Source organism: Ictalurus furcatus, chromosome 10 (genome assembly GCF_023375685.1).
Source record: "Ictalurus furcatus strain D&B chromosome 10, Billie_1.0, whole genome shotgun sequence".
Lineage (NCBI taxonomy): Eukaryota > Metazoa > Chordata > Actinopteri > Siluriformes > Ictaluridae > Ictalurus > Ictalurus furcatus.
Genome location: NC_071264.1, coordinates 5621837 through 5682784, shown reverse-complemented (window position 1 = coordinate 5682784; position 60948 = coordinate 5621837). Strand labels below are relative to the sequence as shown.

General features: G+C 40.4%; 4 protein-coding genes across 6 annotated transcripts; all 4 read left to right on the top strand.

Annotated features, from left to right (window-relative positions):
• Positions 1-2427: 2427 nt before the first annotated feature.
• On the top strand, positions 2428-10705 carry misp (mitotic spindle positioning). Of its 3 annotated transcripts, none has more exons than XM_053635268.1 (5): positions 2428-2851; positions 4992-7230; positions 8562-8755; positions 9021-9059; positions 9142-10705. In XM_053635268.1, exons 2-5 carry the CDS (start codon positions 5118-5120, stop codon positions 9229-9231), a joined length of 2436 nt encoding a protein of 811 aa, XP_053491243.1. In that variant the 5' UTR covers positions 2428-2851; positions 4992-5117; the 3' UTR covers positions 9232-10705. The 3 variants fall into 3 exon arrangements, with proteins under 3 accessions (XP_053491243.1, XP_053491244.1, XP_053491245.1); XM_053635269.1 differs by lacking the exon at positions 2428-2851 and adding an exon at positions 2860-3915; XM_053635270.1 differs by lacking the exon at positions 2428-2851 and having other exon boundaries at positions 4566-7230.
• A 1375-nt stretch (positions 10706-12080) lies between these two features.
• Positions 12081-14238, top strand: si:ch211-262i1.4 (thymic stromal cotransporter homolog). Its single transcript, XM_053635065.1, has 3 exons — positions 12081-12990; positions 13220-13303; positions 14078-14238. Exons 1-3 carry the CDS (start codon positions 12081-12083, stop codon positions 14236-14238), a joined length of 1155 nt encoding a protein of 384 aa, XP_053491040.1.
• Positions 14239-23045: 8807 nt separating this feature from the next.
• Positions 23046-35340, top strand: ptbp1b (polypyrimidine tract binding protein 1b). The gene is made up of 16 exons (XM_053634259.1): positions 23046-23133; positions 23698-23748; positions 24820-24850; positions 27566-27626; positions 27705-27877; positions 28221-28367; positions 29246-29401; positions 29564-29674; positions 29940-30114; positions 30239-30319; positions 30432-30574; positions 31738-31771; positions 32578-32670; positions 32847-33063; positions 33146-33223; positions 33348-35340. Exons 1-16 carry the CDS (start codon positions 23126-23128, stop codon positions 33478-33480), a joined length of 1692 nt encoding a protein of 563 aa, XP_053490234.1. The 5' UTR covers positions 23046-23125; the 3' UTR covers positions 33481-35340.
• Positions 35341-39731: 4391 nt separating this feature from the next.
• On the top strand, positions 39732-47909 carry fam174c (family with sequence similarity 174 member C). The gene is made up of 4 exons (XM_053634260.1): positions 39732-40148; positions 40678-40806; positions 41137-41167; positions 43798-47909. Exons 1-3 carry the CDS (start codon positions 39892-39894, stop codon positions 41138-41140), a joined length of 390 nt encoding a protein of 129 aa, XP_053490235.1. The 5' UTR covers positions 39732-39891; the 3' UTR covers positions 41141-41167; positions 43798-47909.
• Positions 47910-60948: the final 13039 nt, after the last annotated feature.

Below are 60948 nucleotides of genomic sequence, written 5' to 3'. Positions count from 1 at the left end.
AGCCCGTACTCCCATGAACTACTGTGTCGGTATGGACTCCCATGAACTAATGTGGTGAGTATATTTATTATATTATCAGTGCTATATGTGTGTGTGTGTGTGTGTGTGTGTGTGTGTATATACACACACACACACACACACACACACACATATACATACATATATATATATATGTGTGTGTGTGTGTGTGTGTGTGTGTGTGTATGTATGTATTGCTATACACACACACACACACACACACACACACACACACACACACACACACACAAATTATGTATGCTTGCTTTAATACTGCCAGTTGCTCAAATATTAAATCTTTACATGTCTTAACTGTCACAAAAGATGACAACAAGCACACACACACACACACACACACACACACACACACACACAATTCTTTCTTCCAATGTGACTGCAGCACAGTAGAGTTGAGCTTGATTGCCCAGCGCTGTTCTACCTTGGAGAGTGTTTCAAACAAACACAGAAGGGTGCTGCATACCTCCGCACGCACTCTCTGAAGAATAACACAGCGCAGGCAGAGCAGAGACATGTTTAAGTACACACCTCCATGGCAAGTGCTCTGCCACACTTTGGAGCATAACAGTAAGGTAAGAGAGTGTGTTCCACACACACACACACACATGTATACACACAACATGCAATAAGATCCGTTCCAGGGATCAGAATATACGAGCATGTACAGGATTATCTTGTGTAAATGATTTCAACATGGCCGACTCCCGAACTAAAGTGAACAGAATTCGGATTTTTGGCGCTTTCTCATTCGCGTGAAAGCAAAAGAGAAATTCGGTTTCACAAGCGATGCTGGTATTGTTACACTATTATTAAAGAAAATCGCATTTACATGGCAAAACCTGTCATTTTTGTGTAGCAGTTGCTTACACACCAGACTGTGACATCATATTCTCATCATATTTGATATATCACACTGACAAATGATTTAATATTACAAATGAATTTTTTTTTTTTTTTAGAAAATCCTATTTTACATTACAATGATCTTCCACCAGATGTCAGAGTTCGCGGCATTTGCAGGAATTTGTTATCACCTGTACTCATCCACTTTGTAGTGTTTATTTCATTATATCCGCTCTCGTTTAGTCTCATTCCAGTACAATTCAAATGCACAGCTATAGGGACATAAACCGCATACTTCCCTCAAATTCTTTTGAATACGGAACAAAAATCGGAAAATTTGCGTAACAGCAACAACCACCGCCACCTCCACCACAACAACAACAACAACAACAACCATCAACTTCAGACGATCCTCTGATTTACCGCAGTAGTGCTTCGGATTTATTTATTTATTTTTTTTTACCATTACGTCACATGGTACGTCACACGTTACATAATCATAATCAACAATCGACATCATAATTGCTTCTATATAATATCATCCTCTTCATACTTTACTTTCCTACCTAACAAAAGTTGATCTTATCTTTACTTCAACTACATGCGGAAAAAACCTCACCAAGAATAAGCACACACCCAATCCCATTTCTACAACCGTACTAGACATACCGTCCTTTTCTCCGGATTGCATATATTTTATTTATAACCTACTCTAAAACATCTAGAAGTTTCCTGAAGAAGCCAGTCTTAACAACAGTGGTCCTCAGAAGCCTTGTTACTGTTTGAGGCAAGCTTTTAAACATTCACTAAATAGAACCATGAGTAAGGAATATACCGTGGTGTCTGTAAATCATTGGGCAGAGACGAAATTTATATATAGCTCTGGGATTCAAAACTGCTTGCCTATGGATTTACAAGAGCTTAAAAAAAAAATCACATTTCAGTAAAATGTTGTTGTTGTTGTTGTTGTCGCGTGTGTGTGTACATTCTTTATTAGGCCGTAGCTATGATCTTATCATTATTTACACAAACAGTGTCAATCCTCGAGTCATCATACTCCCTTACTGTATTTATCAAGTGTTATTATGGAGTAATTGAAAACTCTTACCTCGTTACGATCTGCCAACTCCTTACGAATTTCCAAGACAGGAAAGCGGAAAAAATGTACCCCATCAAAGAACTCATGACAAATTTCAGAGGTCTCTTCTTCTCTGATTCAGCCAAGGACTGTAGGATGTACACCAATAGAATGGGCCCTCGTGCATTTTACTCTTCATCGTCTTCACACGTCAGTTTAAAGCACGCAGTCCGAGTCATCGGTGTCGTGAGAAACTACTACGAATTGTGCCGGTTTGTCATTCACGGTGGCATCAGGCATCGGTTAGTATTTGCAATTTGATTTGTGTAGCGCTTTGAACAACGGACATTATCTCAAAGCAGCTTTACGGAAATATATAAACACAGGGTCGAGATCGTGTATGAATTTAAGTGTGAGAAAGTGGCGACGTTTTGAATTTTTGGACTTTTTTTGGCTGGGCATTTCCAGTTTTAACTGAATAAGTATGATTTATCGGTACTTTTTCCTCCTTGGAGAGCAAAATATCTCTATTGTTCTAAAGTTGTGGCTGGTAATACAAATTCTTTCCCACTGCATAGTGTTTACATAATGTTTAGTTTGTTCTACAGTCTGTGGTGTCTTTTTTTATTCATTTTTTACATGTAGTGTGTGTGTGTGTGTGTGTGTGTGTGTGTGTGTGTATCTAGATGTACAAGTTTTCTCTTCTGTGGTCGAAACAGCTTCCCTTAATCTTAATCTTAACCCCTTAATCTATTAGTCTCATACACATACTGTAAGTCTGAGTGGTGGGTGTGGCCGTTTATACTGGTTGAACTTTGTCAGTAAAGTTGGTACAATAAAGCCCGGAGGCAGCTTGAACGTGTGTGAGTGCAACGCGTGAGTGACTGACCGAAGGTGAGTTTCGTGAGCTTTTTTACCTTTCAGAATCGCTTGAGAACGTTGTTTTATGATCTGCGTTGGAAATATTTTGAAAGTACAATATTCTGAAACACAGAGAGGTAATCATAGCTTGATGAGGTGTAAAAATAAATAAATAAAAAAAATAATTAAAAAAAAAAAAGCGTAATCCATAGGACTAATTAAAGCAATAATGGTGATAGGGTGAGGTTTTGAATTTTTTTTCCTCACAGATATTTGTCAGTGGTGGTCATATGTTTCTGCTTAAAAGGTCATAATGTGAAGAAATCTTCATTGACATTCAGGGAACATTCGACAAAATGTGTGTTCAGAAAGTTCGGAACGTTTAAGGGAGGAATGCTGAAGGATAGTGGGAATACATCTAGCAATTTAACAATAACTTTCATCTTAATCACTGACGGAGTGTTAACATTTAACTTGAAGTATTTATCACTGGCAATAACACTGAGCTGGCTTAGCTAAGTCTCTATTTTCAAATGAATAAGCCATACAATGTGTGAGTGTTCATCAATGGGATGAGAGTTTCTGATCATTTAATGACATCAAGAAGATCCAATAGTTTGGTAAAGTTAATGCAAGCCAGTCTTTAACCACGACACACACCGAGGCAAAATAACTTCAATATATCGAAAGTAATTTAACGCCTATGTGATATTTCCTCTATATGGTGCATCACTGCTTTAGAGCTCTGCAGTAAAGTTTGGAAAAAAATTACAAAAAAAAAACCTTAGGACAACCCTTTTAAATGGTCTCGTCCAATCAGCTGCATGTAGATGGAAAGTTCCAAGAAGTGGCAGTGCAGAAGGTTTATCAGGGCCGTACAGTCCACTGTGTCACGCTCGGCCACCCTCTGACAGTCAGCCAAACCCCTGAAAACCCACGTAATTCAGCTCACATGAGCAGCCTGTGTTATCTAAAGAGTTTTGCTACGTGCAGCTGGATGAAGTGTCTCGTCTTTATCACTGGAAATATTTCGAGCGTAAAAACAAGTCTTCATTGCCTTCACCTCGGCGTGGCCGTAATCCCTTCGTAGTTATAAGGTAGGTAAGAGACGTGTAAAACTCTGCATCGCTCAATCTGTCTTTATTATTTACTCAAATAGTGCAACTCAATTCGATTTGATTTATCTGAGAAACTTGATGTCTTCGCATGAATGTCTGACCAAAAATTGTATATAGGCTTACAATTCCACATACAGTGGAATGCCAAAGTCTGGAAGACCGGTAATGTGAAACTGTCATCGTAATGCAACAATGTTTATTACAAATGATATTATGGGCTTGATAGATTACTTTCCGACTTGAGTGAAAAGTAGAATCTTTGAAATATTTACGTGAATTTCAGAGGTTAGTATTTGGTAGCGCTGTCAGAGTGTCACCTGAACACATCGCTTCAATAGAGGAGATAAGGAATGAGGAAAACCTGACCTTTAGTACAAGGCAATTAACATGGATTATAGCACAAATTTGCTTACATCTGAACAAGATATTGAACATTTACTTTCTGTGTTTTAAATATTTTTGAAATTCCACAAACTGTTCATTTCCAATTGTAAAGAAAAAAAATTATAAATAAATCCCATATATATATATATATATATATATATATATATATATATATATATATCACACACCCTGGATGACTTGATCATTCAGGCGTCCAGCATTATGTTCTGATTTCAATGCAAACCCCTTTGTGTGAAAAAATGTTTTGTTTGAAAACTAAAGCTTACATTCTTTAAAGATAAAGAAGCTTAAATTGTAAATGATTAAGTGAGGGAGTGCCGATCCTCCTGCATTTCTCACGCCACCTTTATCTGGCATCATGTGCTTCGTCATTAAAACTGGTCTACCTGTTATAATAAAGTAGACGTATTTCAAGACATGACTTTCATATTTTTTTTTCAAAAATGTTTTTGTTTTTTTGTTTTTTTTGTTAGCAATGCATAGTCAAGCGTACTAACTATTTCCATCACTTTCCAAGGAAATAATAAAATAAATCAAGTTAGTGGTCAGTATTGGAATTTTTTTGTTGTTGTTGAAAAATTGTAACTTGATGCAGCGCTGAGTCAGCGAATGAATGCGGTTAAAATTAAAACGGTGTCTTGATTTTACAGAGACAGTCAAAGAGTTCTCAAGATGTACAAAGCCGAGGGAAAGGGAGGACTCTGAGCCACTCGTATCAAACTTCTGAATTACAAGACCCTGTTCCTGCTGAGGACCACCGATTATCCAGAATCACCATGGATAGCATTCCTAAACGGTGGGTGATGAAACCTTTGACACCTAAATTAGAGAGGTCTGACTTCCGGAGCTTGTTGAGCCCTGGCAGTGAGCCATATTCCTTAGAGAAGAGCTGGAGTCTCAGCCAGAATGGTGATTCCCATCGATCCAGCTTTGATAACATCTCAGTGACCCAGTCCTCTGTGAGAGTCTCGAATGGAGAGGGTTTTGAGGATGTTGTCCATGCCAAGCAAGTGGCTGTGTTTGAAGACAGCAGTACCAGTGACTGGCACCCTAGTACACCTAACAGCCCAGGTTCTGCAAGCAGTGTAGACTCCCACATGGGTTTCTACTCCTTTGTGGATGACCCAACAAGTCCAGAAGCTGAGAAGAATGAGGTTTACATGGTCTCACCTCAGAGACAGGCCAAACTATCAACTCTAAAAGAGAAGAGTATATTTAAGCTGCAGACTTACACAGAAGAGAGACGACCTGAGAAACTGTTCCAAGAGACTAATGGTGATTACCGGTACCATGTCGGTGACTCACCAGGAGATGACAACGATGAAGAGAAGCCAGATCGAATGGAGATCATCCGGAGTCAGGCACCTAAAAAGAACACTGTCTTCAAAGAGCAACGGAGTGCCCTGGAGAACCCGGATCTTACTCACTCCCCCCAGCGTCTGGTTGAGGGATTTAGTCTGTGCTATAGCCCTGTGAGCACTAAACCTCTGCAGTCTGAAGCAGAGCCTGGCACCATTGACAACCAGCAGATTGACTTCAATGCAGCACGGAAACAGTTCCAAATGATGGAGCGCACAAAGCAAAACCCCTTAAGGAGTTCTCAGCCACCGGCACTTTCTCCAAAACTACGGGAAAGATCGTTATCCGCAGGAGCTCGACTTTTAACAAAGGAGACCCTAAAGGACTCTTGGAAGAGACAAGAAGACGAGGCAATCCCCGTCAAAGAGGATCTAGAAGATAGGATTCAGACTAGCTCGATGGACAATCTAGACTTGGGACTTGACAACCAAGGTGTGGCCTCCACAAGTGTTGGAAGTTTATTCACTGAGCCTTCCATATTAGAGAGCACATTTGTGGATAGCATGAGCGAAACACCCATTGAGCGAGAGATCCGAATAGCTCAGGAACGAGAGCAAGACCTCAGGCGTTCACGAGGTATATTTCGCTCAGACACATCAGAAATGGTTGAGATCAAGACCAAGCCTATTCTGTCCCTACCAACACCACAAATAAAGCCTATCAAAGCCAAAGAGCCCAATAGAATGAGTTTATTCTTTCAACGTGAGATGGAAAGGGTTAATCAGAGCCCAGGCCTTTATGACAGAGGAAGTCTACATCATCAGCGTGAGAGGAAGAATACTTTTGGGTCTCTATCGGACCAGCTGGATATTGTTTCTTCAAGCACCAGCCCAGGCATAACTCCCACTGGTAGATCTATTATTACAGAGGACACATCAATTACAGAGAACCCTGTGCATGTAGAACAAAGGGATGTATTTGACTCTGCGGAGCCTCTCTCGCCCTGCTGCCCTCATCGACACCCAGATGAGACGATGATTTGGAGGGAAAGTACTGCAAATATTCCAGACAAAACATTTGGAAGGAGTCCATACAGCAAGGAGTGGGCTGAAAAAGAAAACGATAAAGTCAAAACTACAAACCAACCATTTTGGATGGGAGATTATAAGCCAAAAGTGTTACGGAGAACCTTTACTCCGCCGAATCCTCTTTCCTTTCCACCCGAACCTCTAAAAAGCAGCAGATCTACAGGAGCTTGGAGAACTCTTTCTGAGAGCTCAAGTGAGTGGCCCCGCATGTCAAACGCCCCAGATATAATCCGCAGAGAGATTGAAGAGAACCTCAAACGAGAACAGGAGCTTCAAGAACTACGAGAAACCAGCAATCCCTCGGGTTCCTCAGAACCCATATTCACCTCAGATGAGGTGTCTGAGCAAAGGCATAATGAGCAAACGCTAATTAGCAGTTCTGATGACAATTTAGTGGAGGTAGACGCTGCCCTACCACAAAAATCTACACAAAGGACCAGTTACAGTTCCTCCTATTCCTGGAATGCGGATCCCACCCCTGTGACCTGTACATCAGTGCCAGGTATAACAATCGATTGTTCAACTTCAGCATGGGTGATTATTTTTGAGTCAGGCCAACTTTTTTTTGTTTTTACAGTAGGATTACCTGTGCAGGAAGCAGGAAGTTCATATCTTATTATATTGCAAAAGGTCCTTAGTGGTTCAAATAACAAGAATCCTGATATGACCCGGTGATAAACTGAAAAACCTCGATCATGGCACCTTTAGTTTGAACCCACCCATTTTTCAACTGAACAAAAATATTGGAACATGTGACTGACGGGTGTTTCTTGTTACCCAGGTGTGCCCTGTTAGATTGATTGTTTAAACAGTTAATAGCTCTGAATGTAGCTCTAATCTTGTTTTGAGCGCTGGGTTTCACCTCGTTGTTAAAAAGAATAAACCAACATGAAGACCAGAGAGCTGTCTATGGGAGAAAAGCAAGCCATTTTGAGGCTGAGAAAAGAGAGAAAATCAAACAAAGCCATTGCACAAGCACTGGGCATAGCCAATACAACAATTTCACATGTCCTGAAAAAGAATGAAACCACTGGTATACTAATAACCAAACATTGAATAATTTGGCCAAGGAAAACAACAGCAGTTGATGACAGAATCATTGTGAGAGCTGTAAAAAAAACAAACAAACAAAACCCCAACAACACACAAAACAAACAAAAAAACAACAGTCAGTGACATCAACAGGAACTTCCACAGAGCAGGCGTGAAGGTATAATGCGTGATTACAGTCTATATGTTCCAATACTTTTACTCAGCTACAAATCGGGTGGTCTGCCACCAAAGGTGTCATGTTCTAAGTTGTTTAACGCATCTAGATGTAAATATCAGGACGTGAAAGCTGAAATTCTGATCTATCGTCTCTTATCCATCTTTTGATCTCAAACCCAATAGTCTGGCCTTGCTTTTCCGGTACTTTCCGAAGGGATGTGAATAAGCTTTCTGTTTTGCACAGATTTACTGCAGGTAACTGATTAACTTTTGGGCTACTTGTTTATGGGCATCATCATTGTAGGATGAGACAAAATAGCTTACCTAATTAGCGTCTGAACTTTGATCACATGCAAGGTGTACGAGGAACAGTGCAGCATCAAAAGGTTAATTATTGATCTCATGGACAAGAACTTATCAATGGTTCTATATTTTAAAACATTTACAGGCTGGTCCATTTTTATATCTGATTCATTTGATATTAAATCTGACAGATTATTATTTAAAAAATGTTGTATTTGTTTGTTATATACACCTATATATATATATATATATATATATATATATATATATATATATATATATATATATATATATACGAAAGGCCCCATTTCTCTTCCTCAGGCCCCCGTTCAAGACTTTCCTCCATCATGACAGCCCAACCTTGGAGTGGTCCCAAGCCCACAAGTCCTGCAGTCCATAAGGCAGTTCCTACCCTTCCTTCTAGTCCATTAACCTCCTCCCACAAGGGTCTGACAAAGACACTGCTGGATGACTTTGAGGAAAGACGAGTCAGACTGAAGCTTGACGAGAGCTCTGTAAGTGAGCAAGCTACATTTTCCCGAGTATTCCCTGCTCTTGAACTTTCACAGAGAGTTAATAGCTAGAAATCTCTTGCACTCTGAATTGCCCTTAACTGCATACGCAACACCTAGAACTTGATCAGACTCCCCTATATTCAGCTAAAAGCACAATCAAATCAATCATTATCATTATATAATCGAATCTAAAAAAAAATAAAAAATCATCACAGTATATTCTCCATCCTAACTGTGATCGGCTCTGTTCTGTCTTCCTTTCCAGTATGCTGGGATTCAGCCTGTTGATGACATTAACAATGAGGTAACAGATCTGGTCCGTATCTAACTCATAGCGTAACTCTAGACCTGCACGTCCTCACTGGCGATTGTTTCTTTCCCTGCAGGTTGTAGAAGTGACTCGAGTAACACGGCACAAAAACACAAGGGCTCTGCGCTGGGAAGCTGGTGTGTATGCCAACGAAGAGAACAACTGAGTCTGGACTTGCTGTGCGAGTGGAACGTAATCATCTTAATACTAATGCTAGTAGCAACCAACTCCAGACTTGATTATCTGGACAGGCTGGATTTAACTGACACCTTGTACTGTACTTACTGAGGCACCACCCTTTGGTGGCTTTTAATTATAGAGGTAACATGAATTCTGAAGGCCATCAGGAGATACAGAAAACTGCGTCATGGTATGGATCATGACTAAAGGCCAATGGACATTATGTCATGATTTGAGTGTTCTTGGGTGGAAACATGGTTTCTATCTCAACGACAGAAATGAATATCTCACAATCAGTGCCTGATCACTGCCTGATGTTGGGCAGAATGGTATAAAATACCCCAGTTTGAAGAAACTTGCCAATAAATGTCAACTAATTCTACAGTATTACCAGCAAATATATATATATATATATATATATAAATGGAGGTTTACACCCTGTAACAAATCAAACAAACAAACAAACAAACTAAAAACTTGTAATCATAAATAAAAACATCAAAATCTCTAACAGTTGTCTGTATCTTAACACAGTCCTGCTATATATTTTTCATTGTAAGGACATTGCACTGATTTTATTTGTAAGTTTTAGTGAAAATCATGCTTCTTTTTTGTAAGTTTACTTTGTGATCTGAAATATCTGTTTCTTAGTTTGTTGTTGTTGTTGTTGTTTGTGTACAGTACCACGTAGGACTGATTAACGCGATATTAATTATATCAATCCCCAAAAGGAATAAAATAGGAAGCGCAGAAAGTTTAAAACTGACTCTTCACAGAACGGCTTCTCCCCGAGGACATGGGTGGAATCGTTTACCATCCGGCAGCTCCTGAGTGTCTAATGAGTGACCTCGGATTGTGTTTTGCAAGGCCGGAACAAGCGCTTTCAGCTCTTTATCCTGCTTTCAGTGCCATTAGATTAATTTATAACCTCCAACAAAGGACATAAAGGACGCACGCACGTGCATAACTGAACAGTAGAGGGAGCAGGAGTATTGAATTCAGTAGGGTTCAAATATTTTAGTGTTTTCACCCGTTCAGTGACCTCCATTTAGGATAATAATGTGGAATAACGTGGAACAGTGTAAGCAACAATTGGAGAAAGAATTTGCTAGAGGATTGATTTGAATTCTAAATCATAACCGATGTGTCTTTCTAACCAGGAAAAAACCAGAATGAACCAATACTTACGTCAAACATGAATATGCTAATTTGTATGCTAATGTGATATTTGTATGCGATGAATGAAGATTTGATGAGTTGGAATAAAACTGAATGAAATTGCGAACCTAAAATCTTTGGCCTTATTGCACTTTAGATGAAGTAGGCATCATAAACGATCATCATAAGGCAAGATACTACAAGTAGAAACAACAGTTTTAGCCTTTTTTCTTTTGAGATTTTTGGATAAATTGTATTTATCATGTCTGTTTTAAAACTGTAATAAAAATATCAAAAACTCAGCAGAAGCATGTTTATTTCACTGTTTTGTATTTTTTTTTTATATATATGTTATATATCTCTGAAAAGGATATATATATATATATATATATATATATATATATATATATATATATAATTTTTTTCCTGGTATGTCTATGCTTATGTCATTGTGATATACAGGTCCATTTCCTTTATAAACCTTATAACCCGTTCGAGTGGAAAAATATGAAGTCACATACATTGTACTGTATTTTTAATACCACTTCTCTCAAAATCTCAAAAAAAAAAAAAAGTTTTTTTTTCTAGATTCAGATCCAAATTCATTCAATTTCATTCAGTAAAAATATTCATTCTAATTCTTATTTAAAATGCCAGACAATACATAGGAATTTCCCAGAATGCTTATAACTCTTGGATTTATACTAGATATACTGAAAAAAAAAAAAAAATGCTTCTAAGGAAAAGTGGTGTTTTCTCGTTTAGACAATAAATAATGCTTAAAACTGTTTTCCGACTTTCTTTGGAGCGCATCTTAAAAGTGAAATAAAACGATGAGATGAGATTTTTGTGACGTTTTACCATGTACGCCTGGCATTTATGCATATTTAATTAGACGAGACCTCACTGACACTACTACATGTAATTTAAAAAAAATAAAATAAATGTTTCAATACAAAAAAGAACGCAATTAATCAACGGGCAAAGATTGATTATGAAATCTATTGTTTAGAAATATCTACTCTATTCACTATTTAATGATGATCTCTGTGCTGTGGTGCTTCTGGGAAACTCGACTTTATTCAGTTCTGGGTGTTTGTATAGTGAATAGTGTATGTACGATGTTTGGGATAAGATTTCTAAGCAATAACGAGTCCTAACGCTGGCAGCTCCCCAATACAGCTCAGATTTAGCAAGTTCTGCAGATAGAGAGGGCATTCCTTATTTTTCCCCCTCTTACAGTTTCACTTCACTAACACGACTTCCTTCTTATCTGCTGGTATTTGTAAAAGCATCATCAGTCTTTCTTATTATAGCTGGGGGCACGCAGCCTGTGAACTGGTTTCTTTACTTGTATCATTCTAGTCCATTTAAAAAAGGAGATAAAAAAAAGAGTGTGCTTCAGGTATGTACTGTTTTCTCAAATGAATATTTATTTATTTATTTATTTATTAATATAAATAGAGAAAATAAAACTGTTGTTGTTTACAAGGTGAATCAAAAGCCTAGTAAATTGGTCATATTTTGGGAGCGTACATGCATTAGGCAGGCTGGCCAGTATGTTGGATTTAACCACACGTCTTTGTAAATGATCTTAAAGGCGAATCCTCCGTAAGACACCAGAAGATCTGCCAGATAATGGTGAGTTTTTTTACTTTAGTGGAGCCAGTGGTGGTTATGCACAAACTGGGCAGCTCCTTTTTTGAGATGGCTCTCACCCTGACAGTGTACAACCACTCACTGGAAATGGCAGGTGGACATCCTGACCAAGCTCAAGCAGCGTCGTCAAGCTTCTTCCTCATCCACTCCATCATCTCGGCAGTAGCGTCCATGATTTCCAGCTTCCCACTAGGCCGCATCGCAGACCGACAGGGACCTAAAGTGTTTTTGGTCGTTCCTCAGATGGGATCTCTCATAGGAATGTGCTTCCTGGTTGTCTTCCTGTTCCACAATCTACCCGTGGAGTTCCTCTTCCTCGGATCCATGGTGTACGGCCTCAGCGGAGGTCCTCCTGCTTACTGGGCTGGTGTGGTGGCTTTGGCGTCACTCAGCTCTAAGCAGAAGCACCGCACGTTAAAACTCAACGTTGTGGATCTCTGTGTTGGCATTGCAGGGGTGCTGGGTGGTCTACTATCTGGGTATGTGTACCAGATAGGACATCAAGGATTGGTCCTGCTAATGACCGCCATGCTCTTCACTGCGGCGGCGCTTTTTCATGCCGTGTTTCTGCTCTCCAGTTCAAGACAAAAGAGTGATGAGAAGGAGCGTCTACTGTCAAGCGGTGAAAGGATGGACAAAGTCGCAGTAGGGCTGTTGATGTCAGCCATTGTGCTGTTTGATCTGGGTATGATTGGAGCAGAGAACGTTCTCACGCTCTACGTGCTTAAGCCTCCACTGAGCTGGGATTCAGTGTGGGCTGGTTATGGCAACGCAGCCACCAACGCCATGTATCTGAGCAGCTTCCTCGGGGTGCTAGCGCTATCCGGTGTGCTAGGAGATGTTGCCCTGTCTCTGCTCGGCATCGTGTCCAACTGTACAGGAATGGCTATCATGGCGTTCACAGTGGAGAGTTGGGTCTACTTCATGGGTAAGTGAGGTGAACAGGATAAACTAAGCTTATCCCTTCCCAGAATGCTCCTTCTCCAATAATAATACTATAATTTCACACTATCATTCATGTACTCCACGATCACGCGTATTTATATGTGTATTTGCTCAGTTGATGAAAAGAATTTTGTGTATTCAGAGCTGTTTATCGCAGTCAAACCACTGATGCTTATCTAATATTTTCTGTGAACCTGTTTCCTGAGTAACAGCACGAGGGATAATGATGTTTGCCTGTGTTCCCATGCCAACGCTGCGAGCGATGCTTTCCAAAGTTCTGGACGCGCAGCAATACGGTAACCGAGGCATGAATCAAGAAGCAGATTAATTGTGACAAATGGAAACCCCCCCCCCACATATGAACTATTTTTGAGTGAAATAACTCCAGGGTGATGACATTCTATCGCAAGTTACTCCACATTTCACATGATCATTATATTGCAACACATATGACTCAATGAGAAAAACGAAAGTATGAGAGAAAGTATAGAGTATGTACAAATATGTCATTTCAATATGTTCAACTGTCAAATATTTCACGTATCAAAGATAGTACAGAGCATGTTGAAATGTTTCAAATAAAACTAGAAGTAATAAAAAAGTCCATACAATGCTAATAAAATATACCATATAACAATAACTATAAAAACTTGTATTCGTAAAGGGAAGGGTCACTGCAAATCAGTACCAAGTTCCTCTGACTGATCACCTTTATCCTGTGATGAAGCATCCTCTGATTGCTGTAGGATCTTCCAGGGTAACCCCACACCCATCCACAGGGTATGAGGGCTCACTGAATGATTTGATGAGTTTCCAGAACCCAGTTGAACACCAGTGGGATATTTTGACCAACCACCATCATCAAAACACTGATTTCTTCTGAGAATGGTGTTTATCCCTCAAGTACAGTTCAGGAGATTTAGAATCTATGCCAAGGTGCACTGAGACTGTCCTCGAGGCTTGTAGTGGCTTGACCCTTCGTGCTGGTTTTACCTTTAATTTGTCACCTGTCTGTAAATATATCCTGTCAAAGCATAAAAAAAAAATACTCTGCTCTATCTTTATTTTAGGATGTGTTTTTGGTCGGCTACAGTTGGCTCTGGCTGTGACTGAACTTCTGTCTACGGTGCTCTTCACCTCTATTTACCCTCTGACTCTGAACTGGTACAGCGGCCTCTGTTTCCTTCTCTCTTGCGCCATCAGCTACCTCAGCATCATACCTATCCTGTGAGTTTCCCATTATGCAATGCAAGGTGGTATAGGACCACCTGCTTTTTGCTCTGAAATTCTGGTGCATGGTACCAGGTGAACATGTGCTCAACATAAGAAACGCGTTAAGTTAAACTTCAAAAATATAGAGAGAGTTGAAGAATAGCAGGGCTTATACAATTATCTGACACTTTTAAAGAAGCTGTATCACGCACGTTGCAGCTTTCACGGCGTTAGACATGACCGCAACAAATTGTATGGTATGCGCTAATATCCTTTTCGGCGTAGTTAGCTTTGATACATTGTTTTAAAATGAGTTTTTATCTCAAATCCTTTCATAACAAATGCTATATACTTTTGTTTTCAGATACCTGACGTTTAGGCAGAGGAGAACTGGGTACACAGCTATATAAGTGGGGGGAACCTCTTTACTCCAAGAATTGTACTAGCTATGAGAATGGAAAAGCTACAAACACTATAAGACCATTGACATTTCCCCAAGTGTCTCTGCTTCCACTTGGGGTGAATTTTGGACACAGAGTAAGAATGTCAAAAATATTGCAGTAAGCTTCCCTGCATCCAGACATACAGAATAAAATCCTGCACTAGGGATCCTGCGAGGTTTTCCACCAGTTTACTGCTCTCCATCCATTTCACATAATTCCCCGTGACTCAATCCTCCGAAGATGCCTGAAACTCAGACGTTAAGTGAAAATTGCCCAAACACTGGGGATTACAATGCAAATGCTCCTTCCTAAAGAAAGATTCCTATTATTGAGAATGAAGTTAGGCAGGGCTTCCTGAGTGCCACAGCTGATGATGCTGCACTCCTGAAGCTCTTCAACTCCATCATCCCTTTGAAGGGTCAGGAGGATATTAAGGATATCATTTCTGCAGTTCCTGGCATGTGAACTGCAGTGTCTAGTAGAGCTTAAATAGCTATTTGGTTATGCATAAGCTCAATGGGAAAACCATGGTTCTTAAGAGTTAGTTGTGCTGAACAGCAGGTAGAACAGCAAAAGGGAGAACTCTCCGGTTTGGGGAGTAAAAGCCACTCCTGGAAGTTGCCTCAAGTCATCATGAACTGTTCTAAATGGGACAATGTGTGTTGAAGTGTGTTACTGGAAATGTTGTGACAACGATAAACGGCAGAAATGTACATAAAATGGGAAGACCATTCTACCTACAATGTGTTATTTTATGAAAGCATTCATGTTGGAGTCATCATTGTGGTGTTGTTCATATTGTTTGCATTAAACCGAGGGCAGACGTTTCTGGACAATATTACTATACAGTGGATATATATTTAAAAAAAAAAAAAAAGTCTACACACCCCTGTAAAAAAAAAAAAATGCAGGTTTTTGAAAAATGAAACCAAGATAAAATCACACCAGACCTTTTTCCCCAGCAACTGAGCAGTTGAGGATTAAGGGCCTTCCTCAAGGGCCCAGCAGTGGCAGCTCGGCAGTACTGGGATCTGAACTCATGACCTTCCGATCAGTAGTCCAGCATCTTAACTACTAACCATTTCCACCTTTAATGTGATATAGCAGCCAACAGAATTTAAGTGAAAAAGAAATAGAAAGGTTTTGGGGGGGGGGGGGAGAAAAAGAAAGACTATAATAACCTGGTTGCATAAGTATGCACACCCCTTAACTAAGATGTTGTTATATTCTGACTGGACCATTCAAAAACATTGATCTTCTTCTTCTGAAGCCATTCCTTTGTCGATTTGGGATTGGGATTTGTGTTTTGGGTTGTTATTGTTCTCAAAGGCGAACGTTTTCCTTCATCTTCAGCTGTCTGACAGAGGCCTGCAGGTTTGTGCCTCTATCCAGCTGAAGCCAAGCAGCCCAAAAGCATGATGCTGCCACCACCATGCTTCACCGTGGGTATGTTTTCCTTTAGGTAATAAGCGTGTATTTTGCACCAAACATATCTTTACGAATTATGCAGAAAAAGTTCCACCTTGGTCGCATCAAACCATAACACATTCTGCCACATGGTTTATGGTGATTTACGTGGGCTTGGTTGTTTTGTTGGGTTTTCTTTTTCTTTTTTCGTGAGAAAGAGCTTCCATCTAGCCACCCTACCTACCCCATAGCCGTGACATGTGAAGAATACAAGAGGTTGTTGTCACGTGCAATTGTTTAATGTCTTTAATCTTGCCAAAGGTCTCTTGGCAGCCTCCCTGATAAATGTTCTTCTTGTCCTTTTGTCTGCTTTGGAGGGATGTCCTGAGAAGCAAAGTGCGCAGAGTCGAGGTGCAAAGCTCTAGAGAAGCAAAGTGCGCAGAGTCGAGGTGTACGTGCCAGAGTAAGGTTTATTTATTTATTTATTTTTTAGGGGTTAGTTAAGTGCTCTCGGAAGACATGAGTCGGGCCTGTACTGTTTGAAGACTTCCATATCTTTTCATCTGAAGCACTGTTGTCGTTTGTGCTGTACACAGAATGAAAGTGATGATTCTTTCTTAACAGGAACGGTCATGTTTCCCTCTGAAATCAGGCATCTCACTTCTACACTTTTGCACTCTTTTTTTTTTTTATTTTTTTTTTATAAATTCTGGCTCTGGCAGTCCTTGAACCAAGCCCTTGGACACTCCACATATCTGTATATTATTATTTGCTGTGACATTAGGGGTGGGGTTAAAGGTCTGAGCACATGCTGATTATCTATGCGTGCTTTTTTCGACCAGAGACATAAGATTCAGGCTACTGAGACACACCTCTGACTCAAAAAGCTCATTCTATCTCGTTATATAATGTCTCGTTTTCTAAACAGCACCATCCCACTCTCCCCTTCAATCTGCTCACCTGGAGCTATTTCTGGGCTCAACATCACAAAGGAAAACACAATAGTCCTTCCTACGGCACTAACAATCGCCAAGAAAACCATACTAACAAACTGGAAATCAAAGAATATCACACATTGGATAAACCTAATCACTGACTACATAACAATGGAACAACTCTCTGCCTCAGTCGAAAATAAAACGGCCAAATTTAGCTCTAATTGGACGCCACTCATCACCTATACACTCCAGGGAATCACCTTGAAATAGCCAACAATACAGCTTCTACAGACCAAGCACATAATCAAAGCCATATCACACATACCACTCAAACAGGATGCTCACAAACAGATGCGACTACATTACACACACACACACACACACACACACACACACTCACAGAAACCAAAGTTGGTGTTATATATATTAATTAACTCAACTGGCATTCCAAATACTACTCTTTGCACACCCTTCACATACCCCCCCCCATCCGACCGCCCTGATAAGTACCATGACCTAGTCACGTCTACTGTCTTGTCTTGTCTTGTCTTGTCTACTGTTCTGTCTTAACAACTATCTTCTGTTATGTTCCACACCCACCACTCACCCATACTAACCTTTAAATATAAAGCACGACACATCTACAAATATAAATGAAATAAAATAAATGAAGTCTTCAAATCGGAATGGTTCCCCAAAGTGTGTGTGGGGTGGGGGTGGGGGGTGGGAGGGACCGAAAAAAGCTTATTAGTCTGCACTTATGTAGCGCTTTTATCCAAAACGCTTTATACTGTGTCTCATTCACACACACACACACACACACCAATGGTAGCAGAGCTGCCATGCAAGGCGCTAGCTTGCCATCAGGAGCAACTTGGGGTTCAGTGTCTCACCCAAGGATGCTTTGGTATGTGGAGTCATGTGGGCCGGGAATCGAACCGCCAACCCTACGATTAGTGGACAACCCGCTCTACCACCTGAACCACGCCACCCATTCATTCTTCTTCTACTTAGAAAAGTGCACATCACCCAAATAGTAGCCCATTGAACTTCCTTCGCTTACCATCAAGTTCTTCTTATCATTTAATTACGTGAGATGGAGAAACCGGCAGGCGGTCCCGCTTTCGTACTTTCAGCAAACCAGGTGTCATTTAGATCTGTGTCCTTTTCTGAGATGCTTTCCGTATGTGGCAGTTGAGCTCAGATTTGAACACGACAGTGAGCCCATGTTACAAAACGTTTCAAAGTCAGCCAGCATGGCATCTGTTGCCCTGTGTCCATGAAACACTGAGATGTATATACTTAGGGTAGAGACGGGTGGATCGTGACAGAGAACTAATCTGATCTTGGTTAAACAAGCCGTATATTTCACTTTATTCCACACTGTTAAACCGGCCTTATTTAAATCCTGATCAATGCTTTTGCTCTATAAGCTACAAATGAGGACAGAACTCTCTAATACTAGGCTATATGTCTATGTTTGTTAGTCGTGAGATATCGCTTGTCATACCTCTGCTATCATACTCAATTGATCTCACTGATATGGATGAGTCACTGCTTTTTGGAGGAGGGTGTTGTTATAAACAACTCATTCAATTTTAATTACAGTGACAATTACAATTCAACGCTATTTTGCGTCATAACCTCATTTACTTATTTATAAATAAGGACAAACCGTAAAATATTTTACGTCTGCAGTGTTTACGTCTATAGCGTTTGCTGGAAAATTCGATTTAGTTTGACCAGCTGCCAAAACACGCGCCTAGATTATGAACCTGGTAGACCATCTTGATCAGCTGTTAAAAAGGAAACACTTCCTGGATTACTGCTGCTAGTGTTACATCGTAGACAGCAAAGAAAATGGATACAACCGCAAGGTAATAAGACGGTCTACCAGTTTGGCCAGCTCAGCCTGTGTTTTGGTTGGTAGCCGGTTAGAGGAAACTGGAGTTTTTCAGCAGGGTGAAACCTTTCTATTGTACTAGCCTATATTAAAGTTGAACCACAGGGGGAAAAAAAATGTGGTGATGTTACTTTTAACATACCATTTAGTACGGTGGTGTGCGGTTTCAGTGTTTTGTGGTAAGGTGTGACTTTCTCCAGGTGTTGGTTGTTCAGTATTTATTAGCAATGACCTAAACCTAACACCAGGTGGCACTCTAAAATAAAAGCACCATCAGGAAGGAAAAATCCCTCCATAACTCATCCAACAGTAAAGTTTGGTTGAGAAGGGATAATGGTCTAGGGCTGTTTTTAAGGTTTGGGCCATTGCTCCTTAGTTCCAGTAATAGGTTAATGTTAATGCTAGAGCATACAAAGACATTTTAGATAATTGTAGGTTTCTAACCTTGTGGCAGCAGTTTGGGGAAGACCCTTTCCTGTTCCAGCATGACTGAGCGTCTGTTCACAAAGCGAGGTTCAAAAAGACATGGCTTGAAGAGTTTGGTGTGGAAGAACTCCAGTGTGCTGCACAGAACCCTGACCTCAACCCCACTCAACACCTTTGGGATGAATCGGAACCTTTTCCTCCAATATAGGACACAAATATATAAGACACAAACCAAAATCTTGTAGAAAGCCTTCCCAGAGGTTTTATAGTGGCTCCATATAGATGTGATGGTTATGTGTCCACATACTTTTGGCCATATAGTGTATATTCCATCACCTAATCTAATGCTTGTTTAATTTTAATTTACACAACTTCTCCTTTATCTCTGAGACTGCTGATTACCCAAGACATGTTTCCTCTTTGAAGTTCTCTCATTTTTCAACTGAAGCTAAAGCCTAACGCTGCTCACAAACAAACAATGCCGCTAATGCTACCTTCAAGTCGAGCTTGGAGCTCATAATTACAACGTAGTGTGTACTCAGGTGGTTTCAGACAGGAAAAATGGACGGCATGACTAAACTATTGTAATGACATTTTTCTTGTATCATCATCACTGATAAGAGGTTTACTTTGCCTTACTGAAAGAAGAAGCTTTTGAGATATTTTCGGACATCATAGCTTCATTTTTTTTTTGTTTTAACATTTTCCCCCAAACATATAAACACTGGTTTAAGTGGTTTTCCTTATATACACTTTTAGACTGGTTAGAAGTGCATTTGGATAATATAATATAATATAATATTAGAACCCCGAAGGATAAAGGAAAATATAAACCACACGATACGTGCCTTAATAGTGTTTCGAAATAACCTATAAATACTCATTCATTCATTCATTCATTCATCTACAGTAATTGATTTATCCTGGTCAGGGTCACTTTGGGTCCAGCACCCATCCCGAGAACACTGGGCATGAGATGGGAATACACCCTGGATGGCAAACCAGTCCATCACAGGTCATCACTCACACCTCACACACTCATTCACACCTATGGGCAACGGTAATGCACCTACCATCATCTTTTTAGGAGGTGAGATGAAACCAGAGAACCTGAAGGAAACCCACACGGACACAGGAGAACATGTGAAACTCCACACAGACAGTAACCTGAGCTCTAGATTGACTGTGCCACCCTCTGTGCCACCATTTTATACTATTATAAATACATACACTATAATCATATAATTTGGAGGCTCAGATATAAATTTGAAGGACCTGGAGAGATTCTGTATGGAGGAACGGTCTCAGATCCCTCGCCATGTATTCTCCAACCTCATCAGGTATTATAGGAGAAGACTCAGAGCTGTTATCTTGGCAAAGGCAGGGAGCACAAAGTATTGATTAAAAGGGTGCCAATAATTGTTGCACAGCTACATTTATATATATATATATATATATATATAAACCTGTGTTTTGTTTGCAATTGTTTGATATCCATGAGAGGTTTTTTTTTTTGTGAATGTTTTGAACGAAGGATCAAAAGGTTAGACAATAAAGACAATTTTTCACAGAGTTCTTTGCTCATATTTACCAAGGGTGCCAATATTAGTGGAGGGCTCTGTATAACAAAAACCAAAAGGAAACAAAAATGACCCATAAACAATACTACTAAAATAGAAACTTTTATCCAGAAACCCATTTTTCTACTACTACTACTACTACTACTAATAATAATATAAAATTTCACTCAGTGTTTTACTCTATGCAAAGGACAATAACACTCATTTATTAGTTTATCTTCCGTATCTGGTTGGATGGGAAAAGTGGAATGCTGGCTGCAACTCTGCATACACTCATTCATACCTTTGTCATACTAGTCAGTCCAACCAGCATGTTTTTGGACAGTGGGAGGAAACCAGAGAACCTGGAGGAAACCCACATGAACGCTGCATATAGACAATAACACAAGCTCAGGACTGAACCGGGTCCCTGGGGCTGTGAGCCGGTAACACTACCCATAAACAAAGTTAAACATGAAGAGAAGAAAGGCGTTTAGTATGAAGTACAAAGTTTAAAGCAAAAAATGTAAACATAGACATAAAAGATCAAAACTAAACAGTGTTACGTCAATTATTAAAGTGCTAAAATAAAGAAATATACATCCTGTGCTGCTTTTTACAACTCTTTTTTGTTTAGACTTGGTATTCACATTCCCATCTGTGTTACCGAACCTCACTTCACTTAGACACAATACGTATCAGTTTTTCTTGCAGCGCTGCAATCCATTATTTATCGTCGACCAGGTGCGTAACCTGTACCTGTTTAGAAACCCAGTGGAATTATTCATAATGATACCCGACTCCAAGCGCTTATTCGAGAAGGCAGTAGGAGAAGAAGAAGAGTTTGGTGTCCTTACAGACGTTTCAAATTTGTGCTTGTGGGCTAAAATGATCATAACAAAATACATTCTGTTCTTATACTTTTAAATGCATCGATTCATTGCACTCACTTTTGTCGCCAGCGGTTTAGACATTAATGGCTGTGTGTTGAGTTATTTTGAGGGGAGAGCAAATTTACACTGTTACACAAGCTGTACACTCACTACTTTACACTGTAGCACAGTGTCATTTCTTCAGTGTTGTCACATGAAAAGATATAATCAAATATTTACAAAAATGTGAGGGGTGTACTCACTTTTGTGAGATACTCTCTCTCTCTCTCTCTCTCTCTCTCTCTCTCTCTCTATATATATATATATATAAATTATTTCATTAATAGGACATCTATTTTTTGAAGAAAACCATTCAATACATTACGGGTCATTTTGACCCCCTTTATGCATTCGTGAAGGTTTTTTTTTGGTTCATGCATTGTAGGGTTAAATATTAAAACTCTAAAAGGTGTGCGTCGTACCTGACACCTAGTCGAACACTTTACAGTTGGTTGTGTGACTGTAAGTCATTCCCTTCAAATGCTATTGAAGTTAGAATCGTGTTTAACAATGTCGTATGTAACTTTAGAGACGGTCCCTTAATTTCCTCATACCTGCGAATATCGAACATCCATCATTCCCTTCAAATGCTATTGAGCTTTAAATCATGGTATATTTTGTCTATGGGCCCATTCTGTAGTGAAATACATGACAATATTTACATATGATTTAATAGCTTATTTGAATAAATATCAGAAATCTAAAAGGTGTGCGTCATACCTGACATTTAGATGAACCCTTTACAGTTGGGATCATGACTGTACATCATTCCCTTCAAATGCTATTGAGCTTTAAATAATGGTATATTTTGTGTATGGGCCTATTCAGTAATAAAATACATGGCAATATTTATATATGATTTAATATCTTGTTTTTATAAATATCATAAATCTAAAAGGTGTGCATTATTGCTGACACCTAGATGAACACTGTACAGTTGCTTATATGACTGTAAGTCATTCCCTTCAAATGCTATTGAACTTAGAATCATGTGTAACAATGTCGTATGTAACTTTAGAGACGGTCCCTTAATTTCCTCATATCCACGAATATCGAACGTCCAACCAACTTTATTCGAGTTCTCTGTTCACATGAAAACCTGTAGCCGCCCTTTGCTTTCATGTCGAGTCTTATCCAATCAGAAAGCAGTTCGTGTCTCAGCCGCCCACTGCATTCGCACGCTCCAATCAGCGCGAGCTGCCGAGAGTGCTCAGAGCGCGCCGCCATTTTGTCGGGGTATAAGAAAACTCCGCCAAGCCACAAAGTTCCTGGTTAGACCTCAAGTTCCTCTTTGTGCAATGGACGGGTAAGTTTTTTTTTTTGTTACGTTGCGTTAAAGGAATTATTAAAAGAATAATAATAATAATAGAAAAACAACCTTCGTCCAATGCTTTTCGCGTTTCTGTGAGTTTTACCGAATAGTTCGTGTCGGTTTAGTGTGTGTTTATATTGATATATTTATAAGCTAAAAGCTAAGCACTCGCGGGTTGCGATGGAAACCAACTGAATCCTCCACGCATCACTGCCTCACTACTCGGGGTGATAACAACAGTTTAGAAGCGTTGAACTCACAAACCTTCTTTTTCTTCTTCTAATGATACTAACTTGTTTCAGACGTTAGTTTGTAGTTTTATCCCCCCCTTTTCCTTTTTTTTTTTGTAAGAAGGAACCAACTTTGTTGCCAGATCCTAGCCGACAGAACTCCCCGATTAGCCGCAGCAACGTTCCTGACCTGTTGCGTTGTCTGTCGTGTTACAGCTCATTTTGTATTATATTAACAGTAACATTAGCGTGATTATTTCCGTGTGTGTGTGTGTGTGTGTGTGTGTGTGTGTGTGTGTGTGGCATTGACATGTTTCTCTCTATGCAGCCGCCTAGAGACTGACTTGTATCCTATGGGATCGAGTTACGCAGAATTAGAGTAAGTACAGTTTTCTTGGAAGACTGTCTCAAGGTTCATTCAAATCATGACCTATTTTTATTGCTTTAACTTACAAAAAATATATAAACTATCTTTTATTGGCCAAGACACAAATAATGTTGTTGTTGCAAGTATAACTGTATAAGAGACTTCTTTTCTAACTTGCCTGAAATACACGTGAGGATTTGTTGTTGTTTTGTTGCTCGAGAAGACTCTTTATAAAAACCTTATAAATAAATAAATAATACACATCTGGTTGCTGAGGATTTAAGACTAGTTTTTAATTAACTAACTAATTTAATTTCCCCAAGAGGTGATCTGACTAGAAGACTGGCATGGTGTGAAACAGTCGAGCTTCCTGTGTGTATATACGCCACGTTTTGCAAGAAGGGGGGAAGAAAAAAAATGAAAGCACATGAGCTGCTCCCCCTTCTTTTTTTTTTTTTTTTCTTTTCTTTCTGTGTGTTTTTTTTTTTTTTTTTTGAGGATTTAGTTTAACAAGCTGCAAGTAAATGATGCTTGGAAGTTTGTGGACCCGGGCTGTAAGAGCTGCTCTGGGCTCGTGGTGTTTCCTGTAAACAGACGAACAGGATGTAGGGGGTATAAGGGCGTCTCAAAATGCCTCTCATATTTTCTTGGTTTTTTTGCTGTGGGAAGAGAAGAACAGGATGCAGTTTGGACCGTCCTATCCACCCCCAATATAATCTGCTCTGGGAACTTGGAAAATATTGCCTGAGGTTGTTAAACACCCCTCCACCCCCACCAAGAAAAAAAAAAAAAAGCCTCTTAGTCTTCTCATATGAGAGTTTATGAAGTATGCCCTGCAGATTTATTTATTTCCCCCCCTCTACTTTGGGTAGTTCCTTCACGATGGTCCGATGATGTCCCAAATGAATCTGACATTTCTGCTCCGTTTAAAAATAATAATAATAATAATAATAATAATAAAAAAGGCTTCACTTTCAGATTTGTTTTGAAGCAGCGATGGCTTGTGTTGCTTTTAATTCTGTGTAAAATTTGTCATTCAGTATATCCGTCTCTTATCTGATGTCACCTTTATGTTCTTCACAGCGTTGTCCATGATATTGCAGTTGGAACGAAGGTAAGCATGACCGATTTTAAAGATTGTATTGCTGATTATTGTTCTTTTTTTTTTTTTCCCCCTTTAGTACGCTTCCTGAGTTGCATGTTTGTGTATCTGAAGGGTGTAGATTTCTCCACTCCTTTCAAATCAGCATGACTTTTCACTCTGCACCTCGTGTAGGCACGGAGGAGTTGGAGCTGGTTTGCCGGGTTTAAGTCTAGCGGGTGTCGTGTTTTTCTTGTTTTTTTTTTTTGTTTGTTTGTTTTTTTCCCCCAGTCATATTGTTCTGATTAAGGATTTCAGGTTGACGTTAAAGGTCTCGTGAATTTTATATACAGATTGCGTTAAGTAGCAAAGCTCCGCTTGGAGCGTCTTCGACCGACCGACGTTGGTTAATGTGTTGTGTGCATTCCTCTCTGGTCTTTCACTAAAGATAATCATGTGTGGTATGTAGCTAGCTGGGAGGACCTGCCATGTTCAGAACAAAGGAGCGATTCATCAGCACCATTGACCTGACTGGCTTGTATGTTTTCAAAGTCATCGAGTGGCCTGAAACATTACCTTTTCTAAGACCATGAGATTTCTCTACAGTGTACACTTTTTTTTTTTTTTGCTAGTCGGTTGAGTTTTATTTAGTCTTCTCATCTCTGCCTATCTGTGTACATGAGGTGTACAATAATTCCTAGTATTTTGGTGCAGTGTTGTGTCTGAACACGTAAACAGACTGCCCAGATCTCTGAATTTCATTATCCATCCGAATGAGGCTTTAAAAGCGTATTAAAAAGTGCAGGTCCTACAGGTCAGCTTTTTTCCCCTGAACTAATTATTTTTATTGAAACAGATGTTTTAGAAAGTCCACACGGTTTAATTAAAGCAAGCGGGTCAGTTTTGCCTAGAAGTAAAATGCAGGGGTCATTTTGTAGAAATATATATATATTTTTTTTTTTTTTAATGAAAGGATGTAAAGGGAGGTTTTTGTTTTTCCATCTGATCAGTTTGATTTGATCAGTATAAGGGCTGGTTTGGATTATGCCGGCCGATTGTTTGCCTTAACGGTACGAGTAGACCTGTTTTCAAATGCATTCCTCAAAAATGGGCATTGGGTGTTGACACGATGCCATGAATAGAGCCTATTCATTACATGCAAATATGTTTGCCTCTCCCCTATGGACACACATGTTGCTCTTGGGTTTGTTCTGCTGATTAGAGAGAAGGCGGTTGGGGGAAGTGCTAATGGGTCAGGTCGCCGCTTACTCGATACACTCGTACCTCTCATGCGTAATTTCATTTGAAAGCAGGTGTGCAGCGCTGTGTACTCCTAGGTTGAGGTGGGGGGGGATCCTGAAAGCCATAGAACCTCTATGCCTGGGGTGGTAAATCTTTCATGGACTCGAACAGTAGACGAAACATTACACCTGGACCCCTGAAGACAATCGGCTCTGTGTATTCAAGCCTGAGAGCGCAGGGTTGGGTTTCAGTCACCTGCAGCCGTAGACACGAGGTCTCCATGGTGAGCAAATGACAATCGGGTGCTCATGGTAACGGGTAGGTTTTTCACCGTGAATCATTGCAGCCTCCCTGCCCCGCTCCCTTTTTTTCCACACCTTTATACCTTCTCTTTAACCTAGCTTCACATCACTTTGCCAGGCCCCGCCATATTGAAGTTTCAAAATGTACCAGTGTCCCTCCTGTTTTAACAGTTGAAGGAACTTTAATTAGGTTTCATGTGTGTATGATTTTAATTGTCTTTGCCTGTAAGAGCATGCCTCAGTGAAGCAGGCTCAGCAGTCAGGCGGTCTTTTGTTTTTTTTAAGGTTGTAAAGCGAGATTTGGGAGTGGCTTTATTGCTGAAACCAACATGAAGTGGTTAAGCAGTGACGTTACGTTCAGCAAACATTTAGCCTACCCTCCCTTTTTTCTCTCTCTTTCTCTTTGTGGCCCCACAGTCCTTAGTGGTGCCTTCACTCTACAGCCCTCCATGTGGTTGTAATTATTGATTGCTGTAGCAGTGGAATTTTAAATGTGTGGTGGAGGAAACATGCATGTGGCCTGCTCGGCTCCATTAGGCTGCTGAAATTGGGTGACATGGAATGGCTGACTGCCCGTGGAGTATTCTGGGATGGCGATATCCACTGTGATAGACTGTTGCTAAAAGCCCCCTACAAAAAGCAAAAAAATGCAAATTTGTATAACTGCATCATAGTGGTGGTGGTGGTGGTGGTCTTGTTTCACCCAACACCAACCTTAAACAGTACCAGTATGTGCTGTCTTTTTTTTAAAATCTCTTGTGTGTATCTTGCAAACGTGAGTCCTCCCACTCATTCCTCTTGTCTGATGACCCAGAAACCCTTGTATCCCTTGTAAGCTTGAGTTTCCTTTCTTGTTCTCTTGCTGGTGGGGTTAGGGAATGCACACGGGGGGGGACCTACTTGTTTTCACAATGCCTACTTCCTGTCTTTTTTTTTTTTTTTTTTTTTTTTTTTTTTTTTTACAAACATACAAAGTGGGTAAAATATAGCCCCGAGCTATCCTTATTTGGTCAGCTAGCTGACTCTTGTAGAATTGTGACTACTCAGACACTTCTTGAACATTTCAGCATGTCCCTTCTTGTTTCCACTGTGTAGAAGCTTGTGTATTTGACTTGATGATAGTCTGTGTGGAATGTCTGTGAATATGTGGACTGCCTGGTTGCTATTTTGCCGTTGATTTCATTTTTTTTTGTTTTTTTTAAAGAGAGGATCTGACGAGCTTTTCTCCTGTGTTTCCAACGGGCCATATATCATGAGTTCAGCAGGTATGTTTCGGAGAAACATGATCTCCTTGTGCGTGCGTCTCAACAAAGTGGCCTAATGATGTGATATCTCTATCCCAGCTAATGGCAACGACAGCAAGAAGTTCAAAGGTGACATCAGAAGTCCTGGTATTCCATCCCGTGTCATACATGTACGCAAGCTGCCCAGTGACATCAACGAAGCTGAGGTCATTTCTCTAGGCCTTCCATTTGGCAAAGTCACCAACCTGCTCATGCTGAAAGGAAAGAACCAGGTATCCTTGTTGTACTTCTCAAAGCCTTTATAATGAGCGAGAATACTGAAGTGGGACTTTTATTCTTTTGGGTTCCATTGGGGAGCTCTTAATCTATGTGAAGCTTTATTCTACATGAACTAGTTCTTGTACCACTAAACAAAACATTACATATGGGTTTGGCATCAATTTCTTTTGTTTAAGCTCCTTGAACTGAAGCCAAAATGACCAAATTTGAATAGCTTGTACTCAAACGCATGGTCTTGTTTAAAATAAGTTACATATCAAGTGGTGGAAATTGTTTCAGTAGTGTTCGCAGTCTGCGATAAAACCAAGTTTGCTAAAGGTGTTTTAATTTGTCTAGGCTTTCCTCGAGATGAATACAGAGGAGGCAGCCCAGACTATGGTCAGCTATTATTCCTCAGTCACACCAGTGATCAGGAATCATCCCATCTTTATGCAGTACTCCAACCACAAGGAGCTGAAAACGGACAACTCCCCAAACCAAGTGGTACGTGCTCGGTAAAGGCTCGTGGCTTTCTCTACCAATCGTTCCCGTTCTCCTCCCTCTGTGCTACTTCTACCTCTTATTTCAGAGTTATCGCACGCTAAAAATCTGCATATTTGACAAATATTGCCAAACCGAATAATCAAAAATGAGCGGGGTTAAGTAAATATTCTAAAACTTGTGTCTGTTTAGTGTTTTGTAGTGCAGCTGTGATTACTGTTTCTCCAGCTGCAGTGGAATGTTAATATGGACCGCTGAACTTGTTTACTAGCTTGCATGAATCTTGTTTTTTTTGGGGGGGGACCCAAAGCTTATCCTTCTTTTCTAAACACATTCGTAGTGGAGACCTCATGCTGTTTGCACTTAATGCATTCTACAGCTGAGGCTTATCTATCTACTCATTCCATTGGTGGGTCAGTGGTTTGAACTTCTGGTTGTGTAATCTGTTTAAATAAGGAGTCTTGTACTCTCGGGGGAACTTTACTTCTACACTCTAAGCATACAAGTATGTCCATTGCTTTTTTTTTTTTAATGTTTTAAATAAAGTTGCACAATAATGGGTTGCACTATAATCGCAATTATTCAGCAGATTAACTGGTAGCAGGACAACCTTTTTGTTTCATGGTGTGTGTGTATATATCTTTAAAGATAAGATGGACTTTAATAACTGTCTTGTGTTGTGGTGGGTTATTTATTTAAGTTGCATTATGACCAAGAGATGCAGTAGCTTGTTCCTTACGCAAATGGACATGGCTTGGACTAGGCATTCATGTTCATGCCATCTTTCTTTAATTTTTAAAGGGAAAGCGAAAGCTGGATAGTTCAGGTAGATCACTCCTGTTGATGAAACGCTTTCTTCTCGGTCCTATTTTTAACATCAGAGGGCACAGGCAGCGCTGCAGGCCGTAAACGCAGTCCAGACGGGCGGCATGTCATTAGCTGGTGTAGAAGCAGGTGGCGTGAGCGGCCCTAGCCCTGTCCTCCGAGTGGTGGTGGAAAACCTCTTCTACCCGGTCACCCTGGATGTTCTGCACCAGGTAGATCCTTGTTTATTTAATAGACGCTATACCTTTTTTTTTTTTTTTTTTTTTTTTTTTCCCATTTGATTTGCCTGTACTTGGTCGTTTGACTCTTTTTGCTCTGCTTAAGATGCCTTACGTTGATGGTTTTGGAGTTTAATATTGTGGTATCTTCCACAGATCTTTTCCAAGTTTGGCACGGTTTTGAAAGTGATCACTTTTACCAAGAACAACCAGTTCCAAGCGCTCTTGCAATTTGCAGATGGTCTTACTGCTCAACATGCAAAGCTGGTGAGTGGCTCCATCTAGAGGGCACTTGTGTTAATATCCAGGATTTAAACGTTTAGTATTTAGGCTCAGTATTACCTAAAGAATTATCTATAAACATTTTTCTGTGCGTGTGCAATCATGTACATTTTTAAAATTGATTTAACAGAATAAATTCTGTATACTGAATTTAGACTAATACGAGTAATGTATGATCAATTTGAAGCATTTTTCCTTCTTTAGAAGTGCACTTAACTTGCCGTTCTGTAACTTTGTGGTCTTTACGCAGGCTCTGGATGGACAGAACATCTACAATGCGTGCTGCACTCTGCGCATCAGTTTTTCCAAACTCACCAGCTTGAACGTGAAGTACAACAACGACAAGAGTCGGGACTACACGCGGCCTGACCTGCCTTCGGGAGACGGCCAGCCTGCTATTGAACACCACACGATGGCTGCGTTTGGTAAGATGTAGCCCGCACCCGAGCGTCATTTTTTTTTTTATCTTCTTGGTCTCGGGTCATGTCTGAAGCAATGCTTTTAATTGTTTTTATGCCCAGCGTGAATATTTTCCATTTATGTCTACAGCTACTCCTGGGATCATTTCTGCTTCACCGTATGCCAGTGCCCATGCCTTCCCCCCAGCTTTTGCGATTCAGCAGGCTGCAGGTTCGTCGACATCACAAGCCGTTCTACTTGCATTTACTTGCTTTGCCTAGACTAAACGCCGGTCTCAACTGTTGGACCATTGTGCTGATGTATCTCTTTCTTGCTCTGCCAGGCTTGACCATGCCGGGTGTTCCTGGAGCCCTGGCCTCTTTGGCATTTCCCAGTGCAGCGGCCGCTGCAGCGGCAGGCAGACTGGGTTTCCCTACACTTCCCTCCGGTCACTGTGTCATGCTGGTCAGCAACCTGAATTCTGAGGTTAGTGACCTGCAGCTACACTTCTTAGCAAATAGGCTTCTTGGTTTCATACAAAAAAAACTCATACCGGTTTTTATGTAATGTTTTAGTGCTGGTTGTTTTAAAGAACTGTTTTCTTTTTCTTTTTTTTTTTTTATTTGAAATAATTTCAAATGTAGAGTACTACCCATAGGTTTGTTTATTTATTTATATACCAATACCAAATGTGGTCCCATAAAGCAGTTGATATCAAGTTTTATGTTAATTGTACTGGACTTGAATGCATTCTGTATACTGTCCAGAATGGCACTTTTAAAATTTCAGGTAACTGAAGCTTTGCTTTTGTTTCATCCCATTTGTAATTTCATAACATTTTAGTTACTTTTAATCTGCTTTTTATTTTATTTAATTTTTTTTCAAAGCTGATCCCTTTTAGTAGAATTTTCTTACCCATTTAAACAAGTTCATCCTAAAGTACTGAGCGATTCCTTTCGTGAAAGTTTGGCAGCTTCATGACGTTCCAAAACTAACGAAAGTGGCTCGTTTGAATTGCCAGAGAAGCTTGAAGTCTTTTTGTGCATCCGTAGAGTTAAAGATTTTCATTATGTAATGAACTTGTAAATGGTTTGATTATTCTTTTTAAAAGGTTCTCGCAAATAAGCATATCTTTCTTTGTCTTGAGCAATGTATTAACTAAATTTTTCGCAAGGAAAAACAGCACTTTCCTCTGTTTTTGGATTAGTTTCTTTTAAAAGATAAATTGACCACTATTGTATTTCCATATGTATACTGACTTTGTTTTTTACCTCCTCTTCTCTCCCTCCCCATTCCCCATACCCCATTCTTTTTCTTTCTTTTTTTTTTGTCTTTTGCAACCATGTTTGCCTGCCAAAATGGCTGCCCACATGTGCTCCACTCCATTTTTATTTTTTACATCATCAAACACGCACATACATACGAACATACTCGCATTGAACACGATTCACTCCTTACACTCTCATGTCCACCTCTCCCCTCCTCTTTCTACTCCCAATCCATTAACCATCTTCATGATCCAACCACCGTTTTTTCGCCATTTCCCGTGGAACTGCCTCCTCGCTGTGGATATGTTGAACCTCCATTCTGCCTCCGATCTTTACCTCTCCCTTCTTCCCTCCGCTGCCTTCCTCTGCTGTCCTCTAAAGAGAGTTACGCCCCAATGCCTCTTTATTCTTTTCGGTATGTTATCCTTAGCATCTTTTTGTTATCACTTGTTTGTTCTGTTCTTTCAATTTCTTCCCTCACAAGGCAATTTGAGTGTGTGTGTGTGTGTGTGTGTGTGTGTATGTATGTGTGTGTGTGTTCTGCTGGTGTGCGTGTGCTGAGATGAGATGAGATACAATCCAAAAAGTTGCAGCACTCGACAAAATTCTGTAGTTTTTAGTTACGTGTTGATTTGTCCATTACGGTGCACTTCACAATTGACCGAGTTGCTGTATCTTTTTGAGCTTTAATAGACTGTTTATTATTTATGATGCATGCTTTTGAAATTGTTTTGCATGTCTTTTGAGGGAAGCTTTTAAACTTTGGTTAATAGTCAAGACTCCTGTCATTTATCCATTTGTTAAAACAGCTTTTATTTATTTTATTTTTTTTCTCTCCCACCACCACCAAACTTTTTTTTTTTTTTTTTTTTTTTTTAAACCTGAAGCTAGCCTTCTCACAGCGGAGTTTCACTTTTTCTCAATTCATACATCCTTAAGGATGGCAATGCAAAAGTCCATTCCTCTTTCAGTGTCTGTAAAATTGCCCACTTTTTTTTTTCTCCCCCCATCTGTCCTTTTGGCTATAATCATTTATCTATTTATTTATTTATTTTTTACCTAAGTACACTGGATTTACTTGGGTAGACCTGTACGTAGGTCATGTCCAATTGTCGTGTCTTGATTGTAACCCTAAGCTTATTGAAAGTTTTTTTTTTTTTTAATGGTTGTATAGTACGTGTTGTTTCACCTCTAACCATATTTCTTGTTTCTCTTCACCAGGTGTATATGGTGATGTTATAAGAGTAAAAATTATGTTCAACAAAAAGGAGAATGCCCTTATCCAAATGTCTGATGGCACTCAGGCTCAGCTAGGTGAACGTCTCCCATAATTTGGTTCTTTTTATAAACACTGAATTATTAGATGCAGCTTCTTATTTTTCTGGCATCCACTTTACCATTTAGACATGAGGTGTCACCATGCAGGTATAAGGAAGTTCCTAGGCACGTGTTTTAATCACCATGTTGTGCATGCCGTTCTCGTTCTCTAGCTATGAGCCATTTGAACGGACAGAAGTTGTATGGACGGGCGCTGCGCATCACTTTATCCAAACACACGACCGTTCAGCTGCCACGTGAGGGACATGAGGACCAGGGCCTCACTAAGGATTACAGTAACTCTCCTCTTCATCGCTTTAAGAAGCCTGGCTCCAAGAACTACTCCAACATCTTCCCGCCGTCCTCCACACTGCACCTTTCCAACATCCCGTAAGACACGACACTGTTTTTTGCGTAGTAGTTCGCTTCGTAAAAAGAGCCGCATGTTAACGCGTGTCTTATCTTTTAATAGCCCTTCAGTCGTCGAAGACGATCTCAAGATGCTTTTTGCCTCTTCTGCTGGCGTGGTCAAGAACTTTAAATTTTTCCAGTAAGTTCCGTACAGTGCATTAGACTTCATTGGTTAATTCTTCTTCAGGTATTTTTTTTATTTTTTATTTTTTCCCCCCACCCTCTGTATCTCTTTTGTATGCGAACATGTCTTCTACTTTCAGGAAAGACCGCAAGATGGCTCTGATTCAGATGGGTTCAGTGGAGGAAGCAATCGAGTCCCTTATTGAGTTCCACAACCATGATCTTGGGGAGAACCACCATCTTAGAGTGTCCTTCTCCAAGTCCACTATTTGAACAGGATAAAAGTGACTGCAGCTGGTATGAGTCATTTAAAGACGTACAATAAAGTTGAGATGACTTCTCCGAGGCCTCAACCACAAAACTTTCATCATTCCACTATTGTATTAAGTAATATATCTAGTGGGTTCATATGTAACATTTTAAGTTTATTTTTTATGCCTGTAAGGTTGATTTGTCTATCTATAATCACACCTTTTTGAGCCTTTAATTTTCAGCTGATTTCATTTCGCATTGGTGGACCCTTGCCTTGAAAGTGCTGCTGAATATTCCCCCCCTCCCAGAAGTACTTCTTGTGCCTTACATTATCTTGCAGTTAAGCGCTGTGTGATATCATACCATTTAGTATAAACAATATTTTGATATGACTCACCAACGTTTCTAAAGACTTTCCAATCCATTTTGTATGCTTGTGTAGCTGAATGAGATTCCATTTTGTTTCCTACAGCTGCAGGACTTTTTGATCAATCACAGCCTTGAGGCCAGTTCCTTTTGCTTTCTACATTCCCAGTAGCTTTGAGTCTTATCACATACTGTAATGATAGACATAGACTGTTTACATTCCTTTTTTTTTTTTTTAATTATTATTATTTAATGCAATAATTTGTGTACAAATCATATTGTAAGTATGTTTGGGTTTTGATGCTGTTGGCCATCGCATGTTGGCCTTTTGGTCTGTGGCTCTCACTTCTTCTTTTCCTATACAATTTATTCTGTACTTTTTTTCATAGACCTTAAGTATTGCCTTAATGTATCACAAGGCATTGTTTTGTAACTATTCTATTGTAATGCCTGATATATTTGGTGTATTCTTGAATCTTTTTTTTTTTTTTTTTTTTTTTTTTTTTTTTTTTTTTTTAAAATGTACACTACAGCTTGAAACCAAAGCCTTTATTCAGCTTTCAGTCATGAGCCTAATGTATTCCTCCCAATTAGATTTGGCCAGATAGAAATATAGAAGTGTTCATGTGGTTTGTGTTTTTATTTTTTTTTTATTTTTATTTTTTTTATTTTTTTAAAAAGTAAAAAAACTGAGTCATTTGCTTTAGGGTTTATTACAAACCAGTAACGATTATGATTGTGCTTGCTGTAAGTCCGCTCTCTTTTTCCTTCTACTACTAAGATGATGTTTTATTTGCAGTCCTGCAATCTGTGTATCTTCATCACATGCTTGTGACAGGATATGTTTTTTTTTTTTTTTTTTTTCCCATTTCTTTTAAATAGATCTTTTAATCTTGGCCACGTATACAGTAGAGGGTTTGTTTGTATGAAAAAGGACTCTTTGGACTTTCATAAGCATATTAGGTTTTTGTGCATGGGACCAATGTCATTACTTTCCAGAAAATATGACTTTTAATCATTCCACACGACAGATTTCCTAATCTTTACTTTTTTCTTAAATTTTTAACGTGAAACCTGTGACCGGTTGCCATGTTTTAGAGGACCATATAATCCAGTCTTTTGAAAATGGCGGGTCTTATGCATCTGCACAGCATTTGCCTTATAACGGTTTTTATGATGACTTTTTTTTTTTTTTTTTCCTTTTTTCTTAAAGAGGATAGATGAGGTGTAAATACTATTTTTATACCACAGTGTTAAAAAGCAATAGGGTTTTTTTTTTGTTTTTTTTTTTATATATATATATATATCTGAAAGCAAATGTATATTTTGACTATAGTAATGGACCATGAGCATGGAAAAAAAAAAAAGAAAAAGAAATTGGATTTATTAAAACAAAACAAAACAAAAAAAAGGTAGGAGTATACAACCTTTTTCCAAATCTAATGTTTCTTTAACAGTCCTTCAGATGGAGGTTGTACTTTCTATTTATCGTCATTAAACATTTGTTTACTGGAATGCCGTCTAGGAGTTATTTCATTGTTGTGACTAGTATTTAATAGCCAAAGCTCTTTTTCCGTTAGGTTAGATCAGCAGTCAAACAAACAAAAAGTGTGTATTCTTTAGGCAGGGGCTTGCATGTTATGCGTTCACATGCAACATTTTTACAACATATCCTCCCAGAATAATGGTAACAATCCGAAATGATCATTTGTGCACACACTAACCCTTGTAAGTGGAAAATTTAATGTTGGTATGAATATAATCTCTATACAAAGAAACCATAAGTGTATTACTGCCACAACTTATTTATGGCACAGATGGAGTTTTGTTAATTTATTTATTGGCATAATAACTTTTTTTTTTTTTTTCCAAATTTTATATTTAACTTAAATGAGTTTAAGGTTTCACACGGTCATTGATACACAAAGTATAGGAATTGTAAATGTCATTTATTCATTTAAAAAGGCATATAAAGAAGAGTTGTGGGTGTTTTTAATGAAGAAAAAGGAATTTGTAATGAATTCATTTGACTTTTTAGAAAAGGGTTAGTGGCGTATCAAGCCAAACAACATTTTTGCTCTAAGTAGGAGCAGATTTTTGCTTCAGCAACCTCCTCAAGTGGGCTTGAGATGGTATCTAACGAAATAATTGCCTTTGTCTGTGTCTGTCACCACAGGATAAACAAAGTGAATGTTTTTGCATGATCGTTTTTTTTAGGAAAGTAATTAATGGATTAATTAAAGACGTTTTTATCTTTGACATGCACTGGATATTCTGACGAAATGAATTTGTAAAGCCCCTTTTTCTCTCTCTCACACACAATGTTCACAAAGCAGCTTCGTAGAAATCTGGATGTAGACTTAGTTTTAGCAAATGAACAAGCCAGAGGCAAAAGTGCTCCTTGAAAACTCCTTGAGAAGACATGAGGAAGAAACCTTGAGTGGAATCATCTCCTGGGTGACGGTGGATAGTGGGGCTAGAAACCCTGACGCTCCTGTAAACTATAAAGTTCAACAGTATGGCGTTGAAAAGGATTTTCAGCATAAAGCTCATTGTGATTACAGCAGATGGTCTTGGGTACTCGAGTACCTGTGTGAAATTATCTACTGAAGAAAGCAGAGGATCCATGTAGGACCATCCAAAGCAGCAGCTAGTGAGTCACAAGTGTAGAAGCTCCAAGCAGAAGTGTTAGGATGAATCCGGCAGGTGAGAGAAGCAGTAGAGGTGTGTCGGGATCAAGCACGATTTTACCGCATGACGTAGACGCAAAGAATGTCGTGGAAGACGTGACCACAGTCACTTGCCAGCGTTCCAGCCAATCAGAATCGAGTACTCAGACCATGGTATAAAGAATAAATTATCCATCTCGTTCATGTTCATTACACCTGTGACTGTATTTCACGTGTGTCTTCCTTATGAATGTCAAGTCTGGGCTAGAAAGAAATCAGCCCCAGGGCCACGTCCTCATACAATTATGTGTATTTGTCTTATGACCATTTGTGGTGCTGTTATGCTTGGTTCCGGAAAAATTCCAAAATAATTCTTTGGAAGATAAAAAGACCGGGACCTGCCAGCCCATTTCTACCAGCCTTTGTTTATTTACTGAAGATAAATAAACACAGACGAATGATATAATGTCGCCAAAAAAGGCTTTATCTTTTATCTTTATTTATTTATTTATTTACGCTAGGGGGTGTAGTGTGCTGTTTGGATATTTATTAGTACAGTGCCCTCTGAAACTATTGGAACGGAAAGGCCGATTCGTCTTTTTTTGTGCTGTACGTTTGTGTTTGAGATCAAAAGACGGAGATGAGACGAGCGTTTAGGATTTCAGCTTTTATTTCCTGGTGTTTAACAACATAAAACATAGCACCTTTTGTATCAGAGCACCCAATGTTTAGACAAAAGTACACGGACACATAGATTGATAGAAATGAAAGTGAATGACACTTAATATTTGGTTGCATATCCGTCGCTTGCAGTAACTGCATCAAGCCTGTGAGTCACTGACATCAACAAATTGTCGGTTTCTTCTTTTGTGTTGCTTTTCCGGGCTTTTACTGCAACGTCTTTGAGTTGTTGTTTGTTTCGGGGAGTTTCAGGAGGTGAAGTGCTGCTCAGTTGGGTGAAGGTCTGGTGATTGACTTGACCAGACTAAAACCTTCCACTTTTCCCCCCTCGATAAAGTCCTTTGCTGAGTTGGCAGTGTGTCACGGATCATCGTCTCGCTGTATGACGAAGTTCCTCCCGATTAATGTGGATGCATTTCTCTATAAACTGGCAGACAGAATGTTCCTGTAGACTTCTGAATGCACTCCGCTGCTACCATCATGAGTTCCATCAGCAATAAAGATTAGTGAGAATGTTCCAGAAGCAGCCGTACAAGCAGCCCAAGCCATGACGCTACCTCCACCATGTTTCACAGATCAGCTCGTATGTTTTGGATCACTTTGGCCTTTCCATCACTTTGGTAGAGGTTAATCGTGGTTCCAGAACTTTTGTGGCTCATCTCCTGTATTTCTTTGTGAATTCCAATCGGGCCTTCTGATTCTTACTGCTGATGAGTGGTTTGCATCTTGTGGTACGGCCTCTACATTTCCGCTCTCAAAGTCTCCTCCAAACGGGGGATTGAGATAACTTCACCCCTGCTTAGTGGAGATTGTCGGTGATGTCATGAACTATTGTTTTGGGGTTTTTCTTCACAGCTCTCACAATGCTTTCATCATCAGCTGCTGTTGTTTTCCTTGACCAACTCATTCAGTGGCTGTTTTCAGGACATTCTAAATTGTTGTATTGGCTATGTCCAATGAGTGTGATTAGTGCCATGGACTCTCGACAGATGTGACATGTCTTTTGAACTTGACACAGGTAGAATAAACACATGCACCTCTGTCTATTCATTAAAAAAAAAAAAAAAACTTTAAACAGACATTTTTTTTTTTTTTTATACACAGGCCATGTCGTCATGTCAGACAAAAGAGGGCAAATAAAATGAAAAATCTATGAAAGTCTGTGAAAACCCTTCCTGAACTAATCTACAGTGTATATAAAAAGAAAAGATTATAACAACAACAATAACCTGGTTGCATAAACATGTTCCCCCCTTAATTAATATCTTGTTGAAACACCTTTTGCTTGTCATACAGCTCTCAGTCTTTTTCAGACAGAGTAAACTCTTGCTTGCAAAAAATGCTCCAGATTAATCAAATTGCAAGGAGATCTCCTGTGCACGGCTTTCTTCAAGCCAATCCATTGAAGGTTTTTGACAGGACTTAGATCTGGGCTCTGATTGGGCCATTCCAAAACATTCTTCTGAAGCCATTTCTTTGTTGACTTGGATTTGTTCTTTGGGTTGTTATCGTGCTGGAAGGTGAAATTATTCTTCATCTTCAAGCTGTCTAAAAGAGGCCTGCAGGTTTTGTGTCAAAATCTGTGATTCCCTCGTTCTCGACCAGCTGAAGTGAAGCAGTCTAGCACGATGCTGCCACCAGCGTGCTTCACCCATGGTCATGGTGTTCTTTGGGTGATAAACTGTCTTGTTTTTGTGCCAAACATATCTTTTATGCACCAAAAGTTCTACCTTCGTCTCATCAGACCATATGAAATCTTGCCCCATGGTTTATTGAGGTGATTTAGGCAGGCTTTTTTTGTGAGAAAGGGCTTCGGTGTAGCCACCCTCCCCAATAGCACAGTTGTAAAGAATATGAGAGATTTTTGTCACACGCAGGTTATCCATCCATCCATCCATCCTCTATACCGCTTATCCTTCTCAGGGTCACGGGGAAACCTGGAGCCTATCCCAGGGAGCATCGGACACAAGGCGGGGTACACCCTGGACAGAGTGCCGATCCATCGCAGGGCACAATCACATACACACTCACACACCCATTCATACACTACGGACACTTTAGACACGCCAATCAGCCTACCATGCATCTCTTTGGACTGGGGGAGGAAACCGGAGTACCCGGAGGAAACCCCCGCAGCACGGGGAGAACATGCAAACTCCCACGCAGGTTACTGTTAAGTTTATTTAATTGAACTTTGTCACATTAAAGGTGGGAAAGGATCTGACATGATTTATTTATTTATTTATTTATTTATTTTTTACCACATCACAAAAAACCTACCATTTTAACAGGGGTGTGTAGACTTTCATAAAAAATGGATGTAAATAACGTACATAAATGCATGGAATTGGATAAAACACAACAGAGGCTCGAAGACAGAATCTGAACTGGTTCGTGTTTAGAAAGTAGAGCCTTTGTAATTAATTAATTAATTAATCGATTGATTATTTTATAACCACAGCAAGTTATATAGTCTACGACGATCGCTTAAATTGGTGCTAGTGTTATTCTTGATTTTTTTCAGTCCGGACAGAATTGGCTGGTGCACCGAAAGTGATGTCGTCATCATTCAGAAACGGGAAGTAGCGTGAAAAGCGTTCGAGACCAGATAGTTAACCGGATTTTAAGTCGTTGTTTATCCGGTTCCATTCAAAACGGCGAGTTTTCTTGTACACACACACACCTGTACGTACATTTTCTTGTAAAAGGAGCCGCAATGAAAGAGAGAGCTTTCTTTCTGGTTTATTATTTACTGACCGTTTCGTTGGCCGAAAGCGACGCTGTTACACCCGCGTCGAAACATGGAAGCGATACAATTAACGTCACTACTCACAAACCCGCGAGCACGAAACACACCGGGAACTTTACTTTAAACAGTCTGGAATTGGACGGCTCTATGATCCAGAGGGCTTTGTACGTGCTTATCGGCATCACTATTATAGGAGTACTTTATTTCCTCGTCCGAGCAGTCCGGTAAGTCTTCTCAAGTTACGTTATTTACGTTGCGTAACAGCGGAGTATCTACAGTACAGTACGCTTAAAACCGAACGTTAGTGCTGTTGTGAATAGCCTGACATGTCTTTATTGTAGCGTAACAGTTGGACAGGCTGGAAAAATGCGTAATGTAAACAAACAAAACTACCAAATCTCTCACACACTATCTACTAATATCCTTAGGGTACCACTGTGTGTTTATTTAAAAATAAAAAAAAAAACTGTTTCCGGCTTTAGAGAAACCCGTTATGAGGAAACAGTTTAACGCTGAATCCTGAACAACAACAACAACAACAACAACAACAACACACCCCCCTATAAATTCATATAAAACACCGAGTTTTCATTTTAATCAGTTAATATTGTCATTCTTTTCATAGTACAAAGCAATTATGGGCTTCCTGCGTCACATTAAGCCAAGTTAATCTGTTCACTTCACTAACGTTAAAATGTTTGTGTATATGACAACGTGTGTGTGTGATTTATGTCTATATTCATATGGTTTTAGTCTGAAGAAATCTTCCACCCCGAGAAAAAAATATGGACTTCTGGCAAACTACGACGACACAGTGGAGATGGCACAGCTGGAGAGTGACGAAGATGACAACACTGTGTATGAAGCCAAATCACTGAGAAGGTGGGGGTGTGTGTGTGTGTGTGGAGACCAAAATGCCTCCTCAAGGATAGGAATGTGTGAGAGACATTTGGCTGGTCCTCATGAGGAAAAGGAAAAGAGGCAGTCCTTTTGGTTACTGAGGTGAAGGTTGAGGTTAGATTTGAGGTGCAGCTTTACGTTAATTAGCTGCATCGATGGTTACGTTAAAGGAAGGTCCGTATAGAAGAACAAATGCGTGGATGTACTTCTTTAGACTTTAGCCTCAGTCCACGTTTACACTTGTGGGAATTTTTTTATTTTTTTTTTAATGCAGTCGGCTTGCTGACTTTATATGTTTTTGTGTTTTATCAGATGAGTCCCGAGGGCAAAGAGGACGATGAAGGTAATGAATCTGTTTTTCAGTATCGTTTTTGCATGCTATTAGATGTTATCGTTGTGCGGTTGGTGTAAATGGGCCAGTAAGACATCAATTCCGGGGGGAGGGGGGGGGAGTGTTGTTTGACTTTATTCAAATTAGATTGGTTTCAACCATTATCGTCGGCGAATGCTAGCAGGACACATCGTACTTCTAGTCAGAAGTCTATCCATTTCACCAAATAACATGTTTGAGATTTAATGGAAAAATCTACTGTGTTGATCACCTTAACCTGTACACATAGGAAGAATAAACATGTTGAATTACGTGCGTAACTATTTTTGAACATGCAGCCAAACGACATAAAGAGAATTTTCGGGGTTTGAGCAATTAAACGTTATGGTGTGTGTTTAACCGCGGCTGTCTAAACACTTGGTAACTGAATTACTTTTCCGATGTAGCGTGTTCAATACTTTTTTCCCCGTGTCATTCCACTTTATTACACATAACTTTATTTACGGACTTTAATGTTGTGAGTTCTTTATATTTACAGATTTCTTGAGTTAATATTAAAGTCTGGTGGAAATTTCATGTGAATAACCTCATTGGAAATATATTTGCTGAAAAAAATGCCGACGTGTCCAATGCTTATTTTCCCCACTGTATATTAAAGCTACGCATATGTTAGAACCCACAATTCCTTGCGGCCCGAGCATGCGTGTTTATCTCCTTTCAGTGGATTTTCTGAGTAAGGCGTTTACATGCAATAATTTTCCGAATAAAACAGACATATTCCAGGGGCGGGAATCAGAATATTGTCTTAATCTGAATCGGGTAATCAGATTGCTGATCGTGTTTACACGACTCAATACGAATCAGAATATTGTTTTAATCGGAATATTGTTTTAATCTGAATCGGGTAATCGGATCGCGTTTACACGACTCGATACGAATCGGCGTATTGTTTTGATCCGAATCGGGTCATCGGATCGCGTTTACACGACTCGATACGAATCGGAATATTGTTTTGATCCGAATCGGGTAATCGGGTCGCGTTTACACGACTCGATACGAATCGGCATATTGTTTTGATCCGAATCGGGTCATCGGATCGCGTTTACACGACTCCATACGAATCGGAATATTGTTTTGATCCGAATCGGGTAATCGGGTCGCGTTTACACGACTCGATACGAATCGGCGTATTGTTTTGATCCGAATCGGGTCATCGGATCGCGTTTACACGACTCGATACGAATCGGCGTATTGTTTTGATCCGAATCGGGTCATCGGATCGCGTTTACACGACTCGATACGAATCGGAATATTGTTTTGATCCGAATCGGGTAATCGGGTCGCGTTTACACGACTCGATACGAATCGGAATATTGTTTTAATCCGAATCGGGTCATCGGATCGCGTTTACACGACTCCATACGAATCGGAATATTGTTTTGATCCGAATCGGGTCATCGGGTCGCGTTTACACGACTCCATACGAATCGGCATATTGCCAAACTCCGGTTAATATCGGAATACTGATGTGCACGTAAAAGTAATGACTGTCTACGGCTGGTTCTCATGCTGCACTGCAGGAACAGGAGAGAGAACTATTTCAGTGAAGGACAGTCGTAGGAAATGCCGCACGACCCACAAGTGTTTGGAGAAGAAGCTACCCAAGGCTGTGTTCACACGTAATGGCTATTTTTAAATTTTTTTTTTAAAGCGGTCAGCACCTGTTTTCCTAATAATCTTCGAGTAGACCGTGTCTTCAGAAACACGCTGAGCTTCTTTTGGGACGCTACTGCATTTCGGAACAACATATTTATATGATGCGTGTGAACACAGCCTAACTTTGTTTCGCTTCTAAGCCACGTTAGCGACTAACATTAGTTCAGTCGAGGTATCTTTACGTAACGTCAACTAACTAGCTTTTCTGGCTAACGGAACGTAATTCGGCACATGAATATCTAAGTTAGCGAGGTTAGTAGTTTGTTTAGTTCAGAACACAGCTGCCTTAGAAGTCTGGTTTATACTGTGACAAGCCCTGCTCCTTCTTCTTCTTCTTCTTCTTCTTCTTATTCTTTTTAAAATAACTTTCCGCTGTCGCCATGATTGTTGTCACGATCTCAAAAACAAAACTCCAACCTTACATTCGAAAGAATTTACTAATCTGGAAAATTCAGAATGCTGGTACACAAATCAGACCTTCCGGTAGGTTTGAAGGCTACCTCGGAGGCTTTTAAAAATTCAAACGCTAGACGTCCGAGGAAAAGGAGTACTCGATAACTGTGTAGAATAGTACACAAGCAGGTGGTTTGAGAAAATGCTAGTTAGTGTAGTGAAGAGTTGGAGGAAGCGTCACATCGCGGTGACGTAATGACGTGTGCCGTTAATCCATCTGTGTTCTATGAGACGTAAAACGGGAACATGAAGGGAGTATTCTAAAAGCGACTCATGTAAACACCTTAATCAGAATATTGCCTTACTCAGAATAAGGTCAATGATTAGATTACTGCTGTCAGTGAGATCTTGAAATGTAATGCATTACTGAACCCCAGCTATTGATAGATAGCAGATTTTAGCGCTCTCCTCTAAGCAGCCATCACTGATCATGCCTGTTTTTTTTTTGTGTGTTTTTTTTTTCCTCCCCCCAGCAATAAAGTGGATCGGACCAAAAAGACCATCTCGGAGTTTATACGTTGGAAAGATGGACCTCGGGCTGTGGTGTGTTTTGAGTAAATCCCGTTATCTTTGGTACTCTTTGATACTAAAACTGCTAAAGAGACAAGTCTCTGCAGCTGTGAAACTGTGGGATGAGTTCTGTAACAGATAAATTCCTGGAGGTGCCATACTGTATTTGTGTCATACTGTGTGTGTGTGTGTGTGTGTGTGTGTGTGTGTTTTCCTCCTCATCTTTGCTTTCAATGATTTTGTTTTCATTTTCCTTCTTCATGCTATGACCTGCATGCTAATTTCCCATCGCTGCATCCAGATATACGATCTAATATAACAGAGCTGCAGGATGTTATGATATTATTATTATTATTATTATTATTATTATTATTATTATATTGCTTTTCAATTTAACATCAGTATTGCAAAAGCGAGTAACACGATCACGATTAACAAACAACACACACTGTCATGGCCGCGAGGCCGCGTTTTCTTAATTAAAGCTGGGTTATACAGGGTTATTGTGCCGTTCTGGAAACTGATGGACTTTATATATTTATATATGGACTCGTTAGAAGTCTAGAAATTCAGATTAAAAATAATTAATTATAATTTTTTTGTTATCGGAGTAAATCTTTAGCTCTCCGCACTAACAGAGCATCTCTAATGCGTGTTCCATTTAATGTGTGGTTTTTTTTTTTTTTTTCTTTTTCAGTATACAGAGTCAGAATTTTCTAAGTTAGAAATGAATTCTGTAGAATGTTGTTGGTTTTTTTTTTTTTTTTCTTCTTTCTTTTTTCAGCTGAAAATGATGCGTCTTCTATACTCTGGGCAAAAAGAGTTAGGGTTGGGGTTTTTTTTTTTTTTATTTATTTTTTTTTTCCCCCCAGCTTCTTTACAGCATGCTTATCATCTGTAGGATGCCATCAAAACAATGAAACCGAACCGAGTTGCAAATTTAACCCTAATTTACCTTAATTATTGAAAAATTCTAGAGGGAAAGCTGTTCTATTACACGCCGTCTCAGTCTTCAGTTATCTGAACTTTTTTATTCATCGCTAAATAAAAAAGAAAATACTCAATTTAATGCTTTCTTTTGGCCTCTGAGTGTAGTGGAAAGAAAAAGTTTATTTCCATATATATATATTATATAATTTTTAAACATTCCCTTAAATTAATTTCATGCACCTCATTAAGCCTTTAACATCTTTTTTTTTTGTTTTTTTTTTAATTGCTTTTTCTTCCCTGATGGAACGGATGAAAGTGTGCTGATAATCGATGGCATGAGAACTTGATTGTTTTTTTGTTTTTTTTTTTGCTTTTCCATGCACTGACGATGGCTTTGCTAACCCGAGCCGATTTTATTTCGGTAGATCGTTGACGTGCGCTGGATTTCTGTTCATTGTCTCTTCATTTCCTCCGTGCTTTTGGATGCCCGAACGTTCCTGCACCTCTGGTTGCTTTATTCCTTCACAGTGAACGCGGGTTTATCTTTTCCTTTTCGAATCGTTGACCATGAAACAATGTATTTCTATCTTTAATATTCCTCCGTCCAGTGAAGGTAGCTGTATTTGAGTGAACGTTACGAGACGAGCTCAGTGCTGTCTTGTGTTTTTTCATGTGGGGGGTGGGGGAGGGGTTGGGGTTGGGGGGGGAGCTCCACGTCAATATTTGGTGTTTAACGTCCAGAAATTGTGCCTTCGAGTGTTTTCTATTGAGACGGGCTGTAATTCAACGTGATCTGTGGACTCAACATGTTTTCTGCATTCCTGTATTTTGAAAGCTTTAAATTTCTTTGTAAAAAGGATTAAAAAAAAAAATTATTATATTTCATACTTAATATATTTCTAAAACAACCTTTCAGAAGTTCTATAAATGAGTGGAATATTGATTGACTGACATGTTTTTGTCAATATTTTGTTATTAAAGCTTTAAAGAAAGCCAAATTGGGAGGATTTTAGTCAAATATCGTTGGCGCTGATTTGTGCGTACTTTTCTCACACGCTCTCTCTCTAATAGGACGATTCTCTTCAGTAATCACGATCAAACAAAACCTTTTTCTTTTTAAAAAAAAAAAAAAAAAATGTCCTGTTCTAACACACCCACAACTCCGTTTGCCCTGATTGGCTGGATGTTTACTTCCATTTGAAGTGTAGTTATTTGTTGAGTATACTTCATTCAGATGGATCGCATGCTGTGATGTTTTAGGGGGCTGTGCCTCTGTCGCTCTGTTGTTGATGATTAACAGCGTTTTCTGGAATTTTTTTTTTTTTTTTGAAATAAAAAGCCTTTAGCTAAGCGTGTGTTGAGTCGATGCATTCTTTCAAGGTCACGGCCTTGCGGATAGAAATTCCACGAAATCACAGACGAAATGTTTTTACGTCCAGGCTTTTTGACTGCTGTCTGTGATTGACAGTTGTCATGTCACCGAACAGCTATAAGATTAAAACCACCTGCCTAATATTGTGTAGGTCCTCCTTGTGCCCCTAAAACAGCTCTGACCTGTCGAGGCACGCACTCCACAACACCTCTGAAGGTGTGCTGTGGTATCTGGAACCAGATCCTTTTAAGTCCTGCGAAGTGGGGCCACTATGGATCGGACTTGTTTGTCCAGAACATCCCACCGACGCTCGATCGGATTGAGATCTGGGGAATTTGGAGCCCGAGCCGACACCTTGAACTCTTTGTGATGTTCCTCAAACCGTTCCTGATCACTTTTTGCAGTGTGGCAGGTCGCATCATCCTGCCGAAAGAGCCCACTGTCATTAGGGAATAGCGTTGAAATGAAGGGGTGTACTTGGTCTGTGACAGTGTTTAGGGAGGTGGTACGTGTCAAAGTAACATCCACATGAATGCCAGGACACAAGGGTTTCCACCGGCTTGCCTTCTTCCCATAGTTCATCCTGGTGCCATGTCTTCCACAGGTAAGCGACACACACTCGCACACCCAGCCGTCCACATGATGTAAAAGAAAACGTGATTCATCAGACCGGGCCACCTTCTTCTATTGCTCCATGGTCCAGGTCTGATGCTCATGTGCTCATTGTAGGTGATTTCAGCAGTGTACAGGAGTCAGCATGAGCACTCTGACTGGTCTGTGATTACGCAGCTCGATACACAGCAAGCTGCGATGCTCTGTGTGTTCTGACTCCTTTCGATCATAGCCAGTATTCACTTTTTCAGCAGTCTGTGCTACAGAAGCTCTTCTGTTGCATAGCACCAGACAGGCTAGCTTTCACTCCCCACGTTCATCACTGAGCTTTGGTCTGCCCATGACCCTGTCTCCAGTTCACCGGTTCACCAGTAACCCCTGCATACCAGGAACAAGACCCGCTGTTTTGGAGATGTTCTGACCCAGTCGTCTATCCATCACAATGTGGCCCTTGTCGAAGTCGCTCGGATCCTTACGCGTGCCCATTTTTCCTGCTTCCGACACGTCAACTTCGAGAACCGACTTCTCACGTGCTACTTAATGAATCCCACTCCTTTACAGGTGCCATTGTAACGCGATAATCAATATTCACGTCACCTCTCAGTGGTTTTAATGTTATGGTTGATCAGTGTATGAATACATAAATATATTTTCTGTTCGCTTAATACCAATCTTCTCATGTAAACATATACTGTAAGTAGAGTAATATTGTGCACACACACACACACACACACACACAGTCATTTACTCCTGAAAATACTGAAATGATATTTGTGTTCCTGAGTGGTGCAACAGATAAGCGAGTATCTAGTCCACGTCCTCCATGATTCAGGCCTGAGCTTCAGTTGCTGTGTGTGGAGTTTATTCTTGTAGGTTTCCTCCAAGATCTCCGCTTTGTTCCCACATACCGAAGAAGACACGCCAGTAGAGGTAGGTTCATGACTCTACATTTTCCCCACGTGTGAATGTGCGTAGGTCTTAAAGATTCGGCGTCCAATCCAGAGTGTATTCCTGCCTTTATTCCAGATTCATTAACATATCCCTGTGCATCCACCAGGTGGCGCTCTGTGTCTGTCTAGTCCACCAGCCAAGCTGTGAACCGTTTACAGCCAAATCAGTGCTTCTGGTTTAAATATAGAAGGTTCAGTTGATGTGATCTGTGAACACACAACCTCAAGCTTCAACCTTTTTTTTTTTTTTTTTTTTTTTTTTTTTACTTTTATGACATTTTATTTAAAAAAAAAGAATTGATTTTTGTGTGTTTATAAATTACTGTAATATTTAATAAAAAAAAAGAACAGAAAGAAAAAGCTGTAAGTATATTCCAGTAAATCAACAGTTTTCCTTTTTTTTCTTCTTTTTTTTTCTTCTTTTTTTTAAAAATTAAAAGCACAGAAATATGAACGGCATTTACAGACAAAACAAAACCTATATATATATATATATATATATATATATATATATATATATATATAAATACAAATACTATATATATAATGTGTGTATGTATATATGTATGTTTGTATAGCAGAAAATGTAGGCCTACTCTATTAGTTTGCATTCATATATTCACACTATTGTGAGTGTATCTATTCATCATCCTACTGGATACTTTTTCTGCTCCAATTACTTTTCTAATTATCATTGGTAATTCCACTGTAAAAGTAATAGATTAGAAGCAAACCCATCCGGTCTCTCAATCAGGTTGGTAAACGTCGAGGGTCCAAGCATCAGGGGACATGAGTATGACATTCACTTGTGTTCCTGAGAGACAACATAGCCTTCACACTGATCCGATCTCCTCCTCAACATACACTGCACCACAATGAGAGAGCTAAATCAAATCTCCTGAGAGAGAGAGAGAGAGAGAGAGAGAGAACGAACGGGGAATGAGACAAACTGATTCATTCATCCGCTCATTCTCAGTGAAGAGGTGTGTTCCTGCTGTGCATTTCCTGCTTTTCATAACAGCTCGAGTGTTGTTGATGACTCATATTCTTACGTTCTCGGGCTCGATTCAGCAGCTTCATCCTGAAAACATGGAAAAAAGCAGCTGCTCCTTGCAAACCTTATGCTTTTTTTTTATTTGGCGTAGGGAATTTATTTATTTATTTATTTATTTATTTATTTATTTATTTTTTCAAAAGTTACTTGTTGAGCTCTTTTGCACGGTGTTATGAAATCCGGAGGTGGACGTGGATCTCCGACCGGCCTGCGTTTGGGGAATCGGAAATCAGCCTTTCTGAATACCTCGTCATCATGGGCGCGACAGGCAGACGCCAAATGAAACAAATAATTAGGTGATGTAGTTAGAGCTGAAGCGAAGGAGGAGGAATGTATATCGTGATGCCGTCGTACAGGTTTAACGATCCAGCTTTAGTTCAAGTCCTTGCTGTATATCGCTCGATGGGGGAAAATTGGGGTCTGTGGTGCTCAGTGGGAAGGAGTAATGTTTGAGGGAAACGTTGACTGTGTATCTGAGGTTCGGTGTGAATGTATACTTGTCGGACGTTGTTCCGATCTTATCTCCAATGACGCTCCAACGAGAGAGGATGATATTCTGAGAAGCCGTGCCCTGATAAGTAACGGGTTGGTGGCATGCTGTTCTAAATGACCGATCGATCACAAAGTGTTCTTTCCCTACAGCCATTTGCCAACTATTACTATTGAAACTCTTTTCACCAGAGGCCAAAAGAATGGAATTTGCACCTGTTTTGGGGTGCCTGTGTTTTGTGCGTTGAATTTATTTGGGACGTCACACTCCACAGTAGTGGTTAATGGTGGTTGCAGCGATGGCCTTGGGACTGCAATTCCCACATACAGTTCTGCACTCAGGTCTCCTTTAGTGAACAGTGGACTAGTTCAACAAACAGACTTCATATAAACACCATAATGAACTTCCTTTTACGTTCACACTATCCGTCGTTACCCAGATGAGGACGGGTTCCCTTCTGAGTCCGGTTCCTCTCAAGGTTTCTTCCTCATATCATCTTAAGGAGTTTTTCCTCACCACCGTCGCCACCGGCTCGCTCAATAGGGATAAATTCACACACTTAAAATCCATATCCTGTGTTTATATGTTTCTGTAAAGCTGCTTTGAGACAACGTCCGCCGTTAAAAGCGCTATACAAATCAAATTGAATTAATTGTTCATATGAAAGTAGACTTTAATACTTTTAAGGATTTTAAAAAATTTTTTATTTAAGTATTACTTTTTAAAAATGTTTTATTCTTTTTATTTATTTATTTATTTTACCTAGTGTAATAGATTTAAATGTTATCATTTTATTGCGGTAGTTCTACGGTGTTTTACTATCAAAAATGCTTTAGTTGTGTTATCCGTGTGATCTCTGTACCACTCACACCCCTCCCCTTTTCCCAGCATTAATTTGTGGAATGAATTATCATCCATTTAAAAGAAGGTATGAAAGGCAGAGGTATCGGTATCGGTTATCGGTTATCGGTATCGGCCGATATCACTCTGAATAATCGCTTATCGGCTGAGAAATTTCGTACCGGTGCATCTCTGGTTTAAATCCTATAAAGTTATGTGAAATGTCGTGTAAAACAAGTTGCGTACCCGTTATCGCTTATATGCACATTTATAGCGGCGACCGTACAGACGGTCGTTACCACGCCGACGTCTCGTTTCGATTAAAACTTTAACGAAATCCTAATAAATTTTGCTAAGTTTTGTCACCTTACTGAGAGAACGCATCCGAAGAGAAAAAACGCAAAGCATCCCGTCTCAGGAAACGTACAGCTTTTACCTCTGACTGCTGCTGACGCTGGAGACTCCTTCCATCACTATTGCATCGATGTCGCTTCAGAGAAAACACCATAACACTTCCTCACTTGTCACCGTGTAAGCCGTCGCTATAGAAACTCTAGAGAAGTGCGTTAATACGTACGTACACCTGCGATTTGAATTTGAGCCAGAACTACTTCCCGAGCTGCCGTTCTAGACAACGAATCGAGACCACCTGATCAACCCGAGTCGAGAATTCAACAGCGTGGTGGTGTGATAGCTCTATAATACGCCATGATGTTTTATTGTGTGCTAATATCGTCAACACATCACAACATCATCACCGGGCATTACGTGACCTCGTACGTTTCCGCTAATTGTTTCGATTTTTTTTTTTCTTCCCTTTAAAACGATCGTTAATGAACTCTTTGTGTACACAAAATGTCTTTGTGTTTATTTATTTATTTATTTATTTATAATCTGAAACGTCCGTTTCTTGACGCTTGCTTTTGAAAAAAAATTTAAAAAAAAATGTCGTGAAAATAGCGTAACGCAAACCTTAGAAGTTCAAAATGTCTGACCCCGGCGAGTGAAAATCTGCTCACTCTGACATTTGAACAGCTACAAAACTGGCCACCAAAAGGCAGGCTGGCAAATTTAGGATGATGTTTGAATAGTAAAGATTTTTTTTTTACTTTTATTTTTTTTTTTTTGGGGGGGGGGGAAAACTTCTGTCTCTTCTTCTCCTTAAGGTCCTACTTCTCTGCTCTTCTCTCCCTCTCTCTCTCTCTCTCTCTCGGTCTTTCTCTGTCTCGATTTCAAAGTCATAGGCGAACTTTCCTCCTGACCTTGCTGCGTGTTGGCTTGCCGGGGCTGCCACCGCTTGACGGAGTGCCACAGGGGGACATAATAAACTGCGCCCTTTTCATCCAGGACACAAAGGCTGCGAGGAGAAGACTGCGGCCTCAAAGGAAGTAACAGAACAAAAGAGACGAGGCCAATAGATCTACTGAGCGGCGGAGGAAGCCTGGAACTCTCTCGTTCCTGCTCTCTCATTCACACATACATAATCACAAACGGCCTGATAATCAACGTCGAGTCAGTTGCAGTCGATTAGGGCTCGTCCCATCAGCGCCGGAGCGTCTCTGTTCTTTCCCCGCTATGTCGGACGAGTGAGCGTACAAACAAAGGAGTTCATTATCTGGAATTCAAAAAAGCAGGACTCTGAGAAACCGCCGTTCGAAATAAACTCCGATTCATAGACTGTGTAAATACACATTTTGTTCACATCTGCCGCTGTGATATCAGCCAGTGCTGGAACGCCAAATATCTCTATCTGTATTCGGGTTTTAAACATCATGTGGGCGTGGCCTAAACCAGAGGCGCTGCTTTTTTGTTGTTGTTGTTGTTGTTGTTGTTGTTGTTTTTCTTCCTTATTTTCTTTCTTTCCCGCCACCCCGAGTTTCTTTCCTTTAAAATGGAAAACACTAGAAAAAACCCCCGAAGTAGAAATATCAGCACCGGCAGCGTGGGGTGTGAATTCCGGCTCTGAGAGTTCCTCAACCTCAGCTACATCACTCCAGTTCATAATTGGTCTCAACTAGAGACGTGCTCAAACTTTTATATATATATATAATATATATATATATATATATATATATTTTTTTTTTTAAAAATCCTGCTTACACAGTTATTATTTTTGTGTGTGTGTATATATATATATATTCTAACAAAGTTAGCTGTTTCAATTTCCCAAATGATAAACAAACTAGTAAACAACAGTGATTTGACCAGGCAGCTACTAAGGGTGAATGAATCCACATGTGTAGTATGTTCATGTTAATATATAAGGTGTTTTTGTTGTGCAGGCTTCGTATCACGCCGACATTAAAGTAAAACTTTTTTATTTATTTATTTTTTGCATCCTGCACGACACACGATCCCAGCTCTAGACACGACTAGATTCCCCGTGAGTGTCTGTGTCAAGCTTTCTAAAAAAAAAAAACCCCAAATAGTGCACTTCGTATTCATTCTGGTTTATATCCCTGCTCAAGACATTATATAGACTGTACTCGCTGGCGTATCGTTTGTGTGAGTCACATGCATGTTTCCTACCACTTCTAGGCTTGTTTTTGTTTTGTTTTTTTTTAAAAGCAAATGCTAATCTTAAACTGAACGCATCGACTCTGTGAGATCTTACGCAATGTGTGATGCATCTCAGTCTATGAACCCTGATTTAGTCCAGCGCTGGGGCGTCCTATTATTACGCACTGTTTCACATCAGGGGTCGAGGATAGATACGAGAGGCTTTAGCGCTAGGAAGGTTGACTGGATCAAAGAGTACACACACACTCGAGTTAAATAAGGGGAGGGGGAAAAGGATCATAAAAAGCGACTGAGGTGTGTTTTTTTTTTTTTGTTTTTTTTTGGTGGCAGTAAATCTTATGGAAATGAGATGGAGAGATTGGGACTTTGGAGAACAGAAGCTAGTCGCTCGTCCAATTCTTATATCTGTCGCTCATCCTTCCTCCATTCTTTCCTCGTCTCTTCTCCCTCTCCGCAGAGCTCCGCCGCTTCGCACACACGGCTGAACAAAGCTGGATTGTGGGAAAGCGTCTGGATGCCAGCTCGGTCACACGCAGCAGTCAAGCGGCAAGCATTCCACCCAAGTCATTTTTGGACAGAATTTTTCTGCACCCACCTTTTTTTTTTTTCCCCCTCGTTCTTCTCCGGTCCGTTTTTTTTTTTTTTTGCCTAATCCCTCGCTAGCCTTCCCTCCCCTTGCCACTTTTCCCATCTGGGCCCTTCCGTCCCGCCTGTCACAGCTCCCAAACTTCCCCCTTGTAAGGCTGACGGACAGTTCAGAGAAGAGAGGGGACGCAACCCTGCTCAATAGACCTTTTCAAGAAGGTGATTAAAGATTTCTCCTTTTTTGGAGCTCCTTTGACGCCCTCTTTTTTTTTAAAGCATGCGTCTCCCGTGGACAAAAGCTTCTAGTCTGTGTTTGGGAACATGCAGCCTCCTATGGAGTGGAGGTGGGACTGTAGACTAGAAAAGGCGGGGGCTCGTGACCTTTCTCTTTCTCCTCGGGTTTTGATTATGAATTAGTCCTGGCCTGCGCTGACTTTGTACATTTGACCCCGGTGAAAAAGAGCCGAACTCATTGTTTGTTCACTCAGTGGACCTTTTAACCCCTTCAGAGTTTTTGCATTCATTTATTTGCAGCCAGATCATATAAAGGGACACTTTTTCTTTCTTTCTTTCCATTTTTTTTTTTTTGAGCCATCCTGGATCGTAGTCCCATCAGAAGCACGCTGCCTTGATCTTTCAAGCCTATATGAATTAACACGACTAATAATCAATTAAAAAATTAAAAAAAAAAAAAAAAAAAACCCTGTCAGGACTGAACATGTGACTTCAAAAAGATGTCCACATTTGTAATCAAAAAAGAAAGAAATAGACCAGAATAGATATGTTCTATGAGAGCTTACACGTGTGAGTTCGACTTATTTCCTCATCAATAATAATAGCTTTTGAAAAACAAACAAAACAAAACAAAACAAAAAAGTGTCATTATGAGAAAGCAGACACGCGCACGTATTTTTCCGCGGGCTGCGGCGACAAACCAATTCCACAACCATGATGCAAATGAAATAAACGGGAACAAAATGAATCATTTTAATATCGTAAGCTCGCTTATTTTTTTTTTTCTTTTTCCTTTTCTTTTTTTCTATGCGCTACTCGACCTGGCCCTCTAACATTCAATTTAGAAAAAGAAAGAAAGAAAGAAAGGAAACCCCCCCCCACCCCCCACCCCCGCCATCTTTCTACCTCGTTACACGTCTTAATCTCTGTCCGTGTACCTCACCTTTCTCGGATGCCTTTTTTAGTAAAGTACATATAAAGTATAAAGCAGATAACTGTGCTGGAAAGGAGGTCAGAAATCGAATGAGTGCGATTTAATTTCCTCCAGACTGATGAAGCATGAGAGAGGAGGGACGCTGGAGGAAAACAGGCGCTTGAGCTTACCCCGAGGCATCCGTGATGAGGCAAAGAGCGGCAGCAAAATGGCGGGGTGGTTTTTGTTTTATTTATTTATTTTTTTCCTTCCCCCCACTCCCTTGCTTTATTTTAGTTTAATGAGGTGCTTCTCGTGAGTAATGAATTGAAGACGGCGTTGTGTTCGAGATGAATCGCCGCGCTCCTCTACCGCTCGTTTCTTTCCTCGGCTCACGCCCCTGCCGTTCTGCGCATTGTGCCAGTTCATAATCAGGGTGTCAAGGGGCAGGACATAATAACACCTAGTTTCCTATTAGCCTCATGAAAAAGTCATTTGCGCTCGAGAAGGAAATGCGACAGGGGTTCGTTCTGTCTAGAGATCTTTCCACGGTGATATAAAACAGTATAAAAACCAGTCCATTCCTTCGTATTTGCTGAGTCATTCAATGGCGTTTATTCAGCGGGTGTGAAATAGGACTTAAAACATTGAAAAGTTAAGACACACTGCGAACTTTCTTCTTTTTTTAAATGTTTTTTTGGAAATGCCAAGAGTTGGGGATTGGTTTGGAGAGTCTTTAGAGAGTTTGTGTGGTTCGGTTCACTGTGGGTTTCTTCTGGTGTGCCCCTGTGGAGAAGACCACACAGTGAGTCTGAAACACATGCCACACTTTGGGATTATTGAGGCAATTCTTTCTTCACTTCTACAAACTTTCAAAGGAGAAAGGCTGGCTCGAGTCTCAAACACCCGGCTTTAAGTCTAATCTGTAAACTGCAGTGAAAATGGTAATCATATCCAGGTGCTATGATGGAAAGACAAAACAGCCCATGAATCCGGTTAAGGCAGAAGACACTACCGGTCAATGGCGCACTTATATAGCGCTTTTATCCACTGTGTGTCATCCACACTCATACACACACACACACACCAATGGTAGCAGAGCTGCCATGCAAGGCGCTAACTTGCCATCGGGAGCAACTTGGGGTTCAGTGTCTCACCCAAGGACGCTCCGGTACATGGAGTCACGTGGGCCGGGAATCGAACCGCCAACCCTACGATTAGTGGACGACCCGCTCTACCACCTGACCCACAGCCGCCGTTTATTCACAGGTGAATAAGGTAATGTAAAATAAAACCCTCGAATATCACGATCGGTCTTCGCCGGTTCGTGTTGGAACGTTTCAGGAAATTTGCTCTGGAAAATCCTGCTAATTAGAGGCAGGAGCGCAAATTTTCTGAATGCAGATCGTGTAGAAACGGAGATGTAATTTATTTATTTTTCGTTCTAAACATGGAAATAAAACGTTGTTTCCGTCAAAAGTGGTGCTTTTATATGGTTTATAAGGTTTCTCGTGTAAACGTTGGAGATGTTCAGGGCTGTAGGATCACGGCGTGGTTGGGTCGAGTGGGCGGAGCTTAAGTTTCCGACAATGCGGTGATCGTGACGGGAAGAAAACGACGATACGAGCGTTTTTCTGTTTCTGTGTTTTATTGTCACGATCGACGAGAGAATGCGACCGAAACGGTCGTTTGTACATGTGGGGGTCTTACCTTACATTCCAGTGCGTACAGGATTTTTGCTGCGTTGCCTAAAAATGCTCGACTTTGTTGCGGCTTTTTAAAAAAATTTGCGGAAAACTCTTCGAATTGACGAAATTGCAATTCTATTCAATTGTTTCGCACGGTCTTTCTCGGTGATGTTTGTTGGTAAATGAGACCTGAACACACTCAGTCTGCCCTCTTCTGCATACACGAGCTAACGGAGGCTAGCGTGTAGCTAGTGATTGAACATTGTAGCTCCAGACATAAGAGGGATTCGTTTTGGGGAAAATCCTAAAAATCCTAAAAAAATCCTTGTAATGCTCAGGATCCATGGTCCTTTGACAATCTGCCATATGACCTTGAGTTTTGCCCTTTTGGTCAGTTAAACACGGGGTATATTTCAGCCTGCAATGTGCTGAAAGAAAAGTCAAATAAACCTCGAGACAGAAACGGAGCATCCGGACTATCAAAAAGAAGACGGAAGCTCTGATAACGATCATGTGATACTATGGTTATTTAGATTAGTCTCTCATACCAGGAAGGACACAGATGGGTCTTGTTGATTCGAGGTGGACAGCGAGGTGGGAAAGGGAAAGTCGAGGCATGGAAACAAAAAAATAGATAAGATATTTCTGAGCTTAGTGCCAAAGCTCATCTCTGTGGAGAAGAAAACATTGAAAAGGCTATTAAAATAAATGGGTGTATGTGGGATTTCGAGTTACTGAGACTCTAGTATTTTTCCCATCAGTGGAAATAAGTGACCCATATCTTCACTAAGTACCCATACCATTTTGCCAGGGTACCATGGGGCCATAGCGGCAAATGGTGCACACCATTGATTGGTCAGGCGCAATCAATACCGAATCATCCTAGAATGCGTGTAGGGCACTACAGGCCCAGCGTTCATCTTAGTGAAAAATTTTCCACTACGAAAGTAATGGCACTCTGGCCACGGGGTCAGTCGCCACCTTTATAACAAATTCACTGCATCTCGTGCTCAATAGTTCACCCTTTGAAGAAGAACACATGTTTTACTATAAAATATTTTCTCATTTTTATATATATATATATATATATATATATATATATATATATATATATATATATATATATATATATATATATATATGCTGCATAGAAACTAGTTTACTCAGAATGCAGTTCTGATTAAATATTTATGTCTACTTGTATTTGGTAAACACTTTGAACCAATGACTGCCCCAAACCCGCCCCGCCCCGCCCCGCTATCCAGCACATACAAAAGAAAGAAATCCTCATGCATTACTACTTTACACATTATTATAAGTGTTTGAGTAGCCTCTGTAATGTGCAGAACACCATTAAGTGCAGTCACCTTAAGTGGCTGGCTTCTTTCTTGCTATTCACCTCGCAAAATCATCTACCAAATTGGCAGCAAAAGTGCCGCTCTTTAACAAGCTCTGACTCAGTGAACAGCAGTGACAGCATTTAAATTCGGTCTGTTTTTTTTTTTCTTCTCCCCTCATCCGACCCATTAGGGAAAATTAACGTTCTCTGGTTTCCCTTTCCTTCTTAAATTTTCTTTATAGTCTCCCACCCCCTTCCCCTTCCCCCCTCCCCCCTCCCCCCTCCCCAGCCACTTACGCTAGCTCCAGGTAAAAACTCCAGGTCAGTGCCTAACTCCCCTTTCACCCTTTCACTGGTGACTAATTCAGACCCTACTTAACATGTACATGCACCAGTTTGTTTAAGATTCGGATACTTTCTGTACGGTTAATCAGTCTAATCATTCACTTCAAATGTATGCTCATTGAAGGGGGCCTCCTACTAGGCAGAGCCCCTGTGGCTTGTCAGGAAGCCATCACTAATCCTTCCCTGTGTAGAACTTAATTCGGTGACAGCACACATAAAGAATATTTAATCTCGGTATTCATCTGCCGGGGTCAGAGGTAGCCCAGTTATCTCCTTGTGTGGCTCAGTGACTCTGCAGGAACAGGGCTCGTACTGCCTCTTCACTCTGGCTTATGTCCCCTCTCTAATGTAGCACATCATATCATTTTGATATAGCCTGGCATCCAGGTGATCTTCATTCGAGACACGGAGTGTGATGCTGGGTGTCAGTGAATTCGAGTGCTGAGTGTTGGTCTCACCTGGTGAGCGGACTTTTTTTTTTTTTTTACGTGTGTGTACGTCTTTTCCTGCACTTCTGCATGCTGATCCGCACGTATCGGCTTTTCCTAATGTAGACATTTCGTTCTTATCTCCTGTTGCTGTTTAATGCCTGCGCACGCAGCATCCTCAAGTGAGCAGGAGAGAAGATTGAGAGAGAGAGAGAGAGAGAGAGAAGGCCTTCATTTTTCCTTCATGCTTTCCTGCTCACAGTTCGAGCTATCATCTCTCCTCTCATCCCTTTCGATTTCCTGTCGGTGCCGTTAATAGATTATTCCCCTATGTTTCCGTCGCCACTGCAGTCAGGTCACATGTCGATGTGCACGCCGCCGTTGTCTTTCCCCGCGCTGACGAGTACCTTAGCATCGCGTTCGAACCGTAGCACGTTAATTGCGCGCATCGAGTGCCGCGTGTGTCCGCTGACAGTAGCGTCAGGGGACCGACACCGAGATGTTGTGTATAATTGGACATCAATTCTGAAGTCCTTCTCCAAGAGACGCACGAGCGATAAGATCGGACCCGAGGAGTCTGAGAAGCTAACGATCAGGCGAGAAAAACGACCTTACCGAGTCACTATTACTGATTCCGACACGAATTCACACAGATCCCACGTGTCACCTTGACGTAATCCATTTCAGTTCGTGTAATTGGAGCTGGAGCATGGTGTAGCACGGAGTCTTGCTTGCATCATGGCTCGAGAGTCCCTGCGCCAATCCTGAGCTCAGGATACTGTCTGTTTCACACGTGTTTGTGCGGATTTCCTCTGGGTCCTCTGAGTGTGCGAAGGTGATTGAGCCCGGTGTTCCCTGGGAAAGATTCACCGTGACCCTGGACACCATAAAGCGATTACTGATGAGGAATGTTTGCCACGTGTGAGCCTTTCGAAAATAAACGAGCTGACAGGAAAGGTGTCCTTTAAAGAAAATAATTATATACGTATCGTATGTTTATATAAATATGTGAACGATTTCAAATGAGCATTCGTTCCCTTCCCTCGTACACGCCTAGCGAACACGATTGGCCACAGGTGCACCAGTGGGGTAGCGATGGGCAGCGCTTTAAAAACCCATTTAAGTGCACATTTCCGTGTGCCACAGTGTGAGACGGTGGCACCAGACTGAGGCAATTCTGTCTGGCCCAGTGCTGCGCTGACAGCAGTCCCTCCCTCCTTTCTAACACTCAAGCAGCAGTTTGTAGATGCATGCCAAGATCACACGCTCATCCAGGATCTCCTACGGAAAAAGCTATCACGTTCTAAAACCGCTAAGCATTTCCAGAACTCCGGAGATCGCACGAAGGAGGTTGCACCTGTAGGCGCTGACTTATTCATGGAAGCGATTGGTGCTGCTTTATTATACATCCTTCAATGGAGGTATTACAGATGCCACTATGTTTCTGTGTAGGTTGTCTTTACGCTTCAGTGACCCTCGCGTTTGGGCGCAGGCCAGAAATTGATTTGTATATAGACGTGTTTATCAAGACAGCTGGACCCTGCTGCTTCTCCATATGGCCCTGTATTAAAACAGAGGAGTCTGTCGATATTCCCTTCGCCGGGCGCACTGTCTTCCCACACGCAGGAACTATCGACCCTCCGCAACTGAGTCAGTGGGGGCGATGCAACTCCTCCTGATAAAACTATCGCCGCTTCCTTTAACTTTGTTCTCAGGCTTTCCACGGAGATGATAGTGGGCCGTCAAACTATCACCGCTGTGGTCAGTTACTTCACAGAAGCACCAAGAATGCTCAAAATGCTCATGCACTTCAGCCGTCGTAGACTGTATTTATTTATATACAGATCTGTGATCATGCTTTGATGATGCATCTGATGCAGTTCATCAGGTACACGTGGAACATTGTATTTAAACAACACCCGCTGTAGTCACATGAGGAGCGTGTTACATTAAGGTTCCTACAACATGGAGGTTTTTATTCTTCTTATACTACAGGTATTTACTAAATAGTTGGTTTCTTTAAAACTGACACAACATGTGGGGGGATGGTGGCTTAGTGGTTAGCATGGTTGCCTCGCATCTCCGGGGGTTGGGGGTTCGAATCCTGCCTCCGCCCTGTGTGCGCGGAGCTTGTATGCTCCTCACTGTGGTTCAGGGGTTTCATCTGTGTACTCTGATGTCCTCCCCCAGTCCAAAGACGTGTGTTGTAGGCTGATTGGCATTTCCAAATTCTCTGTAGTGTGTGAATGTGTGTGTGATCGAGGGGGTTTCCTCCAGGTACTCCAGTTTCCTCCACCAGTCATGGCTGATTGGCATTTCCAAATTGTCTGTAGTGTGTGACTGTGTGTGTGATTGTGCCCTGCGATTGCCCCCATGCCCCGAGTCCACTGGGATAGGCTCCTCACGACCCTGCGTAGGATAAATGGTACAGAAAATGAATGGATGGATGGATGACACGTCAACATACTTGTTCCCTGACCAGCGTCTCTTCTCTCATATTAACAATTACACACTTTTTAAAATCTGCTTACGTGTAAAGTCCACCATACAAGTACCTGTGAATCAGCCGTTACTATAGAAATGGTATTAGAGCAAGTGCAAGTGCACTACAGTCAGAGCTGCTGTTATAGAAAATTAACCTTCAGACCAATCAGGCGATGTTAAAAAAATTAACCTTCTGACCAATCAGGCGAGGCTATAAAAATTAACCTTCTGACCAATTAGGTGATGTTATAGAAAATTAACCTTCAGACCAATCAGGCGATGTTAAAAAAATTAACCTTCTGACCAATCAGGTGATGTAATAGAAAATTA

What these genes read in the sequence shown, in the direction of transcription:
- ptbp1b (XM_053634259.1), top strand. An exon ending in TCGAGTTACGCAGAATTAGA is followed by an intron (nt 23,749 to 24,819) that starts GTAAGTACAGTT and finishes TGTTCTTCACAG; the next exon opens with CGTTGTCCATGATATTGCAG. An exon ending in CTGCTCAACATGCAAAGCTG is followed by an intron (nt 29,675 to 29,939) that starts GTGAGTGGCTCC and finishes GTCTTTACGCAG; the next exon opens with GCTCTGGATGGACAGAACAT.
- fam174c (XM_053634260.1), top strand. Translation starts at nt 39,892, where the DNA reads ATGAAAGAGAGAGCTTTCTTTCTGGTTTATTATTTACTGACCGTTTCG. An exon ending in TTCCTCGTCCGAGCAGTCCG is followed by an intron (nt 40,149 to 40,677) that starts GTAAGTCTTCTC and finishes ATATGGTTTTAG; the next exon opens with TCTGAAGAAATCTTCCACCC.
- si:ch211-262i1.4 (XM_053635065.1), top strand. Translation starts at nt 12,081, where the DNA reads ATGCACAAACTGGGCAGCTCCTTTTTTGAGATGGCTCTCACCCTGACA. An exon ending in GAGTTGGGTCTACTTCATGG is followed by an intron (nt 12,991 to 13,219) that starts GTAAGTGAGGTG and finishes CCTGAGTAACAG; the next exon opens with CACGAGGGATAATGATGTTT. An exon ending in TCTGGACGCGCAGCAATACG is followed by an intron (nt 13,304 to 14,077) that starts GTAACCGAGGCA and finishes TCTTTATTTTAG; the next exon opens with GATGTGTTTTTGGTCGGCTA.
- misp (XM_053635268.1), top strand. Translation starts at nt 5,118, where the DNA reads ATGGATAGCATTCCTAAACGGTGGGTGATGAAACCTTTGACACCTAAA. An exon ending in GACCTGTACATCAGTGCCAG is followed by an intron (nt 7,231 to 8,561) that starts GTATAACAATCG and finishes TCTCTTCCTCAG; the next exon opens with GCCCCCGTTCAAGACTTTCC. An exon ending in TTGATGACATTAACAATGAG is followed by an intron (nt 9,060 to 9,141) that starts GTAACAGATCTG and finishes CTTTCCCTGCAG; the next exon opens with GTTGTAGAAGTGACTCGAGT.